The 71255-nt window shown below is 47.6% G+C and overlaps 3 long non-coding RNA genes across 4 annotated transcripts; 2 read left to right on the plus strand and 1 right to left on the minus strand.

Annotated features, from left to right (window-relative positions):
* Nucleotides 1-30168: 30168 nt before the first annotated feature.
* Nucleotides 30169-37393, minus strand: LOC308195775. 2 transcript variants are annotated; one of them, XR_013951845.1, is made up of 5 exons: nt 37169-37308; nt 36127-36255; nt 34112-34231; nt 33734-33835; nt 30169-33113 (listed from the first exon to the last, which is right to left on the minus strand). It is a non-coding gene; the product is annotated as an uncharacterized lncRNA (long non-coding RNA). The 2 variants fall into 2 exon arrangements; XR_013951844.1 differs by having other exon boundaries at nt 30169-33835; nt 37169-37393.
* A 927-nt stretch (nt 37394-38320) lies between these two features.
* On the plus strand, nt 38321-42409 carry LOC308195771. Its single transcript, XR_013951843.1, has 2 exons — nt 38321-38439; nt 39316-42409. It is a non-coding gene; the product is annotated as an uncharacterized lncRNA (long non-coding RNA).
* A 20933-nt stretch (nt 42410-63342) lies between these two features.
* On the plus strand, nt 63343-70579 carry LOC308195786. Its single transcript, XR_013951849.1, has 3 exons — nt 63343-67374; nt 67842-67915; nt 69961-70579. It is a non-coding gene; the product is annotated as an uncharacterized lncRNA (long non-coding RNA).
* The last annotated feature ends 676 nt before the right edge of the window (nt 70580-71255 follow it).

Here is a 71255-nt window from a genome sequence, read left to right on the forward strand (position 1 = left end):
AATCAGGCATTTACAGCGAGGTCGAGGAGGTTCCTCTTTCTGGACTATATTAAGGCGCGCGCAACGGCTTCAGGGTGGGGGTTAGAGGACGGCACGGAGTTGTGAAAGAGCCGCGCGGCAGAGCCGGCGAGCAGCTACGGCTTCTTGGCAGCGTTTCAGAAAATGGGGTGGTCCAGTTAGGGAGTTCAGGAAATTGTCTGAGCTAGATTAAACATTTTCTGAAACCTTCTGGGTGCTTGAGAGCTGACTTGAAAGTTGGCAAAGTTAAATAAAACAAAAGTTAACGCATTCCCCTCAATTTATTTTGTTACAGGGCTAGCATGAAGTCGGCCCGTATTTCATTGCTTCGAATGCCCCCTTCCATCTGAAGGCACGAGTGTCTGCACGGGAAAATCCCGGGTCTATTGCTCAGCCGTGCGGAAGGCCACGTGTAACACACAAGAGCTGTCGCACACTTTTGAAAAACCATAAAATACGTAACTTCTAGGCATAAAACGGGATTTCTCACTGTCTGGAGCCAGGGCGTAGAAGAGTCTCTGTGGATCTGTGGCTCACTGGAGTCTTGCTTCAGCCCCAAACCCACGAAGCATCCCATGGCAGGGAGCCTGCCCTGACCCGGTTTTCCAGTAGCTGCTCGCTGTCCTGGAGGAGAAACGGCTGCAGCAGCGCAGGCGAGAGCAGCAGCATTTTTCCCTGGCAGATCTCAAATCAGACACAACAGTAACAATGAAAAAACACAACGGGGTTTCTCCCTGGGGAGGACGAGGGTGCCAAAAGGCTCCGTGCCTGAGCAAAACAAGGGCTCCTCTGCACTTGTGCCCACCGCGGGCAGTCTCTGACCTCAAGCTGTGTCTCTCCACTTTCCTTCGGGGTGGGGAAGGTGGAGTACAAACTGCCCACAGCAAAGGATTTCCACTGCTCACGTCAGCCGTGCGAGGCGAGGAGCTGCAGAGCAACCTGCACCCTGCGCCTCTCTCCCTCGCGGGAGCGGAGTCCCTGATGGAGAAAATGCCAGCCTGGGAATTTTCCTGCTGCTGTCTCGTGGGGAAAGTTGCTGCTGGTGGAATCGGGGGCGGTATCAGGCACAGAGCAGATGTCGGCAGCTTCCTTGCCCCATGGAAATAAGGAAGTAGGGAACCCATTTAGGCAAACGGTCCCACATAAATCTTCACCCGACGTCTCTTGCCTGGGCCCGATTCCCTGTGATCTCCGCAAAAGGTAAATTGAACTCTGCTTCACTGACGGAGCTCAGTGCTATTAGTTATACCTGTCTTTGTGGCAGAGCTGCTTTGGGTGAGAAAAGAAAAGCAGTATGGCCCCAGGAGAGAGACAGAAATCAGAACATAAATGCAGGTATCAAAGCAGAAAAATGCAGAGAGCGGTAGTAGCCCAGGGTATGTTGGAGAAGAAAACAAACTCTTATCACAGTGAGAGCAGAGGAAGCCATCCCACTGAAGGGAGGAGACGAGGAGGACAGCTGACATCCTGCAGAGAGAGGCTCCGAGGTCTGGGGGAGGGCAGCACAACCCCAAAGGCCTGGCACTGGGGAAGGATGCAGCTCTTAAAGACGTGGGGGTTCGCCCAGCGCTTCTGCTGACAGGCAGCCCGAGCCAGCCAGCCAAGCTAGCAATTACCAGGCAGTTACGGGGGCTGAGAGCAGGTGTGTGTGTGCATGGGTATTTTTAAGCAGTGCGGTTTACAGGCTCCTTGCCATCCGCAAAGTCCCAGGAGAACGCGAGATCCTAAACACCTGCCTGGACCCTGGTCAGATGAAAATGAATTATTAAACGCAGCGGAGATTTATTTCCTTCTAAAAAATTTATTAACAGGGCGAGGAGGACAACTTTCTGCATGAGCAACGTCAGGAGGTGGGGGCAAAGAACCGAAGTTTTGCTGTTGACAGAGGTCTGTTCCCAGGAGGAGCTGGTGGCCTGCCTCCGACCACGTACTGGTCAGAAGCGTGCCAGCTCCCTCTCCATGCCCGGTCCTTTTCAGCAGATGTCCAGCATTTGGAGGACAATGTGGGTGGACCAAACAGAGATGCTGAGGACGCTTCCCCTTTCAGTGTAGACACCATTTGGTGGTCACAAGTTAGGAGAACTTTGGCTAAGACCTTTAGGGAAGCCTGTTTGCTTTGATTTTGGAGGGAACAACCTCAGATCTACCCCCAGGCATTGAATTTCTAGGATGGCCCTTTTTCTTTTTTTTTTTTTTTTTTTTTTTTTTGTGAGGCAGGAACAGAGAGCTGACCTCTAGCAGAGGGGGAGTGACGCTGTGGGGACGAGGGAAGGAGGACGGATCCAAGGGAGGATTCCCAGCAGTGAGTCAGAGGGGGAACTGTTAAAAATAGTTCGGGGAATAGGGACAACGTCCTAAAAGAAAACACTCTTTGTGCAGAGAGGATAAAATACAATCAGAAAAAGCTGGCGCCGCACTACCGAGATAGAGCTAAAACTGAAGACAAGGAAGAAAAGGCAGAAGAGAACACAAAGAGAGGATCCCGCCAATCATTGTGTTGTATGTAACATTTTAACACCAGGGCTTATTGGAGGGATTGCTATTTCTAGTAATCTGTGAGTCTTGCCTGCAGTGGCAGGTGGGGGTGAAGGCACTTTCCCTCCTGACTGTGTTATGATGCCAGAAATAAATACAGTTTTTTCTCTGGAAAAGCTGCCAGTTATGTTCTTCGTGTCAGAGCAGGGATGCTCGAGGAAGAAATGCTAAAGGAAGGCCTGGTCCCTGTGTGCAGATGTACATAAGCACACACAGGCACCCACCCTCTTGTAGTTTACCTATGGCCGGATAGAAGATAGAAAATTACACGTGTAACCTTCAGAAAGCTGATTGCAAGAACGTTTTCCCATTAATGCTGCTAGCGGGATTGTGATTGCAGTTTTTAAGGTAGCCACAATCGGTCGACTAGCAAAGCTGAACTGCACTTGTACTCTGTATAAAACCATTGTGTTTTGCTTGCTGCCCGAAACCTGGGTCTTGTTAAGAGAAGCGTTTAAGACAGCTTGGACATTTAGGATCTTGCTCTTCCAGTGACCAAAATTTCAGCTATCAGGCATGAGGCTGACCAGGCAAGCAAGCACGCAGCGCTGGCTTGCATGTGGGGAGGTGAGCCTGTGTCACGGCCATGGACAGAAGTGCATGGCCAGAAGCAACCTGCTCATTGAGAGCATCTGTGCACATCTCTCCCTATCAAACTCTCAGATTGGTTAATGACAAGGTATGCAGCAGCCCAAAGATGAAATATTTTCTAAAATGTAACCACCTCTGATTTTAATCACACTCTGATATATATTTTCTGGTGAGTCCACCTCACATTGGAGATGGTAAGGAGTGAAAATTCCTGCTTGCGCCCCTACCCTGTGGAATACCACAAAACAGCAATTACTCCCCAAATCTGAATTCCGTCCTTCGGTGCCCAATCCTATGAAAATAGATGTAGCCATTTGTCTTGTTCCTTCCCCCTCCTTCTCCAGTGGAGCTATTGCTCGTGCAGATTACAATTAGAATGAACGGGACTAAACCTAGCACAGCGTTAGACTTCCCACAGATACACCCTTGCTCCTCACCCGCTGTTGACCTCTGATCATCCACTTCTGCACAGGAAGGGAAAGAGAGGACCCTGTTCTGACTACATCTTGCATTTTCTTTTGAACTTTTATTTTCCTGCCTGTGGTTGAACCTCCTTTCAAGCACGCAACATGTCATGCATGTACGTAACAGTGACGCTGGCCACACTGCTCTCGGTTCAACAGAAGCAATTTGCTCGTGTTGATTTACTGTAATAGGCGGTGTCTTTTCTTGACCAAGATGTGATTTTTTGCTTGTTTCTACTGAAACAAAGACACATAATGACGTTTCTAGTGCTCAGAATGTAACTGAGTCCAGAGGAAAGCATCTTGGAGCTCTGACAAAAGCTGCAAGGGAAGCCCCCCTCTGATCCCTGTGGCTGTGGTTTACGAACCAGATGGTAACTTTTGTGTTTGGATGGCCTTTAGCCACACTAAGACACATATTTGCAGTAGACCTGGCCAGCTGATAGAGACTCTGTATTTGCAAACAAACAAGCTTGTCAAGACAAAAAAAGTTCTGTTTTAAAGTGTCTTTCACTGGAAACCGTATCACAACCAAGTCCAGCCATTCTATTCAAAAACCAAGTAAACTCTCTCCCCAGCCCACATATCTTAAAAATCCCATTATCTCTGGAGGAAAGACTAACAGCAACTGAGCTCTTTGTCAGAGCTGCTCTCCGAGCACTAAGCCACACGGTATCTACATAGGGGTGTTCTGCAGGTAGAGGAGCGCTGCCGCTCTGTGCTGGCAAAGTGCTCCCACTGTGAATGCAGATGTAGCAGTAGAGCTGGCTGTTTAAAGCTACAAAAACAACCCTGCCAAAGAGCAAAACAAGCAGCTTCAGCAGCCATCAAGACAACTGCCACTGCCCCAGGGGCACTGTGGACAATTCTGCATAAGGCAGGATCACACCAGGATCTGACACCTGCCGTGGCTGTGCTGGTGGCTGTGCTCGGTGTAGAGCTGTCTACCTTATAAGAACCTTATAAGAACTACCATGTGCTGTATTATCCCTTGCAGTATGTACCATTGCAGTGTGTACAAATACTTACACGTAAAGTAAGGTAAAATAATAAATTATGTGGTGATGACAGGACACCGCCTGAGAACAAAAGATGGGATTTCACCACATTTAAAAAAATAGGATAAACCACTAATTCATCAATATTTTTATTATGAGAGTCTCTCAGACAGACAGACAGACAAGACCAAGCAATTGCAGAGTGTGTTTGAGCTGAGAACAGGAGAATAAAAATAAATAAATAAAAATGTTCTCTAATGGCAAGTTCAGATGCATTTCAAAGCACCACAGCTCTAAAAAACACCAAAGGAGTTTTATCAAACTTCCCAGAAAAAAAAAAAAAAACAAAAAACTTTGCTCTGCGAGGAAATAGGGCAAGTGAGATTTCAAAGGAAGGCATTTTTTTTTTTTTCCTGGGGTGCAGGGCTGATGACTGAAGATGCTCACACCCAAGCCCTCCTGCTCGCGCGTTCGTCCTGAGCTGCGTGCAGCCTGGCGGCTGTCGCGCTGCAATTAAGCCGAGCCGGGTGCCGGGCTCATTGACTAAATTTCTGGATTAATCTTGGATATAGCTGAGATCCCAGATGCGCCCGGAGCAGCTCTGTTACCACAAAGCACTGATTCACCATCCCTTAAAAAGAGTGCAGTGCAGCTCTTTTTTTTTTTTTTTAATTCCTCCGCTAATTAGCAGCAGGTAGTGAATAGGGAAGTGTTTATCCTCTCCCCCCCCCAAGCTCACTACCCTGCTGTGTTATGACAGCTGGAACGTTAATTAACATGACCTGGCAGATAATATTTAATCCAAGGCAGCGTAGCACGGAAACATCCGACTGCCTCAGGGCTGGTCACCTACCAGGTGCGCCCTGAGGAAACCCTCCCGCGTGCCCTCCTTGGGGCACCGAGGGCCTTCAAAACCACGGCGGTGCCTACGCGAGGTTTCACAGCTCCTCGTGCCCTCGCTAAGCTCTCCCAGAGGGCTGCCAGCAGCGCAGGGCCTGCCCGCGGCCCCTCCAGGCCAGGCCCCAGCCGCCAGCCGCTGCCCGCCATGCCGGCCTGCCTGCGGCCTGAGGTGGAGCCGGCGCAGGGGCCGCCTGCTCCGTCAGAAACCGCAGCGAGTGCTTAGAGGGAAACCACACGGAGCACGGCTTGATGAAGCCTCAGAGTAATGCCGAGGCATCCACGTGGTCGCGGAGCAGAACAACAAACAAACAAACAAGCGCACACATACACACGCGCGCGCGGCGGAGGCTTTTGAAAGGGCTGCGCTACCGCAGGCGAGCTTGGAAGGGGACTGACAGCGCTGGCCGTGGGGAAAAGCACCTGACTCCTCAGCTGGCTCCAGCCGGGAGAGGCGCAGGAGGAGCTGAATTACAGGTTGCCGAATTATTTTGGTAGTAATTGGCTTCTGGTTATAAACAGGAGTAAAAGAAGGAACTCGTTCCCCATATGCCAGGGCCACGCGCCCCTGCCTGCGCGGCTGGGGGCCGGGCTCGGGGGAAGCGGTGGGGCTATGGCACCCCGTGTGTCGCACGGTGTTTGTCCCAAAGGCAAAACACAAGCACGTCGGCGTGGGGTGCTGGGTCTGAGCCTCTGAGCCGAGAATTTAAATTGAGAGCATTCCTTTAAAATAGTGCGACTCGCTCGCCAATACAGGAAAACGCGGATGTGGTAAAGGAGCTTTACCAAGCTCCCCCCAGCCCTGTAACTGAAAGATCAGAATTTCTGTTATCTTTGGAAATACTAATTTAGCAGATGAGTAACCAGATGCTATCTCTTAAGAGATTTGGGCCAGCGATTTCTAATAATTTTTACAAATATAAGCACTATCCTGCGTGCATGCACACACAAACACACCTCTTGAAATGCAGGAATCAAAAAGCTGTTCTATCTGCAAAAAAACATATACTTTTATTGCCAGGAGCAGCCTTTCTGACCACAGATATCTAAAAGACAGAGTGGTCTTTGGGTACTATTTAGTTCCAAAGGGGCTATAAAAGGCAGATGGTCTCATTAGAAACAATTTATGCATATATATTTCTAGGAGTTGAACACTGCCAGAATAGGTTTAGCTCTTTCACCATACCGAGGAAAATATCACCACTTGCAAATGTTTCCAGTTTGCAAAATAATGACCTATCCAAAGTAGCTAAGCAACTAATTACTCAAATACTAGAAGGTTATATGCCAATATTATCACATTGTTGGTCTCCTGGGCAAACAACTTCACATTCCTCAAACTGCCATATAGTGTCATTAGACTGTGCAGGAAAGTCCTTTCTTAATAGTACAGCAGCAGCAGCCCCAATGCCCTCGTGCTTATGCCATCATTTCAACTATTATTTCCAATCTCCAAGTCAAATCACTAATTAATTAGAGAGGTAACTCCAGCAAACCCAATTACCCGCAGGCAGTTTCTTCCCAGATGTGAAGCCCTTCTTGGAGATGGACCACGGTCCCAGTTGCTGGGGAATGTTTGTGATTTTTCTCTCCAACACGTCGACCTTTATGCTCAACCCTGGCAATACCTCTCCCATTCCCTGCCCGCGACATGTCTGCTCGATGCATTCCTCCCGCAAGCTCCAAATCCTAGAGAATTCAGCCTGTACTGCCTCAGGATGTGTGGAGACAGCCATGTGCAGGCATGTGTACTTTTCAGGCCTGTACTCAATGTCTTTGAATGTTTCTTGGGGGTAGAGCAGGCAGAGCACAAAGAAAGCAATGATGAATTGTGTAGAGAAGTGGGGTCGGCTCAGGAAATTGCAAAAGACAGCAGCTCCGGGACTTGGTTTCTGGATTCACTTAAAACAAATAAATACTTTTGATGATGGATTTTTCATCAGAAAGGCAGAGGGAAACCTTGTTTTTCAGGGGCAGAGTGCTTTTGCAGAAGATGTGCAAGGGACTACGTGGCACATGAGGTTTGTGTGCCTTCATCTCTACTTTTCAGGATGGTCTGAAGCCAGCACAAGTAGCAAAGAACCGCTCTCCCCTGTACTTAGCCACTAGAGGGGCCATCACACATGTTTAGCAAGCATACTCCATGCGCAAAGTCTCCTTTTGTGGGACCTGTGCTTTTGATTTATACGGGGGTGTTGGAAGATTGGATGTGGTGCCTATAGCCAGCCCATGATGTGTCTCATTGCCAAAGAGGGAGAGAGCTTTTTGGCAAGTATTGGGTCTGTCCTTCAGTACAGTTAAGGAGGAACCGATAAGTATATGGGTCTGTATAAAAGAGGGTACATATGGGATGTGGGGACAGAAAGAGAACGGGCAGGGGAATTAGGAGGATCAGCCTGTTTTCCTCAGATAGCGTTTGCATGATACTGTGTCTTCAGGATGTCGGCATTCCAGTTCTGACACTCCCTTGGGTGATGGTCACTGGCGCTAATTACGCCCATACAGAAGACAAGTGTCCTTAAGATGTAAAACTATAGAAAAATCTGTGTCAGCATGAGCAGCTGCAAATTATGTTCCAGCTTCCCCAAAATAGCCTTGCTTTTGCCAGGCAGTTTTATGGTACCCATCCCCACAGCATCCAAGAGCCTCAGATTGTAATATACGTGTACACCAGCCCAGAACTGTAACAAAATATTTTGCCATCCCTTTCTTTCCCACACACACTCCAGGTACTGTCCTAGTCATCTTCTCTTCACCATGTAGCTGTGGGCCTGCAACCTTCCTGCTTGCAAACAAGCCGGGATTACCCAGCTGAGGCCATGTGCTTTCATTCTTCTCACCTTGCCCTGAGAGACAGGGTTGATGCTATTTTACAGGCTGTGAACTCAAGCACAGAGGCTAGTCGCCATATTCTAGGATATTTACGCGTCAGCGTCACATGGAAAATCTGCAGCAAGCAGGGACTTGAATCTGTATCTCCTAAATCCAAGGTTAGTAGATTAATCATTTCCTTTCAGCCATCTGTCCAACCACAAAGTATTTCTGAATTTGTATTAGATTTCTCCAGGAGGAGTTAACCACTGATATACTTCTACTTTACAGGTGATGTAAAAATAAAATAAAATTAAAAAAAAATAAAAACCAAAGAAGAAAGTACTTGGTTACATCATGGGTATGTAGAGCTTAAAACCGTGACTTCTGTGACTTAATCTGACCCCTTCATGACTGATCCTCAATTCGCTGCAAGTTGTATTTGCTAGAAGAAAACAAAATGCGTGCCACCACTGAAAATGCATAACTTAAGAAAAAGTTACCCTCGGCAAACAACACTGGAAAATATAGGAAAAAAAGGGGTGTAAGTTGAAGCAAGCTCTCCCTATGTGTTTATGAGCCAGCCTACTGGATTTTTGGGAGCAATTTCCAGTTCTACAGCACCATTGAACAGGCTCGGCATAAAGCACCCAGTCTATCTTTATGTACTGGTTCATGCTCTTACCCAAGTAAGGTGATCCCCATAGCAACACACTGCCACAGCGAAACGGAGCCTCTAAAGGTCAGCCTAGAAAACAACAACAGTATTTCGCAAAATCTCTAAAACAAATACAATTTTATTTCAGCGACATGGAAATTAAACACACTCTAAATTCGATCAGACCAAGGACATTCATGCCTCTTTTCAAAGCATGAAAAGGAAAGTTTGCCAGCGTTTCTGAACTATAAAGAAGCCACTTGATAGACACAACCCACCAGTGAAATTTCTGATAACAAGGAATAGGACAGAGTAACTCCACACTTCTTCTTGCATAGGAGTAAAATCTGCAGGTCTAACTTTTACAGCCTATCATACGTGATGAAATAAAACATTTCTGCAGAAGATTATCTACAGTTCTGCAAACAGTTACTACCTATCCACAGGGAGGCCAGCAGTGACAACCACAACGTGCAACCAGAGTGAGTCTTTCTCATACTGAGCACATCAAGGAAGGCAAAAAATCCTTATCTAAACTTGGGAAACCAGCTAAGTAGCATTTATTCCGACAACTATAAAGCAGTGCCATTTACAGAAAGTTCATACCTCTTTTAGCAACTGTGCCAGGGGGGCTTTTTAGCTATTAATGGACCATCAGTCTTTGCAGCTCAGACATCTGAGTGACTGGGAAACCGCAGGTGTGGGCACAAAGAACAAACTACCCTAACATGATGGTTGTGTCTTAGGAGTGGGGAACACAAGCTTTCAGCTTTTCACTCACAGAAGAAACTTTTCCTGGCATCTTGGACCCGTGATCAAGCATTCATATGCCCCCCAGAGCTGCCATCCCCTTTGGGACTGTCCTGTGCTGCCATGGCTGGTTGGGGTAGGGAAAGTCAGGAACAGAAGAGCTATGGGAAGACCAGCTATACCCACAGCATCTCTTGGTGGTAATCCTATCTAGCAAACCAGCTAGCAGCTGAGGAGAGTTACTGAAAGCCCTTGTTCCTCGTTCTTGGAAGGGTAGTGCTCTCAGAGGTTAGTGCTCCTCACTGCCCCTGGAGATGCGAGGATACACATACCTATTTTATACTAGAGGGTTATCTCCGGAAAGGTCTCCTTTCCTTGTTCTTTCCACTCCTATCAGATGTGTCTCTGTTAAATCAACATTACTGACTTGGGACATGAAATACAGCCAGAGGCAGGGGCAGCCAAATCAGGTTAGGACAATGCAAAATTAGGTCTCAGCCGAAAAAGAGGGAAAAAAAAAGAAAAACAGAAAGAAAAGAAGATCCTTGTACTTCAGTGCTCTGAACATGAAGTATTCAAGAGAAAGATTCTTGCCCTTTTCCTTGGCCCATGTATTTTACTTTGGTGTGCAGGGGCTGTGAGAACTGCAGAACCAGACACTGGGGACCCCTCTGTTTAGGACATTACAGCATGACATGGCAGCCCATGTTACTCTTTTTTTCTGCCCCTACCCCACACGGCCCAGGATTACTATGGGACCGATTTGTTTCTGCAGCGCAAACTGCAAGGCGCCCGGGGAATGAAAGCCCCCTTTATATTGGAGCAATTGATTTTTGTCAGAGGGCTGTACAGTTCCTTACTGCAGCCTGGGATCAGAAGGGCACAACCCCCCCTTTGTCCCTTCCTTCGCTTCAACCGTGCGTCCTTTCCTGCCACTACCAAAGTCAGAGAAGAGAATTTTGGCCCAAGCCTTTACAGAAGATAAAGCCTAAATGTCAGGTGTCTCCCTAGGCAAGCAGCAAACACTCCTTTCGCCACAGAGCACTAGAGGATGAAAAATTAAATCCAAAAGAAAGCATGAACCATCCATATATCACTCCCTAGGCTTCACAGTACTAACCTCTTAGCAGCGCAACAAACATCCTGTGCTCAACCCGAGAAACAGTCAAAACACCAGAACGTTTAAAAGGCAGCAAACCAGGTCAAGGAAAACGACCTTGACCACAAAAAGTCACTTGCAGGGAAGTGACCTGACCTCGTGACATGAAAAGGGGAAAAAGTGGGGCAAAATCTCACCAGAGGCACTACCCATGGCCAGAAGCTGGAGACGGATGGATGCCAGGGAAACCCAAAGCATAGCTGATTATGCCACCAAAGTGGCAGAAAGAAAAAAAAAATATATATATATATATTTTTTCTGGTACCCAAAGTGCAGGAAAGCATAAAGCAGCCAACTGCAGTGTTAAGAGTGATATGAGATTTTGAAAGTAAATTCATGCGGTGAGGCAGGAGGAGGGAAGAGAGCAGCTGTGCGTAATGTCATCATCTCCAGTCCTTGCTGGTTGTGCCTTCTCGCTTACTTAGAACATATTCTGCTTGGTGTGAGGGTCAGCTCTTGATCTATTCTCACACAGCATCAGATACAATGGGATCCTGATGTATGTCTTGCTGCAAAAATAGGAATAAATATTACAATGGCTTTTTGCTATTCATTAAATACAAGTGGACAGATGAATGCGCTGAACAAAGCCCTAAGAGTCTCCATTCTGGGCGGATTGCATCTACCTCCAACAAAGATCTAAGTGATCTGCTTCTTGATTTGGCAACCACAGCTTCAATTGCCCGGCCAGTAGCGCGCTATTGACTCGGATAGCATGAAAATCCGTGTGGGATCCGTGGATGTAATGATGGTGCTTGGGTTACACAGAGGGTTTGAGAAGTCACTCCCGTGGAAGTGCAGGGGCTACATTTGAGATGCCCATAGTCTGTAGGGTACGTGGGGTGGGGAGTGCGTGGGATACATGCAGCATAGCCACGGAGCCAGGACTGGTGCCTCTGCACATGCAGAGCAAGCCTGGTGGAGAGACGTGTATGATACAAAGCGCTTGTTTCTGCCATGGGGTTTGCGCTGATTCCCCTTTAGAGCAACGTTTGAGAACAGCCCGGCTGGGTGGGTACGGGTGAAGAGCTCGTGGCACAGGGTAAGACGGAGCTGGCGCGTAATCGAGACAAATGCAGCTGCAAGAACGGTGAGGACATTTCCTAAAAGGTAGCACCCTGGCTCGTGACTGAGGAGCCCAGGGTTTTTAGGCCTCCCTCCAGCGCCGCTTCGATCACACCGCCTTGCTGCCTCTCCTGCCTGCACAGCCAGATTATACGCGCCTCTGCTGTTAGCGCTTCTGCGTCTCCGGGTGCGTGCATTCTTCAGCCGAGTGGGGCTGCGCTGGGGAGCGCGGGGCTACACGCAGGGCGTGGAGCGAGTCTGGTATGTACAGGAGGCCAAACAGAGCGAACCCTTCACGCGGCGCGAGGTGCTGTCTTTGGCAGCGCGTAGCTGAAGGGTATGTCTCGTCTGTATTCTGGCGAGACTTGCAGAGGCTGGCCCTTCAGCGCACGATTGCCTGAGCCGCGTGCGAGGGGATGGGGCAAACGGCAGGCTGCGGGGGCCCCCGGGGGAGGGAAGAGGAGTGCAGCGGTGGGGGCTGCTGCGCTGTGTGGCTTGGGGTTCCCCCCACTGCAGCGGGAGGTGGTGGGGTGCACAGGGAAGGTGTGCGCCTGGGGGGGGGGGGGGGGATATCAGCAGCAGGGGCAGGCATCCAGGGAGATCTGACCTTGGAGGAGCCGTGCAGAACTCGTGGCTATGGGGGCACGGGGGGCTGCAGGCGGGGCGCAGGCTGCGCTGAGCCCCACGCCGTGCTTACAGCAGCAGAGGCGGCGGGCACTGAGCCAGCAGCCTGCCCGGGTGCTGCAGCCGCCCGGAGCGTTGCGGCGCGGCAGAGCTGGGCTGCCCGCGGGGACGCTGCCCTGCCCACGGCCCTTGTGCGGCTCAGCCCTGTTTGGAGAGGCGTCCTGCCAAGGAGGGGTGGCCGTGCCCTGTGCCACGCATCGCTGCAATACTTGGCGGCGCTGTAATTGCCACCTCCGGAGGCTGCGTCCCATCTCTGGCAAGAGTAGAGGAGAGCTGGCAAGCCAGGGAGAGCACTCGCTGTTATGCATCTAGGAATACAGCCCTCCTTGCCTTTACACCACGTGCATTAATCCTCACAGCCATCCCCAGTAAGCGCAGTTCCCCTTTTATAAAGTGGAACTGGAAGCTTGGAAAGTTTAAATGATTTATACAAACTATTGGGCAGAGCTAGGAACGGAATCCTAAATCTTTGAGGATCCCCTAAATCTTCAAGGGCCTCCTGCTGTGTTTTAACCACAAAAGGAATCCGTCCCTTCCCGGTACGCTTGTGCAATCCCATTGTTTTTAAATTATGTCCGTACGAGGTTGCACAGATGTTGCTGGGGGTTGTATGAGACCTCTAGAGAAAGATGTGGAGGAAGAACAGAATGTAGCTTGGGTCTCCACGACTCAATGCGTTTGCAGGAGGATGAAGTGGAATCACCACGTAAGCACCTCTGGTGCTAGACATTTTTCCCCGAGGACTAAACTCAGGCATAGAGAAGCCCAGCATGATTTTAGGAGAATGGAGGGATAAAGAAAAGGAACAGCAGAAGAGATAGCTACTGGGGGATGCTGAGCAGGTGACCTGTGTCAGCACTGTAATTCCCTAGGAGTGTCAGGGGGCCTGTAGGGTGCACAGTGGTGCAAGCACTGTGAGCTGCTGGATGTATGATTGTCAAGAGAATAGATGGAGCCTTTAGCTGAGATTTCTTCTGCTGGTGTTGCAGATGGCCATCTTGAGCAGTGCTTTGTGGGAGGATGGGGATTAGATTCTGCAACTGTTTACACTCAGGGTGGGAATATTCCTCCTCTCTCCTCATCAGTGTTCCTTGCTTTTAGGTTTGTGGCTTTTGCTTTTCCTCAGCAGTAGCACAGGAGAACATTTCCCTGAGGAGTGCTGAATTTTGCCAGCAGTTTGCTCAACTGTGGTGGAAAGGGATGATCCTGAACTTCTCCTTCTTGTGAGCAGCGTTCCCAGCCATCTGGACAACCTCAGCTCAGTTCCAGCAGGACACGCAGGACCTTGGCTTGCTCAGAGTAGTTTCTCTTGCAGTGCGGCGACCTTGTGGCCATGCTGAACTGCAGCCCAGCACGCGAAGAACAAAACTTAGCCTCAGGTCTTGCCTCTACGCTTGACCTTTTTGGACCCATAGTTTTCAAAGCAGCAAAAGCAACTGCAGCCTTTCTGTTGTTTTTACCACCCATTCTGTTACTGTTATTTCTAGTGTCATGGTACTGGAGCGCTGTGGAGCTCCTCTTCTTCAGATGGCATTTGTGACTTGTCTTCGTTCAGGCAACACCTGGGCAGGAGAATGGAAAGACAAAAGATCAAAACATTACTTGGTACATAAAATTTCGTGAAACAGTAGGAAGAACAGCTCCAAAACCTACCTGTTTTTGGTATTGACTTCAAGGCATGTTTGAAATCCTCCCACAGAAAAAAAAAAGTGTTTTCCAAGGAGCTTGAGGATCTTGATCAAGGGGAAAAAAACTTGATATTCCCCATTCCCTACTGCGCCCTCCATCAGTAAAATCTGTGGGTACGGAGCAGTACTCAGAGAGGTTTTTCTTTGGGGTAGAAGGTACACAAAGCATACAAGAGCAGAAAGCTTTCTTAATGTAGAATTTGGAGTTTGGCTCTGTGGTAAACTAAAAGAGAACTGCCACCCAAAGAAAAGCGGATAAAGAGACCAGCATTTGTCTAGTGTGTTGGTCTTTACAACTCGTGAGTTCAACACTAATGAGTTATGGGTTGGCCCATGAAAACATAATGTGTAAATTAGGAATTTAATGATGTGTAAGATTAAAAGCTGTGCGGGGTTGCATTTATTTAAGGCTGCCATCTTGTGTTCAAAGAGGAATTACTTTATCAGACAATGTCCCTTTCACTAGGTTTAAATTGATTCCGTTATGCATGTTATGGAGGGTACTCAAGTGCCCGAGACTGCCAGCTGACAATATTTCCCACTAAATGCCCTTTCTGTAGCTCTGTTTGCAGCTTCATAATAGCAAACATACTGTGCGAGCCATAATGATTTCGTCTTCACTTCCAGAAATAAATAAGTGCAGATTTCCCTCCCCACATCCCTCCCCATAAATTTAGTTGCAGGAAAGCTGGGATTCAAGACAAGAGACGTGAAAACAAAAGTCCTTTCCGCTTCTCTATTTGACTTGCTTTCCTAATATTTCATTGCTAGGTCTTCTACCTCCAACTCAAACGTCTTCCCTTTCAAAAAACAAAAGCAAAACCAAAACCCCCAAACAGATTAACCATTGAGGGGGACCTTTACATGTCCATTTCACTGCAATGTGTGGAGTTAACTTCTAGCTATGTGTCGGATGGCATCATGGCAGTATTTTGCAAACCAGGAATCCTAGTTCTCAAGTCATGGTCTGCTGACATTGGTAACCGACGGGTGCTCTTTTAGGGTATTGACACTGAGCCAAGGACGTGTGCTGGAGCTTCCCGAGATGGCCAAGGGACATGCAGTGGGAAGAGCTCCGTCTGTTTCGTATGCCCTGATCAGCGCAGTTTAAAGCCGTGTAAATCCTTCTTGATGCAGCAAAGAAAAAGGATGATGGTTGAATGTCCTGTTTGTCTTCAGAGCCTCAACAGAGATCAGCTCCACTCTGATTCTGCTCATGTATGGAGTAAAGTTTTAAAATAAAGCCCAAAGTACAGATCAGCTAAGGCACTCGGGCTCCCAGTTGGGTATGCTGAGAGGCTCACGTTCCTCACATAGCGACTTCCTAAGCTTGTGGGCAAGTTCCGCCCATCATCCCTAGGTTAGAGCAATCTCTTAACTGATGGAAAACCTGTTTTCAGGGCTCCACCCTGCCTAATTTGGGCAGATTTAAGCCCTTCTCTTAGCAAAACAGCCTGACCATCAAGCTGTCGGCTATCCCGATCAGATCCCATCATGACTGTACAGGCTGATGAAACATTAGAGCTAACATGGGTGCCACCTCTTTGATCTTGTGGCTCAGGCATCTCCTTGAACTGTAGCAGGATCTAGGATCTAGGAGCATTTGAGCTTCTGTGGATGCTATTTGCAAGCCGTGTATGTTTTCAAAGTTGGGTGCAGGCGGGAGAAGTTTGGATCTCTCTGTGTTCGCAACTGATCAGATATGGACTGCTCCAGCCTGACGCTGTCCCTGTTTGTGTGTCATGCTTGTGTGGAATTTACTCCTCACTGCGTATTTACAAGAGCCATTATTTTTAATAGCTGACTAGTGTAGCTTTTCATACTTTAATTGTCTTCTGCAATTAGAGTAGAGGCCATACCTTACTATCTGTTTATACGCTGCTTAGCACAGAGTTACTCAGAATCTCAGGGCAAGTTCAACAGAAATATTAGCAAGAAAGACGGCTGTAAACATGCTAGCAGGACATAGCTCGTATTCCTGTTTTCAGCCTCGTTTCCTAACGACATAGAAGTTATGCAAACACACTGTTTATGTGTTGGTCCCCAGCTACGAGCTTTTGAGCTCCACTGGTCAGCGCGGAATCAAGTTCGGCAGAAGGCAGCGGTGGTGGCAGCGCTTAGAGGAGAAAGACATCAATTAGTACTCCCACCAAAGCAGAGCTGGGGAGAAGACGTTACCCGTGCTGTTTGGCAGCTGACAGCTCCCCAGACCAAATCTATGCAATTCTGGTTGAGTCACAGCCTGGGCTGTCTCTCGCCAAGAAAAGAGGCTACACAAGTGGTGTGAGGGTGTATATGGGCATGGTAGGAGTTGCACAGGGCAGGAGGAAGACAGCGTGGAGATGAAAAGATGACCTACTTTGGGTGTTTAAGGAACATGAAAGAGACCTGACTGTATAACAGGCTGGAGACTATGGGTTTGGGAAGGATTTTGGGTGCTGCAGTGGAAGTGTCATAGGGGAATGAAGTATAGCTGAGGAAGTTTTGGGGTGTAAGACCCAAATTTGCAAGGTTTCATTAGTTTTCCTGCACAGAACAACTCACATGTGAGTGATGTACTTAGTTTGTAGTTTTAAGAGTTGAGAGAATCTTTCACAGGTCTTGCTGTTCTGTCTGTAATCTAGCGACTGTTGTATTACAGAAGTTCTTGTGAGGGAGCGAATTGCTCCAGAAAGTGCACAATAGCATTTATTTAGTGCCTGCATGACAAGAGACTGAGTCTCCAATGCAGCAGGCGCCATGCAAATGCGCTACTGTTACAGTAAGTGCAGAAACACTGTGGAGGAGGCAGGGACGCAACTTTTTCCCCTGAGTACTTTATACAAAATAAGGATTTGGTGGTAAAGCAAGCAAATTTAAATGATGTCCACAGGGAAAAGTTTGGTTTTGGCCAGGAGAAGCTAGCTTCAGTACCTGCTATATATAAAAAACAGAGTCAAACCAAAACATTCCTCTGGGCTTGCTCCTGCCAGCTCCTAAGGTATCCAGAGGAAATTAAATATGGACTAAGCCCCAGGTTACTACAGAGGTTGTTCACTTGCAAGAATAGGCTGAAATCCTCCTCTGAAGCTAAACGCCAAAATACCTTGGCAGTTCTGTCACTAACTGGCATTCCTGCTCGGCCAGTGTATGTGACTGCTGCTCTGCTGCCTATTTTTAACAGGATGCATCTATTTATCATGTTTCTGGACGAGATTTTTATAGTTGAGGCTCCTGCCATCCATCAGCTCCAGACGATTTATGCGGAATAAGGGCTTCTCTCAGGATCGCTTTGAGCTCTCCAGCCTAACAAACTGGAGTGCGGCTTTGCCATCAGGTCTGGGGAGAGCTCGAGCGCTGCAGCGGAGTCCAAGGCCTCCATCTGGCCCCGGCACCGGTGCGCGTCACGTAGCTCTGCTCCTGCTCGCAGCGGCAGCGGCTCCGGCAGGCAGCGTCGCCTCCGACCTGCTGTCTCCGCTCACGCAGCGTCGCGGGCCGGGAGCGGGCCGAGGTTTCCTTTGTGCCTCGAACTCTTTAATGTTACATCTACAAGGTTTTATTCTGAATTTTAAAAAAGAGTCGGGTCAGGGGTGAGAGAAGCAGAAACGTCCTGGCTGCTGTTTCTACTGTGAGATGGTGCCGGGGACGTGGTGAAATTTAGCCCCCGCGCTTCCCATCCCTCACCAAGAGCTTCCCACTGCCTTCAGCGGGGCAAGGGTTTTCCATCCCCTCTGTTTTTAAAGCGTCGCTGACATGCATATAACAAGCTTTGAGGTCTGTGCGATGCGCAGGGGATGGAGTATTCTGCTGCCTATTCCGTGCTGTAATTTCTTTTCAAGGGATATAATACTGCTGCTGTTAGGAGTGTAGGGAAGAAACAAAAACAAATAATTTTGTCTTGGCCATGACAAACTCAATTAAAGCTTTTAGCAAGCATGAAATCTAGAATCTTATCTCTTTTGCATGATAAGGCCAGACTCTGATAACCTTTACATCTGTTCCTTATTCCACAAAATAATCTGCCCTGTTCACGGTGTAAAGTATATGGATCGTATGTGAAAATACGAAAATCTGGTTTGTATCTACCAGAAAGAATCAAAAGGTATGTTTATTTTTAGTAGTACTTTTTTTCTCCCACAAAACGGCACGATGATGGAAAAGACCATAAATTTCTCAGCTGCTTTAAAAAGTCAAGTATAAAACGTTTTTATTTTGCTTCATTACACTTGCAGACTCTCACCACAACACTCCAAATACAACAGAAACTGCTGCTGACAAGCCCTCCGCTGCTGTTACACACTACAGAAAACTCATCCCTGCCCCAGTCCCCCTCTCTCCACATCGTTTTCATGTATGGATATTAATTTATGTGTTCACTAGAATACAAACGCTCCCCTGTCTCTATAAGTTATAGAAGCAATCATCCAAGGAAGCATCAGAAACTCCTAAAGTCAATTCTGGTGTCATAATTTCATACTCTAACCTGAGATGCCAAATCATGGCCCTTTATAGATGAGAAGCGGGTGTGTGAAAGCACTCCCTTCTCAGAATTGCAGACTTTATTCCTCTATAAAACATATTTATGCTGGGAAATAATAAGTGGCTAGCCTGGCGGTGCAAAGGGGGGGATCTGTGTCCCCGGGGACAGCTTCGGGAGCTCGCTCTGGTTCTGGGGAAAGGGAGCACCTGGAGCGCTCCCGGGCAGGGGCTGCTCGCCCTCGCTCTGCACCCCGTACACGTAGCACAGCGAGACTCCCAGCCACGGGCTCTGATGCAGATGCATTAATAAATAAACAACAGCAACAGCAGTAATAACGTTGAGTAACCCTCTTAGCCTGCCCCATAATGTTATGAGCCAGCTCAGGAGGCCTCCTCCATCACATAAATCAGCCGGCCTGGCAGAAGGTTCCTGACGTATGCACAGCCCTCATTCATTAGCTGCTTTGGGTTCCCGGTTCTGCAGCACTTGTCCCTTGGCTAAACTTGACCGTTTCTTGGGCCGCTTCATCCTCTCTTCTCAGCTAATTTTACACCGCGCATTTTGGCACCTTGACTTATGATACCTTTCAGCATTTTCTTCCCCAAGGTAACACAAAAATCCTCTAGAAAGGAAGTCATAGAGCAGTAAATACTACCTGGGATAACATTTCAGTAAGAAGAGCTCTTTTATAGACCACCTAAAACTATGTCTAATGCAACTGTGGGCAACTCTTCCCTGTAGTTGATTTGTGTAGCTGGGAATGTTTTTTTTTTTTTTTTAGTGGGGAACGGGAAATGCCTTCTGGGATTTTTTGTGTTTTATTCCTTCCCTTTTCCCTCCGTGCTGAGCTCCTGAAGAGGATCAGCTCGCTGTGCTTTGTCTTTAGGTATTTCCAGGGTCCTTCCAGCCACTGTCCTCAGCTGGTGGCTCCTGAGAGTCACCAATGTCTCACCTCGCTCCTGGCATAGATTGCGCTTCACCCAAGGCACCTCTGCATCCCGCCAGCCGAGGGTGCTTGCAGGTGACTTGGATTACCAAGCTTAGACCATGATCCCTTTAAAACTACGTCCTGGCTGGAAACCATGCTGCACCTTCAGTCCCAGCACCCACAGCGTTGCATTTGCTGTTCCAGGACTCACCACAATGCTCACGAGAACCAAATAATTTGGGATGATAAAATATCACCCCACTTAACAGAACCTGGCTTAATTACACAGCGCACATGTGGAGTAAACAGGGGATGGGACGCAGGAGCGAGATCTTTCATGTAGAGCAAATTCCCAAGCAACCAGTTAATAGGAGAACATCGTGGATGTTAAGTAGATTAGACACATCAATAGAATCTACATAAGCGATGCCAAATTTAGTAACAGCAACAGGGAAAGCAGTTTTATTTTAAGACAGACTCTGCTGAGCCGTGGCACCAGTTTTATTTAGGGCTCTGCGCCGTTTGTGGCGTACAAAACACTAAACGCACGGGAAGAGTTAAGTAAAGTAAATGCGGTTGAAATTTCTGCAAAAAAGAATGATGTACCGTACCTATGCATTTTATAGCACTAGGTAAGTAGTTTAATGTCTCAGCCGATATCAAACACTTCATTTGCAAATCTTAGTGTGCTGGGCTCCCTAGTGGTTTGTGTAATAAAATGGGATGGTTAAAGGGCATGTCCTTGCATTAACTATTCCTTCTAAATTTGAAGGGCCCGGCCGCTATGTAAATATTTACTATAATTAACTGCTGGAGCTCTCTTGTTGTCCCAGTTTGCGGGAGCTGCCTGAAGTTACTGTTATCCACAGACAGGCCGGTGCTATCTGTGAATAGCCACGCTGACCACGGCTGAGCGTGGTGGAAGAGGAGGTTTGCTCCGTCCTGCTTCTCGCATGTGACCACCGCGGTCACGCTCACCCCGTCCTAGCAGCAGCCTGCAGTCAGTTCCTCACCATCCAGAGGCACTTTAATTGGGTTGCTCATCCAAAACACGGGTCCTGGGGATGGAGGGCTGAGGCACCCGAGGGCACTGCGTAACGCCAGCTCAAGCCCGGCTCGGTTTAATAGCTCCACCTCCCTACGGGCACTGCTGCATCCATTTTTTTTTCCCCCGAAGAGCCTCTCAGGCATCTCTGCACCGTGCTGCACAGCGCTTCACCATGCCGAGGGGCTGTGCTGTAGCAGAGGCACTGGCGAGGCAGCCTGGAGCCCGGAGCGCAGTTCAGAGGCACCTGGGACCTTGCGCTACCCCGGGTCTGGCAGCAGTAGCCCCAAGCCAGAGCTAATGAGCTCTGCTGGATCTGACCGACGCTTTGTGGACCGTCTCAGCTGTCTTCATGTCACGCTGACTAACGTGCTCGGAGGATTCTCATTACTTATGTTTCTTCATTGCCTGGGGTGCTCCTGCCCCTCCGACTACACCGTTGTGTAAGAGAAGGAAAGAAATCAATGCCGAGCTTACAGGTGGGGGCAGGAGAGGCAGGGAAGGCCAAGAAGGAGCAGACGTAGCACGGGGCACCACGTGTATCTGCTGTGTGCCAAGACACTCTGGCTGCGCTTTTCATTCTCCCTTTCTCCCTTAAAATCGCATTTGACGCGTTTGGCTGCCGCGCCGCGCTGGTATGCATGCACGTGCGGGCTCCTGGAGCTGCCTCTGAATCTATACCCGGGAGGAGCAAGGAGTCTTTAAAAATTAATACTGCGAGGCAGCTGTAGTGGCAGCGCCGGCAGAGCAGGCGGAACCGCTGCGGGGGGAGCCCGGGATCGGCGGGGGGACGTGGGACCGCGGCTCCGTGCCAGGAGAGGTGATGCACTCCTGCTCCTGCCGAGGGGAAGACTGCCCGCTAGCACTGCTCGGGTCTGGCTCTTCTGTGATGCTGCAAGGGTGAAGGCTCTGAAAACAGCCACTGAAGTGTCCCCTGCCTGCCTGCTGTGATAGAAGCCCTCTCCCTGTCTCCCTTTGCCTGCTAAAGGAAGAGCTCAGGCATGCAGTTGTGTTTCCTTGCACACTTTGCCTTCCGCTCCTCAGCACGTGCCACAGTGCCTGGGAACACAAGCCCTTCCCTTCCCTTCCCTTCCCTTCCCTTCCCTTCCCTTCCCTTCCCTTCCCTTCCCTTCCCTTCCCTTCCCTTCCCTTCCCTTCCCTTCCCTTCCCTTCCCTTCCCTTCCCTTCCCTTCCCTTCCCTTCCCTTCCCTTCCCTTCCCTTCCCTTCCCTTCCCTTCCCTTCCCTTCCCTTCCCTTCCCTTCCCTTCCCTTCCCTTCCCTTCCCTTCCCTTCCCTTCCCTTCCCTTCCCTTCCCTTCCCTTCCCTTCCCTTCCCTTCCCTTCCCTTCCCTTCCCTTCCCTTCCCTTCCCTTCCCTTCCCTTCCCTTCCCTTCCCTTCCCTTCCCTTCCCTTCCCTTCCCTTCCCTTCATTAAAGCTTCTAGCATTTAATCTCAAATACATCTAGAACACCTTTAGCAGTCCTGGCATGAAGCTAAAGCACGGGGACATTGAATCGTCTGTCTAAAGGATTCTGGCTGGTGTGACCCCTGCATGTCTGATGACTAGGCTGCGGAGGGAGCCGCGGTTTTATGACATTAAATATTAACAGCTGGATATTAATAATGAAGGCTGACAGCTCCTTTCCCAGTTCCTGAGGTTGTTTCTCCCCCAGCTGCAAGTCCAGCAGGATTTCTGTGTGTTTTTTTTTTTTTTCCACCACCTGAGCATTGTGGTCAGGGCTCCCTGATCCCAAAGGGTCACGGGAGGTAAGACAAACACCACGGAGGTGTCCCTGCCGTGAACAGGAGCCGTTGCCTTCTGCCGGGGCCCTGCACGGCGCGGGCTCCGGCTGCCTCTGGTTAGCCTTGTCACAGGCTGCTGATTGGAAAGCAATTTACCGTTAAAGGCAGGGAAAATGTAGGAGGCTAATAATAAAAAGGGAAAAAAAAAGAAGAAAAAAAAAAGAAAAAGTGGCATCAGGAGACCTAATAGCGGATCTTCCTGCATTGCTTGAAGCCAGAGGAGAATAAGCTATTCCAACACATTTGTGTTTTATTGCTGTTTGGCCTGTGCAAATAATGCAGTTAAAAATTTTCATACTGCGCCCTCCAAAATTACATTTCTCTCTCTCTCTCTCTTTTTTTTTTTTTTTTTTTTTGCCATCGGCTGTAGTTTCCCTCCAGGCTAGGACAGCTGAAATGCTGCTTCAGTCTGTAGCTATATCAGTCTTGTTCCTAAGATAATTTACAGGAGATGCTAATGCACGAGGCAGACTATTCCCTCCCACCAGCAGCATCACCGCAGCTGAATAAGTCATGCCTGTAGCTCAGATCGGGTGGCTGGAGGACAGAGGAACACAAGCCCTTTCTTGAACTCGTGACCCTCGAGCCCTGCCTTGCAAAGCGCTAAATGCTGCTGAAAAGTCATCTCGGAGGAATTCAAACAGGGCTTTATTTGAATAAAGAAATACAGCACAGAACACACAATGGTCTCTAATAAATCACAGGTTGGTTTTATTTTGCTAGTGCAACTTGGCCTTATTTTTTTCCGTATTGGACTTTTCTCCAAATTACATTTTCCCAGTTGTGCACTTTTGTTCTTTTCCCCATGTGACAAATGGAGGTGCTGTTTATTATTTATTCTTTGGCTTTAATGTTGTGCAAGCTAGATCAATTCAGCTTTTGATAAATAAGTCTGCTTTTTGCAGAAATTACCCACATGGATCAGTACTCTTTTCTTCTTCTTTCTCTGCAAAGGCTGACCTCTAACCCTGTCTACTCTACAGTGAAGCCCCATTTATCCAGGCCACTTTTAAACTTTGTCTTGGTCAAATCTAGACCACGTCCTCTATTCTGACCCCTGTATCAAATAACACCCCAGTACCCTTCTAGGGAAATAGTTTCTAATGTTCCTCATGCCTGTAGTTAAGCAGAGATGCTTTGGATTGACAGCAAGTAACTTGGAGTAAAACTCAGTTTTATTCGGAATAAAAGTAACTCACAGCAGATGGCTAACAAGATGTGTAGGGAGAGCAGGACAGAAGGTTTGGGCTGTGCGAGGTAGATCAGGGCCATGACAGGCATGCTGGGTGTGAAGAGAGACCTCAGAGAAAGGTAAGGATGCTTTCAACTTCTTTACTTTTATTTTCAATCCTCTTCTGGGAGCTATGTCCTCAGTTCAGTATTTTCTCAAATCTGAACACAATTGTTTGCTGTGTTGTTCAACACAACATTTAACGTGGCTTTTGGCTCGGTGTTGGTGAGGATAAGACATTTTGGAAGCGTACCTGTTGTCCGTATTTGAGTCGCTATGCATTCAGTATGGCTGAATCCAATTAGTGTGAAAGCGGAAGATGGGCCGCTGATATTGGGTATCACAGGGTCTTGGTAAAATGATGACACTTGGCAACACGGGTTAAAAGGGATCCTGATTTCTTCTTGCCAGCACTTAAAGCTCAAATGTGTTCAGCTGAAGTGAATTTTTGGTGATGACCGTGTTCAATCACAGTTACATGCTTTAGTGCGCCCGGTCCTATGGGCTTTTTTCGTCAGCGTTTCCCGTCCACGTACCCGTGCCCTGTGCAGAAGAGGTTCAGGCTGTAATGAAATAAGCACCGGCCTCACCAGCTCTCATTGCAGCTTCAGCAGCAGTAGCAACAGAGGCGGCTGGAAGGAGAAAACGTCATTGGGACCGCATGGGATTTTCTGTCAGAGCAGGCAGGGCTCCTGACACAAAAGGTAGCCCAGGGAGTAGGAGGGACGGCTGACCTGTGGCCCTCGTCTGCAGCTCTGCTGGGAGGTGGAAGCATGCCCAGATGTGCAAGGGACAGAGCAGGTGGTGGGTAATGCCAACGAGCACCTTTCCTTTTTGTCTGCGTTAATGGGCTGGGCCTGGGAGTCTCGGCTGGGGAAGGGTCCAACACGGCAGGGTAAAACTCACTCTGGGGAGAAGGCCTGGAAGGGATGAGCGTGCTGGGGAGGAGGAACAGCTTTTGCCTTTCTGACTGCAAATTCGGCTTCTCCATGTATCTTGAGGGACTCTCTCCCCACCCACCTCTTTCTTTAAGCAGCGAGAGGCTGCCTGGAGCCTGTTCCCTGGAGGCGGCAGGAGGTGAGGGTGAGCCTGCTGAGCTCTGCCACGGAACCAGAGGCCGCAGGAGGAACGGGGAGATGGGGTCCTAGGAGGTGGCATGGCAGTCCCCGGGGGAGGACAGGAGGAAGGGGATGAGCGGCCTGATCCTTCCCAACCTGGGATGGCAGCGAGCCTGGGGGAGAACCCCTGATGCCGCGCTGCTCGTGGGCAGGAGAAGCGCCAGGGAGGACAGGTGCTGGAGCGAAAGCAGCTTTTAAATTAGATCGAGACAGAGTGTTGCTGTAAGGAAAGCGCCCTGGGTCAGATCAGGGTTCAGCCAGGGAAGCCCAAGGGCCTGCAAACCAGAGGGTCACAGAAGTTTCTTGCAACCCTGCATCTCCAAAAGCCACCTCCGCTCTGGTTCGAGGCGAGCAGCAGCTCCAGGGAGCACAGGAGAGGGTTTTGCCCTGTGGCTGAGAAGCAGGACAGGCTGGCAGGGACGGGTGGCCTCCTTCCTTACGGCCCTGTGCTCATCCTGTGTAAACGGCTTCCTTCCCGGGGGGCTGAGAGTTCAGGCACCACGCTGTAAAGGCGAGGGGATGTAGGGTTCATGCATGGGGAGACAGCTGTGCTCCATTTCTGCTCGCCGAGCTGTTCCACTGGCTGGAGGTTAGGGATGAGAGGCAAGGGGAAGCTAGACGTGTTTAATTGCCTGTAACTAATCAGGCATGTACACTCATCCTTCCCCTCCTCGTTCGGAAAACGTACCCTCTCAGGCTCTCTCCCGATTCCTGTGGAGCAGCGGTGAGGCGGCTGATACAGGCAGGGACACCGCGAAGTGCAGCACACTGCCAGCCTCGTGCGCCATCCCTGTCACCAGACTGGAGTGTAAGGAGTGCTTCTGTGCCCTTCTCAGCGAGAAAGGACCACTGAAAAATGAATACAAACAGTGACAGACCACGGGGATTGTTAAAAGAAGAGCTTAGATCTATTTGTCATGAAATCACCTGGTGTTGCTGGGGCAGAGCTCTTTGCTGAGACCCTGAGATGGGAAAAGGACGCAGGATGAAGGAACGTTTGTTCGTAGCAGGAGCTTAAAAAAATGTGCAGTGAGTTCCTTCATACTTGATATTGGTTTTGAGCATCTGGGTACATGGATTTTCAATGGAAGTAATTGACTATGCCAAATTATGAATTTCAAGTAATGTGGCACAGAGGTGATTCTGGATGAAATGAGAGCTCATTTTCACAGAGGAAATGTTGAATGCACAACTCCCAGTCCTTGTAGTGACAGTGAGCAAAAGGCGGTTAAGAAAGGTGCTGGGAATGGCTTGTGGCACCCATTCCCATACTCAGCCACTCCTTTTTAAAAAGCACGGTTTCTCAGTGTAAGGTGTGACTCCCAGGAACCCGCCACAGCAGCCACTGCTCAGGAGCTTACAGCGGGAGAGGGAAATCGCCTGGAATGCCTCTGTGCATCCTTTCTAGCCCGTGAGCTGGCTGCCCTCCTGAGTCGCTGCTGGGGAGGGCTTAAAGCTGTGATCGTGATCCCCTGGTTTAGGGTGAGACCCTGGCTTAGCGTCAGGCACGAAAACCCAATATACAGCGCTGCCCTAGGGAGCGCGGTTGGTTGGCAGCATTAGCAGTTAGGTGGCTATATTAGCATTTTAATCAAATAACTAGATATCCCAGAATTATATGTTTGAATCTCTGTAGGCTAAACATAGCTTCAGAGGCAAATAATTTCCATGTAATTTTAGGGTGGAGAATGTCCTTTGGGTAACAGCTGCCTGCTCGGCATGGGCATTAAAGATCCTGTGGCACTTTATTGAAAGCAGAGGTTTGTCTCAGAGGCCTGGCTTAAAACATCCCTCAGCGTGCTGGCTGCCTGCCCCGCTGCAGTGCTGACACCCAGGAGGGCATGCAATGCAGGGGGAGGTACTGCAGCTCCTGCTCACACTGCTGCTTGTCACGGGAGCCCTGGCAGAAACGTGGGCAGCTTGCCTGGGTCACAGCTAGGATGACTTTGCTGGCATGGGTCTGGGCATGTTTGCTCATGGGGTACCGTGGGTGCACAAGCCCTGGGAAGAGGAAGATCTCTGAGGAGAAGGAAAAGAGGTTGTCCAGTCACAGGCCGGCCCAAATCCTGCCCCATCAGCCGTGCCCGCTGGCTGGCTGTGCTGACCTGGGGCAGTCCATTGCTTCCTGCAGCGGAGGCGTACCTACGGGCACGGATCCAGCACGGAAAGCTCTCAGGAGTGCATTCAGGCCACGCTAGACCTGATCTTACGTATTTTCTCCCCGGTTTTTCATAACGTCAGAGATTTAAAAAGTTCTAATGATAAACCATCTGGAATAGGTTTCTTTTCAAAAGAAAAGAATGAAATAGATGTGAGTTGGCAGGAGCTTTCAGAGCGATTTCCCCCACCCCCCTCTGTTTATATATTATGCAGAGAACTCTGCAGGAAAATGGGATACACGAAGTTGAGCATTTCATGACAAGTTGTCACATTCTGTGCATAAATTTCTGTAAAGTGTTAGGCACCAGTGGTGGGAGGAGTTATTAGGTCATTCACTGCTAATCCTGGAAAGTTTAGGGGACTTTGCGTGTCCTTTGAGAGCGTCCCTTTGATGGAATAAACATCACCTGCCCAGAATGATTCCTTCGTGGTGCGTATAATCCATGCATTTATTCGATGAAGGTACCTGTAAAACAACAGCAATGACCCAACAACACTCCCAGTACTAATATCATTCTTATCCCCCTTTTCATCTTTATGTCTTCCAGCTTTCTAGTGCATAAAATAACAAGAGCTAAAAGTAATACTCAGTCCCTTTTCTTCTTAAAAGCACATTACAAGTACTAAACTTAATTCCTTTTCTGTCTGTTTTCAGAAGGTTAACTCTCTGTTTTTTTGCAGATTTAAGCATTAGAAGGTCTTTGAGTGACAGATGTTAAGAACCTCTGAACATCCGAGCCCTATTAAACACTCCCCAGGTGCACGTGAGGGACATATCAGAACCAGCAACAGAATTTGGATGGTCCCAGCTCCAAACTTTGTGGTCTAATCACACCTCTCTCAGATGCTGTTTGCAGATGATGGCGGAAGGGCACTGCATTTCTGATGGTTCGGCGTTTGCTGGGGAGGCTTGCTTTAGGACACAGTTTTCCTGCAATGATGAGCTCCTGTATTACTCCAGCATTATTCCTGAGCAGTGCTTGGCACCATTGTCTTTGCTCCCTAGGAGGAGGATAATCTAGCACTGAATCTAGCACTGCTGTAGGGGGTGAGTGGGGATTTTTTTTTTTCTCTTAGCATTATTAGGACATAGAGGCAAAATTTCTCTTTGCTGAAATTAATTCCTCGTTCCCCTTCCCCCACCCTATTTCATGTAAACTCGTGAAAGCAATATGCTTTCTGAAGGTGTGTTTGGAGAGTTATTGCTTAAACCCACAGGGAGAGCACGTCTCTCACATAAACTGTAGTTGATGGTAATCTGGGCAGTGCTTGTACCGTTGTACAGGCACAGGCCTGATGCTGGCATGACTTGCTAAAGTCCTCAAATCTGCAGTTTGCCTGGACATTTTCAGTGGTAGCCTCAGAAAGCAGTTAGTACTGATAAAACTAGGAGCACTGCTCTGTAGAGCCCAGGAAATATTTCCCATTGACCTGATAAAACCTCTGTCAGGTGGAACACCCCTGAGTAAACCTCAGCGGTGCAAGTGCCCTCTCCACAGCCTGCCCAGCCCATGGAAAAGTCCCTGGTGCAGGGGACTTCCAGGAACACGTACAGCATTATGTATTCAGGCTATTCATATTGCAAACAAGGCAGAACTGCTCAAATCACCCCAGAAACGAAGTCCAGTCCCCTTGGTCTGTTGGTTTGTTCCCACCACAAAGATTAAAATACAAACCTTGATCGTAATATCAAATCTCACTGCCTCCCTGCCATGCTGTATTGCCTGGATGAGGAGGAAAGGGGAAACTTTGTTTTAATTCCCTTCAAATTAATGAGAGACTGAGGTAGCTCATCCAGACAGTAACAGGGGTTATTACGTTTCATAACCACATCCAACCAAGGATGTGTTGTGCAGAATTCAGAGTCAACAAGAGTCTCTGGTATCAGGGTCAAGTCAGTACATCCTCTGTAGCCAAAGTAATTCGGCTCAGCATGCTACCTATGTAGGAGAGGTGGCTGTGTGGCCATCAAATCTCAGGTCTAGGAGAAGGCTGATAAGATGCTGCTCAGTGGCATACATGGTAGTCCTTTCCAAATTCAGATTCTCTGCGCTGTATTTTCTCTTTGCATATCTCTTATCATGAATGTAAGTGGTTTAGCTTTCCACCTCCTATATATATATAAATTTATATATATATATATATATAAAAATTACCTTAATTTTTTTCTTGCTCTAATGATATAGATGAAATATTTAAGCTCACCCCTGCAACTCCCCTTGGGGCATCTGCCAGAAGGTTTGAAATCTGGGTGAGGGATGATGGAGGGGCATACACTGTTAATTAGTGGGGGATGGCAGCCCCCTAACACTTTGACTCATGCTCTTGTTGGCGGCTCCACAGTCTGACTTTGCAGGAGCCGATTCATGCAGGCGACTGCAAATAACTGGACTCCAGCAGCAGCTCCCGTTCTGACAGAAGAGAGCCAGCAACCAGCTTAATATCTTGCTGCAGCCAGCGAAGTCCTCCGGTGAGGAGCAGCAAAGTGAAGAAAAACAAAACCCATTCCAACCGCTGCCACAGCAGACAACAATTGAGAGCAAAGAATCATTTTATTGCATGTGGAGGGGGGGAATGAGGGAAAGAAAAGAGAACGAGATGGTATTTTTTACAGCTAACGGTTTAATGGTTTCTTTCCTTTCTCTCCTTCCCATTAAAGGGGACAAAAATACACAGAAGGAGAATTCCACAGATTTCCATTCTTCTTGTAGGAAAGGGCTGTGCAGCCGTAGTTTCTTCCTCACATTAAGTTTCAGAAGGAAAGTCAGTTCCCCTTTCTCTGGCTCCTCATAGCGGCATTTTTCTGGCTCTAGCAACCTAATAGGTTGATTGCTGAGCCTCTTCTGTTTCAATTACTTTTGATTGATTCTCAGGTCTGTGTCAGCCACTCAGTGCAGCCACCGTCCCAGGAACAAATCTGCAGCGGCTGAAGATGAAAATAGCTTCCATGACCACTTAGGAGGGGAGTTCAAGCATCTTTTCTAAGCATGAGGTTGCTGTAGCCTTCCCTCCAAATTTTCTCTCTGGCCAGGGCTGCTTATGATGAGGTTTCTGTTCCTTACAACTCGCTGAACAGCGCTTAGCCTCAGCCACAGCTAGGGAGGAGGGTGAAAGGAACTTTAATGTTGTTTGGCTGCTCAACCTGTGGTTTCTGGAGGGCACTGCTGTTACCCCACAGAGAGAGGCTGTGGCCTGGCAGAAGTCCCTCTAGGTTTAGGCAGTAGAGGGGGACAGAGGGAGAGGTGGGCACAGAGGCTATAAGATGAGCCCTGGGGCCTTGGTTTCTTGTTCCTGATTTTACTGAAGGAGCAATGGGAGAGGGAAAGAAGAAGGGAGTCAGGAAAAGGAGCGGAGGTGACGGTGACTGGTTCCTTACAGAAACAGCCACCCTCTGTAGTCACTTTTTATGCATCTGAGTCTTAGCAGCAGCAGCAGCCTCAAGCCTTCAGGCTGGCATAGGCAAAGGAGTAGTGAGGACACATCTGTATTGCTGCCCTGGCTGAGAGCTAATCTGGCTTCTTGCATAAGTCAGAGCAGACTGAGTACTAAAGCAGTCTGGAGAATTGGGGATACTTGTGTCAACAGTAGGATTATATTTCTGTATTTTTAATTTCCTACTGTTGTTGTCCAATTCAACTCAGCATGGGATCACGGAATAATTCAGATCGGACAGGACGCGGGAGGCTCAGAGCAGAGTCAGCCTCAGGTCAGACCAGGCTGCTCAGGGCTGTGTCTGGTCAGGGATTGAAACCTCACAGGACACAGCCTGTACAGCCTCTCTGGGCAGGCTGCTCCGCTGCTAGACTGGCCTCACGGGGGATTTCTTTTCCTCGTATCTACTCTAAATGGCTCTTGTTTCAATTTATGCCTGTTGTCTCTTGTTCTCCTGCCCTGCACACAGGTGAAGTTCCCAGTTCACTTTTCTTGATGACCATCCTGTAGATGTGAGCAGGCCTCATATTTGCCTTTCTCCACTTGTCAGGGGAATCCCCAGCCCTCCACAGGCTTTAAGAGATGTTAGAGTGGCCTTCAAGGACACAGGCCAGCTCTCTTGGTACTCCTGGACGTACGTGTTGGGTCTTGCGGACTTGAAGGGATCTCAGGCAATCCCCGACTTAATGCCTATCCACTTGCTGGTAATTTTCCTCCTTGAATCTTGCTTCTAAGCTTAGAAGCTTGGTAGACCTTGACAACGAGGACCACAGAAGTGAAAGCATTGAGTACCTTAGCCTTATCTGCGTTCCCTGCCACCAAATCACTTTCCCTATTCAGTGGGCCCACATTTTCTCTGTTCAAACTTTTCTGCTATTGCAATAAATGGCGTGGAAGGCTTTGTTTTGGGAGCTGTGGGTTCTCTTGTGGGTTGTGTGTGGTCTAGAAACAGCCCTCACCTCTACTGTGAAAAGATGGCGTGGGGTAGTAGAGTGGTGGCAGGGGGTGAGTGTGCTGACAGATTTCATGGGGGCCTCTTCCTCCCACCCTGAAAGAAAGGAGGGGTGGTGCCAAAGGTGATCCAGGACCCTGCTCCTGCCCATGCTGAGAGGGCAGAGAGCCCAGGAAGGTGCCCAGGGGATTCAGGGGTCCCACCACAAGTGACAGCCACAGCCCAGGAGCTTCCATACCATTATCCCTCCTGTACCTTGGGGGTAGGGGACAGAAACAGACCGTGAGGGTGAGTTAATATGAATGGACATGCTGTGAAAAATGGATACTAAATTATCCCCCGATCCAATAAACCTCTCAGCCCACGCGCTCAGAAAAGCCTTGGTGAATAGACAGGCCTCACGAGTTGCGCAGCGGCTCAATAAAACTTGTCTCTGCCCTGTCAGATCGGGAAGGGAAACAAATGGCTGAATCTGGGGCCCTGCGCCGAGGAGGCCTCGCTCCTGCAGTGACAGCAGTGCCTTGCCTGCAGCCAGAGGAGAAACACCACGGGAGCTGCCTGAGGGTTTCCTTTGCTTCCCAATAACCTCATGGAGTGGCATTTTATGGTCCCGTACACGACTACTTTGGATGATAGGTGCCATAACAGCGTTTGAGTGGGCCCCAGCAGAGGGGCTGTGGTGGGGGCAGGAGAATGGAGGGACATGCCAGCCCCGCCACACCATCCAGCTTGCTGAGAAGGCCAGCAGCAGCTTTCTGGGTGGCAGCACCCTTATGGGGCTGCGTATGCCTTCACTGTTCGGCTTGGCCCAGTCTTTTCACTCAGTGTTGGTGTCCTGCCTTGATGAGACCTGGAGGAAAGGCACGATCCCACCACGTCAACACCAGTTTCTTCTGCTGCCTTTGATAGTGGCTCTTGCACCTCTACACATAGGTGTAAAATGATTCATGAGCATGTCTATGTGTTGTGTCTGCACTCAGGTTGTGTGTGAGCTGTTGCTCATACTTAAACACTGACATGGGTAGGGATACTGAAAATAAGAGATGATGATGTGCTCTCAACCACCAGCAGTTCACCTCCTGCCAATCACTACTGCTGTATTTCCTCCCCTTGTCAAAACCCAGGGAGAAGGGTTAGATGTGTGGTTCACCTGGAGGACCATCAGCTCTGAACTCTTCTGGGCAGGCTGCTCCATCCAAGCCCACAAAGCTCAGAGGACGACTGGGGAATGGGTGAAACCACCCCTTGTGCAAATCCTCTGTGAAGGCTAAGCAAGCCCATCGCAGGATGTAGAGCAGGTGATTTGTGCTGGCAAAGCTTTTCGGCCCTGCCCCTGTGAGTGACCTACTCATGCTCACCCAGCCGGTCGCAAAGCCAGAAATAGCCAGGGCTGCTGGGGCCCTGCAGCCGGTCCGTGGCTGCTCTCCAGCTCTGACTGCTCACACCAGCTTGGTCGTGGGCTTCTTGCTGGTGGAAGGAGAGGTCTGCTCCCTGAAACGGCAGCTGAAGACACAGATGCTACACATTTTATATCATTGTTTTTGATACTGAGCAAATATGGCACAACTGGTTTGCCCCCCCCCCTTTTTTTTTTGTTGTTATCAGAGCCTGAAAATAAGGCTTCTATTGACACTGCAGTGATGGAAAGGAAGGGCTTGTCCTGCAGTTCTGGTTTAAAAATAAAAATAAAAACAACTTCAGAGAAACAGCTTGTGTCCCTTGTGAGTGGATGTAGGCTGTAATTTCAGCTCAAGTTTCTGCCATCATAACACTTGACAGCAAATGCTGTAGTCACGAGGATCCAGGCTTGTAAGAGCATTAGCAGTCTAATTTTCATTGGGTTTAGTGAGTGGCAGGTGCCTAAAAACCTTTACTGTCTGATCTGGGGTCTCTGTGACTATACCCTCAGAAATTGTTTGTTTGGATTAGATAGGTGGTTTCCTCTACTGTTTTTAAATAAGACTGTAGAAACAGGGCTCTCGGAAACTTAGCAAGTAATGGTAACAGGCCTTAATGTCTAAGTAATTATTAGCTACCCACAGAATAAACGGAAGATTAAAAGGAAGTAATCTTTTTTCTTCTTTGTTACTTACTATTAATGGCTTCCTATTCTACATACTAAAGTATTATTAAGACAGTGTTCCCTTGCAGAAAATCTGGAGCATTACAATTTGGTTTTACTGAGAGCAGAGAATAGGTTAACTTAAATGGGAAAGGCAAAATGGTAATAAGTTTTCATTTACAGGGACTTTGTCCAGGTCTAAATCCAAACAGTGCTTTTCACATACCAGTAGTCATTGGTGGCACTTGAAACTGAAGAGAAGAAAGCCTTTGTGTAAGAGGCAAGGGCATGCTTTGCATTCAGTTCTCTGTGGACTTCAACAGATTGCCTGTAAGAGTCCATGAAAAGCAGCATGGAAAACTAGTTTCAGTATTGTCATAAGCTCTGCCCCATGACTACTGAGGGGGGCCACATCTGCCTTAGAAAATATGCAGGGTCTACCAATTTAAAAAGGTTGAAAACCAGGGCACTATGAACATCAGGAAGAAAGTACTTGGCATCCCCTCTGACATGGGAAATACCAGATACGGAGTGAGGAGCCATGGCTAGGATAGTCATTGCCATGTAATGAGGAGGGAAAAAATCAGTCTTTCCAGCTCCATACCTCATAAAATCCAACTGAAATCAATCCAGGATTTTGCCAGTCATGAGCTATTCAGCAATCCCAAGGTCAGGCCAATGAAGTCTCCATCTCACATCATCATCTGCTTTCTTTATCCCTGTACTGCAGACAGGAAATCAAGAGACAGAGCTTGATCACTGCAATATAGGCAAACATTTGGGCCCAGACTGCAAAGTAATTAAGTGTGCATTAAGGCCCACTCCTGTTTAGCAAAGCCCTTATGTACATGCTTTAAGTGCCACTGGAGCTAGAAACACACAAAGAAACACTTACATTCCTTCCAGGATCAGTGCTAACTACAGTATAAATATTTAGGAATATATTTAAAGGCTTTCTGGGCTGAACCCAGCTCTTACTGCTCAGACAAGTGCTGGAAGAACTGGGATCTTGCAAGTTGTTGTTGCAAGTTGGGGTGCGTGGACAGTGCTGGAGGCAGAGAGCTAGCATGGAAAGGGGGGCTTTCTGTGGCAGCAGGAGAGCAGAAATCAGTGAAGAGAGGGTAGCCAAAGTCTGAAGAATTGCAGGTATACTTTATGCGCATTTAAGGTTGAATTTTCATTCCGAGACTGTCGCATCTATGTACGGGATGGTTCTGGGAAACTGAAAAAGCAGAAGCCAAAACAATTCGTTCTTTTCTACCATGATATATAATTTCCTTCTCTGATAGAGCCTCCTGATTTCCATAGAGGAGAGGAGAGATGGGAAGGACTTTATGTAGTGTTTTGAACTCTTAGGATGGCATTCAATTAAGTAAATCAAAGGCAGGGTGGTTTCAGGGTTATATCCCCCCTATATTTAAAAGCACACATGTATGCTCATCCAATTAATATTCTCAGTACAAATGGCAAACAACTGCTTGAACTGCTTGACGGGGAGGAGGGACAGGTCCCCGCCCTGAAGATGAAATGCAAAGAAGGGGATGGTGCTGCAGGGGGGAAGGAACAAGGCATGAGCCAAGGCACTGTTGTTATTCCTGGCACACTCTGGAGCCTCCATCCCAGCCTGTGGCCTGCCTTTGATGTGGATCATTCCTTCTTTATCTAACAGCTTTCTTCCTGAGGTGCTCCAGAGCCTTTCACGCTCCTGGTTTTCATCCTTCCTCTCGAGGTGTTCCTGCACTGTCTTCTTTGAGGGCTTCTCTCCTCCCTGCTACAAGCCTTCCTCAGGACATCGCCTCAGTCCCTCTCCCCACTTCTCACTTGGTCCTTAAGTGGCTATATCCTCCCGCACACTTCAGCGATCATTTCTGTGCTGACAACTCACAGATCTGTTTCCCCAACACTACTCGGTCCACTCTCTGGCCGTTCCTGAAGCACCTCTTCCTTCGTGTTCCCTCCTGCCTCCCCCCAGGAATATTTAAAGCCTCTTCCCAGCTCGCCCCTCAGTCCTTTCCCCTCCTGCGTGCTGCCATGGGACTTGCAACAAGCACCCCTACGTGCCCCAGAGGCTGAGCAGAGGGGGAGGCAGGCAGAGCAGGGAGGTCAGTGGGCTCTCTGAGCCTGTGCCACCTGGGGAAATCCTCCCTCTCAGAGAGCCTGTCTTCCTTCCTGCCAGTTTGTCCTGGCTAACTTGCCTGGAGGAAAACTCACAAACCCTGCTTTTCAGCTAAATTTCATGCCCTTCTGAAAGAAAGGCCTCTATTTAATCATTCCAACACAGTCTAAAAACCCTAATTCCTTCAACATAGTTACAAACAGTTCTGATTATTTGTAGAAAAGCCTGAAAAGCGTTGAGTGTATTTTATTACCCATGAAAGGTGCCAAACTGGCAGCCACAGAGCCTTGTCCTCTATTTATCTCCAGAGCTGGATGGTACAAGCAGTACGCTTTCCCCAGAATGTCTCTCTGCTCACATTTTGAAAGGCACATGGTGACCTACCACCGCAGGACGGCTTTGGTACCCTCAGTTCAACCTGCTCCTTGTTCAGTGCCAGGGACACTACTGAAGTATGTCAGGCTGTTAGTGGGAGCAGCTGGGGAAGCCCCAGAGGGACTTACCACAAAAACCGCTAGGGGTGACTTGGTGTGTGGAGCTGTGCCTGCTCCTGTCTCTTCTGGCAGGCCAGGTCTCATGCAAAGTTGGTTATGATCCATGGAAGTGCTGCTCGAGGAGCTATGGATAGCCAGCTGGGGATGTATGGAAGAAACAGATCACACACTTCCTTGTTAAAGCAATAAATGCAGTAGATTTGCAGGGAAAAAAATGGAGCTTCATTTTTGCTACCAAAAGAAGGATTAGAAGATTGTTTTTGGGTACTTTTCATTGCAGACCTTAGCCATTGCTGTTCTAAGCCCACAGAAAAGCAAGAGCTCACAGGTACCACCTGCACTTAAAGCATCAGAGGTTATGGGCAGCCCAAACGTGCTCCTGGCAGCACATCCCCTCTCAGAGGCCAGGTTTAACCTCTTGCAGAGGCACCCTCCTGGACGTGCAGAAGTACAGCACTCCACCTCTGCTTTGCAGCAAGTGCCACTGAAGTCACGCCACAGAGAGGTAAGTAGCTTGCAGGATCTCTGCTATTTTTCTTCTTTGTGCCCTTCATCCTGCACCCGTTTGCAGCAATACACGCCAAACACGCAGCTGTGCAATGACATTTTCAAATCACACACTGATTTGCTAGGGTATGCAACAGAAATATTAAGCACTCATTGCTTAGGCCAGGCCAGGCCTTGTATTTTCTTTATGTGCACCGATGCTAAGAGTACAAAGAGGCAGAACTTTAAAGCTCTGCCAGTTTGGATGGAGTTGCTTTTTCATCCCAAAATGAAGTGTAGTCTGGGTGGAGGACTTGCTTCTTTGTCAATAATTAAACAGCTTTGCACTTGTTGGGGCAGCCCTGAACGTAGGTATGAGGATCAGCCAGCCTTGACCACAAGAGGCTAAAACATTCTGCCCGTCTGCACTATAGATTATTTTTTTCTAATATTTTCCAAAGAAAATAAGTCCTTTTACTATTAACCCTGTCAACTCCACTGGTGACAACAGACCTTTACAACAGATGGGGCACTTACCCTACTTTAGAGAGTAGAGTCTCCCTACCTGGAGATCTTTAAAGCCTCCTGGGCATGGTCCTGGGCAACCTGCTCTGGGTGGACCCTCTTGAGCAGGGGGTTGGACCAGACAATCTCCAGCCCTTCCTTCCATCCTCAGCCATCCTGTGATGCTGCAACACCAGGTAGCCATGTGCACTGAAGGAGTTGTCAGGGTTTGGCCTGCTTTGAGCAGAGCTTCATGTGAGGGTGCTTTCTAAAAACAAACCAGGCACAGGTGGTTTCTGCTTGGCTGTTGAGCGTTGAGGTGGGATTCAGCTGCTGCTAGTGATGCTGGGACAGGATTACAAAACAACTTCAGCACAAATGAAGGGGAGGGATTTCTGTCAAGGGTTCAGGTTTATATTTCCCTCAGAGTGCATTTTTGAAGGACAGTAATGAAAGATCAATCAGTATTGCCCGTTTTGGAAGTTCATCACATCTTTGAGGACATTGTTGGGAAGTCCCATTGAGGATGAGCACAGGAGAGTGTTGCTAAAGAAATGAGAGAATATTTGGCCTCTGACAAAGGCCCCTACTTAAAAAGAAAAAAAAAAAGTAAGAAAGAAATGTGAGGTCTTTATCTCTGGTCCACAGCACTCAGGGCAGAGTTTCAACTGAAGAATCCTCTGCTGTCCTCTGCAAAGGACATGATTTATTTACTTCTGAAAGCTGATGGGCTACAAGTCACCACGAGGTACCAGGCAGGGTAGCTGGATGTTTACACAAATGTGGGGGGACAGTCCTGCAGGATGGAGGAGCAGAGGAAGGGGATCTTTCTGCCTTGTCTTCAAAGTTTACCTTCTCTCTGCACCTGACAGGTAAAGGAAAGGCTGGAGTCACAGCACTGGAAAGCTGCCTCAGCTGAGCTGCTGCGCCTGTGGTGGATGCCTGTGTTCAGAGGAAAGCTCTGCTGGCCAGGGGGATGCCTCCCCTTGAGTAAATGCTCTGAAAAATGCATGGAGAGAGTTTCCCGTGGTCGTGCTTTCCTCTTCTCAAGGCCCTCTTCTGCAAATGGCCATCTGCAGATGGCTGGAAAAAAAAAAAAAAGAAAAAGAAGAAAAAAACCTCTTCTTCCTCTCTGCCCCTCAACACATTTTGTCTCTTTTTCATGCTGGTTCCTGGTTATCTGACCACAGTCCTATGTGTGCTAAGCCCGAAGCAGGACCAGCCGAGCTGAGGCTGATTCCAGCTCCCCGGGGCAGAGGGAAATGCTGCAAGGTCCAAGCACAGCTCCTCCCCAGAACGACAAAGAGCAAGGGCTGCTGCTAACCAAGACAGGTGAAAACCAGACCTTTCCTCTCCCCCTGATTCCCCCCTTTCCTGCTTTCTATTTCTCCTCTTTATTTATGTTAATGTGTTCTGCATTGGAGCCATAATTAAATACATATTCATATAGAAAATGTACAAAGCTTCTGCCTGTACTGTGAAGCTCTCTGGAGCTTAACTGCTTGAGACTTGTCACAGGAAAATATTTCTCCCCATGAAAAGAGGCTTCCTACAGCTGGGCTATATTATTGCCTTTTAATATTGCTGGCTCTCTCTACCCTGGGAAGGGTTCTCTGACAAACTCCTACTGGAGATACAGCTTTTGCCAGTGTAAGTTACACCAGTTTCCTGAAGAAACTGGGGCTTTCATTGCCAGAGGTATCTCACTGACGGTTGTAATTTGTTCCCACACTCTTTGCTATGCTGGCAAAACTTGAAAGTGCGGTTCGCTGTTTTTCTCTCGGTGCCTTTTCTCCTAAGTTAGCTTTTCTATCCTTGTGCTTACCCCAGCTGTTTCCCTGGGCACATCTGATCATCTATTGTCTTCACAATAGCTCTAAGTAATGAGAGGGGTGGGAAGATAATGCCGCTCGGAGGGTCTAATCAGATGCTGGTTCCCTGTAACCGAGCGATATCAAAATCTGGAGCCTGGTTCACTTCAGAAGGGAATGCAGCGGTGGAGGGGGCCAGGACAGCAGGAACAGCGTTTGGGAGCTGATTTGGGGTCAGTATGGCACAGAAGGGAGCAGAGGACAGCGTGGGTGGGGGAAGCGCCCAGCAGAAGGCAAAGGCTGGTGACAGTGAAGGCAGCTAGCGGTGACAGCAGCTTTATCACGACAAGACAGACCATGCTAACCATGACACGTCAAAAGCCATTTCGCTTCCCAGGATCTCAGTCCCATGTTGGAAGCAGTTCTGTTTGGATCTGGCAAGATGACTGGCATCGTTCACAAGTTGGCTCTATCTCGGGCATTTTGCATCCTTAGACGTACACTGCACTTTATGAGTTGGGAAATGGAGTCCTCGATACGTCAGTGACATGCCAAAGCTCTAGCCAGTGTCGCCAGTACAAGCCCAGTATCACAGATTTTTAGTTTAGTTTGTGCATTTATGCTCTAACTGATAAACCATTCCACTTTTTGTGCTGATGGGATTGAGGAGCAAGGCCTGGAAGTATGGAGTGAGTTCCTGGAGACTTGTACAGATTAATTGCTTAAAAAATCCTGAGTGAAGTGTGTATTTTCATTGTACTGCCTGAAGAACGGAAGGAACCCTGGGATTACGGATCAAATGTGTGCTGGGTCCAGGACAACTGGATATTGCATCCTAACCCTTCCTTTCCAGCAACCAACCTATCTGAGAAGGTCGACACCCTCCTCTTTCCCTCTGTATGCCTCTCCTCACTTCCCGTAGTCTGGCTCATCCTCTGGCACATGATGCAAGCCTTGGCAGAAGATTAAAATCTTTGTGTGACGAGGTGACGCGCCAGTCCTCCCACCCCATCAGAAATGTTCCACGTGGCGGTCCTCCATCCTGAGGGAGAGCTCCCGTGCTGTGTGGTGGATCAGGTCAGAAGCAGCAGCTTATTACGGAAGCTCCCTGCGTCACCCATCCCCTGGTCCCTGCAAAACCACGTACAGTTCCTGGATGCTCCCTGCGCTGGAACGTACCAGGCTCCAGGCTTGGTGCTGCAGGAATCAGAAGACGTTGGGAGAAGCAGCTGAATTTTAGGGCTTCATGAGCTGGTTGATGAAAAGGAAGCGATGTGCTTTTGGGTAACTCTTGGTGTGAGGCGCTTATTTTCAGAAACTGCACAAAGCCCAGTTCCCTGAGCAAGACAGCGGTAGATCAAGCCCGAGCTTCACAGTCATTTCAAGCAGGCATATATAGGTACTGCTACTGAAAGCAGGGGTCCCACACACAAAAGAACAACCAGGCTGAGTCAGAACAAAGCCACGTATCCTATTACTCTTTGCTTTGCCGGTCACTAGCAACAGCAGCTACATAAAATGTTTCAGCACCTGATGCACTGCTGCAGGCTGCCCTACAGCACGGCTGCAAGAAATCCAGGCTGTCCTGGACTTGAGACAACGGGGTAGATTTTCTTTACAGCCAGAAAGTTGGCAAGGCACCAGAACCAGCACAGGGTGTGTGCCCAGCAAGTCTGAGGAGTTCGTACCATATGCCCTTCGTGCCCTACAACTTTTATGAGGTTGCCTGTAACGCAGAAGCGCGTTAGCAGAGCCTGCAGTTGTTCCACATCTGAGACAAACTCATGTGTGAGTTTTTCTGACGCTGGAGAACAAGATCCCTGTGAATGTGTTGGAGTCTTAAGCCAGTCACAGCACCAGAGCTTGAATGTTCTGCCCTCTGTTGAGAGTTCCCCTTTGAAAAACCCAAACAAAACCCCAAAACCACAGTGGCAGTACACAGTCGCTGTAGTAAGCAGAATAAAGCTCTCCTGCTGGCTGCCCTCTCCTGCTCCCCAGAGCTCACTCCCTTGCTGGATGCAAGAGCATGTGAGGCCACACGGTGACCTGAATGAGGGAATTAGTCTGGATTAAAATTAACCAAGAAAAAAAAAAAAAGTGCGTGTGTGGGATCAGTTCTCGTGAGGCCAAAGAGGAAGATGACCTCAGGGTGAGAACTGGTGGCAGGAGGCAGGGGATGCCGGGACAGCTTCGTCTGGCTCAGTCTGTGATCACCAAACCGTAGTGTCAGCTGCTGTCCCCTGCCAGGGCTGCGCTGTGAATCTGCTGCTCCCCAGCCTCGCACCAGCCTACAGACCGAATGGCCTTCTGCAGCTCAGCGAACGCGGAGAAGTGTCTCTGCACGACCCAGTTGCTGCTGGTCACTCAACGCTCAGAAGCACGAACAGCTCACCTTCTGCTTCTGCCCCAGCCACAGTACATGTGGTCTGGAAACGGTCCATCTGGGCCGTGCCTTTCCCTCTGGGTAGCTGCTGGCAATGCAGAACCTGCGGTTTCCCTGTCTGACTGGAAGAGTGGGTTACGCTCAGCCTTTTTAAGACGTCTCTAACTGAAGCGGTTGCGCCAAGGACCAAATGGGAGTTGGGTGGCAGGCTGAAGCCACCATGGCATCTTCCCTGAGCTTGTGCTACGGCAAAGCAGAGCTCAGTTGGTTGAGAGAATCTGCCCCCCAAAAGCTTGGTGCTGCTGCAGGGAAATAATACAGGGTGGGGCAAAAATACTGCCTGGTATTTCATTTTTTTCACCTCATTTTTTAAGGCATTTCAGACATGCAGACGACACAAGCAAGCTCGAGTGTCTATCAGTGCCCACATGGGTGCCTTGTAATCAGCCTTCACCGTCCTGGTGGTGCTTCCACTCCCAACGTGCAGTCCCAGGCACAACCCCTTCATCTAGGCTGAGCCTGAGGATGTGAAAGGCTTGTACCGTATTTCATACGAGATGGTTAAGGATCAGTTTCTGAGAACAAAAGCAATTGGGCTGCTCGGACTCTTGTCTTCTTGCTGCCCAGGTGAAGATAATCAATAATTCAAACTTAAAGCAAGCCCAGTAAGACAGGGAACTTCACTTGCTCCTCCTCTGGACTTGTTAGAGCACCCTGGTCTGAGCCTTCGCCCTTTGGTTTGCTGTGCCACGCTGTGCTACCCCCCAGCTGCTGGCGTCGTGTCCTTGCCAGGTATTCCTCACAGTGCCGCAGTGCACAGGGGCATCACACAGTCATCCGGGTGCTCTTGTTTAGGGGTGCTTTAAAAACACAGTTTAGTGCTTGGGATTTCTCTCCACGTTTGTGTCTCTGGTGCCACTGCTGGGAGCACAAATCTTCCCTCGTGGCAGGCATTTCCAGGGCGAAAGCATCTGAGGCCAAGACTGCCTCCATTTTTGGTCTCTTGCTATGCTGAGCACATTGCCGCCCCTTAAATAATACTAAAAATAAGTAATGATTATTATTAATTCCTAGGTTCACTGCTTCACTGGCCAAGGTAGATAACAGTGGTTATTGGTGAGTCCTGCTTGGTCCTGCTGAGAGAATTCAGTGCGGAATGAATTTCCTGTGCGGGAAAAGAAGGATAATCAATGACGCACATCAATGGCTAGGGATGGGAGCATCTCACGAAAAAATGATCGTGCCCTTCAAGAAGCTTCAAGCACTGTTAAAACTGGAGGTGAGGGGAGCTAAGCCTTCCCTCTGCCCCCTCCACTTCAGAGGAGAGTCAGAGGAGGAATCAAACAGTGCAGCTCCCATTGTCAAAGTTACCTCTGGAGGAAAAAAAAAACACCTCAGGATGCACGATGGGTATAAGGATAACCTAGCAAATGCAGAGCACAACGGTGGTAAATCTTTAAAAAAAGTAAGTAAACAAGTGAATAGTCTTGTGAGTGTGTCTTCCTGGAACACGCATTTAAAGAAGTTTCCAAACCCCAGAAAGTCCACGTTTCTCCCACCTCACACTTGTCTTGCTCTCCTCTTCATCGCTCTCAGACAGCAACAGAAACCCCCCACCTTTGATTTACAATTAAATTAAGAATTACTTTGGTAAAAAGCGGCGCTTTTCCCCGCCTGCTTTGTTTTGTGCCTCCAGGCTGTGCAGACCCCTATTGCTTGCTGCGCGAGAGGCAGCGTCACACGGCTTGCGAGGAGCTGCAGGAACTGAAACCAGTTCTATGATTTATAGCACTAATAAGGCTCAACTGCCATTTCTTGTGGTTTCCTCCCAAGTTGTCTTTGATAATTTCTACTTGCGCTGTGTTTATTGTTGCTGCTGCTGCTAGGGTTCGGTTGGCAGGTAACTGTTGCGCCGTTTTTGCAGGGTCTGCTCTTTTTGGCTCTCTCTGTTGCGTGGTTATTATTAATAAACATTTATGTTTGGGGAGTGCCAGGAGGGGCCGGCGAGGCACCGGCCCCCTGCCTCACCCCTTCGTGCTCGGTGCTGCCGGAGGCACGAAGGAGGCGCCCTGCCATGGGGTGTTTGCAGCCGCACCTCGACAAGCCCTCCGCTGCACGGAGCAGCCAGCCTGCGGTGCGGCCGTTCGGCCCCGCTCCAAGGGATGAGGCTGGCAGGGACCCCTGGAGGCCACCCGCTCCAAGCCCTGCCCAAGCAGGGCCACCCAGAGCAGGCTGCCCAGGGCCGTGCCCAGGCGGCTTTTGGAGACCCCCAAGGAGGAGACCCTGCAGCTCTCGGGGCAGCCTGTGCCAGGGCTCCGTCAAGGCGCGGTCACCTCTTCTGCCATCAGTGCAACAAAGTCGGTGATCACCAGAGGAGAGGTCCTGAGGACAGTGTGCTGCTTTAATATAACCTTTTCGATAGTCCCAGCATGAACTTCCAGGGCTGGCACTTGGACCCCTCAGCCTGGCCAGAGCAGGTCCCAGCGGTGGGGCTGGTTCCCAGCCGTTTGGAGGCAGGACATAGTTGGTACCAAGAAATCACAGTGGTAGAGAAACAGGGTCCTGCTGCTGCTGGGGAGAAAAACCCGTGTCAGGGGATATTGGACGAGGAAGGACAGACTTCTCAGGGAACGGCGAGAGTAAACGTAAGCTGCCTCCTGTGTAGTCTGCTGGCTGGGTGAGAGAGAGTCTGTCTGTTCCCTCTAGTTTGTGTTTTTCTCCTGAGCTCACTTTTGGACTACTCTCTGCCTCTTTTTGTAAACTTGGCTCGAGGAAAGGCTGTGAAAACAACCAAACATTATCACCCAAGGATACTGGAGAGTCTTTGCTGCCTCTCACAGCTCTGCTTATATAATTAGCCTGGCAGCACAAGTGTGGAGGGCTACAGGTAACACCACGAAGGTGCTGATGAAGAGAGGCTGTGCCGTTTTTCCTTGCTCCTGAGCAGTAGCAGCAGCCTATGGTTGGATGCAGCTCTGTGCATCACAGCACAGCTGTGTCTGGGTTTTCCCTGCTTCATCCCAGGCTGCACGCTGTGAGAGGGCACTGGTGGAGGTGGAATTACGGCAGGCCTGTCAGGCCACACTGGCTGAAAATTTCCGTGCTGAGGAAGGGAAATAAGGAGATGGGCACAGAGACGAGTACAAAACTCCCTGCTATTTCTTACCTGCCACGATCTTCAGAGCCAGCAAGGCCAGCATATTGCACATGACAGTTGGCCTGTCATCTGTACCAGGGCCACAAATCCTTTCTTTGTCAGCCTCTCCCATCACCAGGACCGTTTCGTTTGCCAGCTATGCAGCAGAAGGCTATTGCATGTTTGCCTGAAGGGCATTGGAGGGCCCTCAGCATCAGGTTTATCAGGGTGATGGTGTTACCTTCAAAGCTAGGCCACCCTAATGGCAGAGAACCCGAGACTTGGCATTGCCTTGTGCCCAGGAGAAGATAAAACCTCAGAGGAAAAGAAAATTAAAGGCATTGAAATATGAAAGCAGCAACAGAAGTTTCATAATGCAGCTTTTCTTATCTGAGCAAACTGCATACATCGGCTTTCTGGAGCCTGTAGTGTTTCAGGACATGCTTGGGTTTGAAAGGCTGGTGGGAACTCCTTTCATTTTCTGTGGTCTGATTTCTCAAGACAGGATGGTAACTTCTCTTGGAGCTTTCCTTGGAAAAGGCAAGGCCCTTGGCCAGCGGTGAGCCCCAGATCCTCTGCCACAGAACCTCCCTGCTCTCCAGAGCTACATCCAGGCACAAGTCTGGCTGTGGCCACAGCTTCTCACTGAGCCAGGGCTGGAGAGACAGCTCAGTTAAATCAACAACACTAGGACCACGCACTTCCAATATCAAGGCGGTTAGATCCATCTGTTGCTTTTTGGAAAATAGTAAATTATTGCTTCATCCCCTGCTTCATACACACACACACAAACACCCACAGACTTCACAGTCTGAGGATCTGCTGCCTTTCCTGCTAGAAGGGCAATTTCTATTCTCATTTTCTATGCTCATTTGCCAGTAAAACCAGCTCCTCTCTTAGGTGAGGTTTTGAAATAATTCTTACAGGCAGATAAGAGGACCCGCACTTCTAATACTTTAAAATAATCTTCATGACACTTTGCTGGGGTTCATTACTCTTTTCTGCTATCCCGGTGAAGATGAAGTGGAACAACCAAGGCCATTCAGGAGGTCAGCAACAACATCACTGTTCATGGCCCTCTAACTTGTCTTCCAGACCACGCAGACGGCTCTAACCTGACCTGCTGTTGTGAGAAGCTTCACTGCGCCATTTGCACCATCTGATCGCTCACGGCACAATGAGGCGTTTGAGTCAATCTGTAGGTTGTTTATACTTGAGAAAAGAGCATTCACAGATGAGGTGGAGGGTTTTCCAGGCATTAGTACATAGAGCAGATCAGAAAAAAGGGTAAAACACACAACTGCAATTCACTTTAAAACAAAGAAAATACTTTGTTGGGTTTTTACATTTCTGATCCCTTTTAAAATTAAGTAATGCTCCTTTTTTCTTTTTTCTCTTTTTTTTTCCTTCTTTCTTTTTCTCTCTTCCTTATAGACTTTTCCATCTTTGTTACTGAAGAAGAAAGAATAAGAAAGGGGAGGGGAAAAAGGGTCAGAAGACATTAGGAAATTCAAGTGGAACATGAAAATAAAAAATGGGTGAGATTCAGCTGCCTAACCTTAGGCAACAAGAGATATATGAGATACTTCAGGATTCCCTTCAGCAGCAGCTTTACAAAGGCATGGTATCTGTTAGGTCCTCTGTCATGTCTGCAGCTGTGTGCAGACGTCTTGGATGCTCCAGCATGTCTAAAGGGCAGCAGACGCCCTGGCTTGGGCAGCAAAATTGTCTTGACTCCTTCCGTCTTTGTTGAATAAAGCAGGAATTTTCTGAAAGATGCAAGGAATTTTAAGGAGGCAGAAAAACACCTACATATTTTGAGGGACTAAAAAGTAACATTCTCCCTTGTGCAAGTTTACGAAAATCTTAGAGTCAGTGTCAAGGCAATAGCACATGGCATGCCAGCCCAATTGTATTTGCTGCCATCTTCTATATGCACACCATTAGCTGGCAGGCATACATAGAATTGAGGTTTCCGTAAGCTCTTCTTTTCAATGTAAAATTACCCCTCAGTGTGTTGAACTCATTTGTACCTTTAAGTTGTAAGGTGTTAAATAAAAGAATCTGGGTTTCTCTGTCAAGCTCTGTCTCACGCATATTCACACCATGAGGTATTGTGTATACGATGTTCGTAACTATCATTTTAAAGTTGTGTTAAAAATGTGCTTGGCGGTGCTCATGACAGGATATTCACTATTTGCCTGAAAACCTCATAACTTATATAAGCATTTACCATCAGCCCAGTCTAATCTAATCATAATCAATACCGATACTGTGGGATCTTGTAAAACATGACCCATGTGGCAAGTTCTGCCACTTGCTAATTATGCCCTTGGAGGCAGCAGTCAATAACTCCCAGGGGTTAGATGGTTCCTACTTAGTCAGGTGTTTTCACGGAGTAACACTGACATTCAATAAGGACTTCCACAACTGCAGAAAACTTTACATCTTGGCATACAAATTAGAAGGTGTGTGAAAGATCGCAAGCATTTGGAGAATTGCTTTGTTATAATAAAGAAGCCGACCATAGAGCCCTGCAATGCAGGCCTTTAGGGAACCGATGAGACAATTTTTCTTTTTTGAAAAAAAAAAAGTAATTAAAAGAAGTTTGTGTTTCATCTAAAACCAACACAGCAGCCTGAACTAGCACATAAGTCACTTTAAGTACTTCCTTCAAAAAAAATGGTCAAAACCTTTGGCTTGGGTACTTCAGTGTTACTCCAGCTCTTCCAGCATCTGACAGGTGAGAATTTGTCCAAATCAGTAGGTTTGCTACTATTCAGAGCAGATAATCTTGTTCTTTCCTCCACGTTTACTATGAAAACATTTGTGGCATGAGCAATTCATGAAATACAAAAACTTTAAAGGAAAAAGGATGGCAGAAAATATAAACTCACCGCCTTTTCCTCTCCTGGAGACCCAGATACATAGAAACTCGTTTATCATTTTGTTTCAAGCTGTTGACGTAAGTGAATGAGTCTTGTGTGGAAAAAAAAAACAAAACCAAAAAAAACACCCAACAACAACACATGCTGTTGGGTTTTTGTGCCACAGTTTGACCTTGTATGTCAATTGGTTTAGAGGAGCAAGAGGGTAGGATGGATGGATTGTCTATACCATATACACATCCCAATATTGTGTTATCAATGTTATTGTTCTTTCCTAATTTCATTGATTTACCCACTTTCAGAAAGTGGATAATTATTAGTAATAACAATTAGTAATCTAATTGTTCATCTACATGGGATGAAGGAAAGGGCCCTGTAAACAAGGACCAGGACTGTTCTGATGGTGAGAAAGCAATGGAAGGTTCACAGGAGAGGCAAGGAGAGGAGGAACATTGGTGCCCTGCGTTGTGATCCTTTAAGACCTGCTCTGAATAGCAGCATGGAGTTCCCGGAAAGCCCTAGCAGGAGTCACCCGCCCACATCCTGCTGGAGGGGCAGGTCCTGGCTCCATGCTTCACGTGAGACAAGATGTAAACTCATGCCAGGTTCTGAACACAAGCCAACTGGCGCAACACGTCAGCCATGTGGGTACTCCTATGCTAATTGCTTCGCTTGCATCTCAGCTTACGTTCAGAGGATGCTTTGTGTCATGCTTCAGGAACTTATGAAATGTGTGCCACTGTGGTTGGAGATTGTTGCCTCTCAGCAAAGAGACAAAGCAAAACTGTATGGGCATGTACTCCCGGTCTATTGCAAATGCAAAGTATAATGGGTTAGTCTCCTCCACGCCTGAAACTCATCTTACTTTGCAGTACAAGAGACTGGGAGCTTGCACGTGTCCAGTGACCCTGTCTCAGCTAACAGATATTTCTTTGCTGAGGCGTGGTAACATTTTTAGCCATTCTAACATGGTTATAGGGATAAGTCTGGTCATGCCCTCGTATGTCTTTCCTTGCCTTATCTGGTTAAGGCAGTGCCCCTTTCAGAACAGAGACGAGCAATGTGACATTTCAGGTACTACAGCAATCTTAATTGCAAGTCATTCTAGTAGCTGAGGTGACTAATGTAATAAATACGCACACGTGCATTGATACAGACAGCACTCATTGCAAAAATGACTTTGCCAGTCATTTCTCTAAACTAACTAGCACATACTATGATGTGTACTCTGCTGTTGGAGTCTTAGCGGTGCCCCTGAATGTCATACAGCCGGGCCCCGCTCTTAAAAATAGCAGCAAGGTATGAATAAGTGCAGTTTGGTTCAGCAGGAAAGAAGAAAACATCACCACTGTAGGAACGGATGAGTTTGGTTAGGTTTTTTTTCTCTTGCTGTCAAACTGCAAAGAAATAGCCATGTTTCATAATGAAAATTGCATTTAATTCAAAATGAAACATTCAAGCACCCAAAAGAGAAGTGAGAGGAAGGGGTCAGATTCACAGGGGGAGGGTGGAGGTGAGAGGGCCGTCCCTCTGCAGCCTGGTGGCCAGGTCGTTAGGGAACAGACATGCTCATTTCAGGGGAAAAAGTAGGCTCAGTGAGTCAAAGATGCTAGCATGACCCCGACACTCTGCAACGTTAAACACTTAAAAAGGTTTGGGGTTTTGAATTCAGAGACCTCAGCCTACTTGGTTACCATGGCAAACAATCACCAGTAGAAGTCTTTTAACCTTTAATTAAAGATACACAAAAAGGAGGAAAAACAGTTTAAGCACTTGAAAAATAAAGTATTAAGTAAGACTTTCCTTTCTAAAAGCATCCATTATTCCTCTCCCCTTAGTTGTCAACAGTTTTTATAGCAATGCATCCCTCCCTTTATTTAAGTCCATAGCAGCAGTAGCTGTTCTTGGGGAAAGAGGGACACTCATCGAGACGGACTGGATCTGTTGTTGCTACTCATTTTTGGACTCCCCTCTGCCGACTTGTAGACACGTGTATGCACAAAGGGAGGGAAAAGGACAGCAAAGACAAAAAATATGACTTCCTTTTCTGGTGTTGACTTTTATTTGCAGCCTCACTGCTAGAAAGAGACAAGCACGACACATGGCCTTATCAGCCCCTCTGAGATCTAGGAAATATGTACCAGTGTCTGTCTCATTTAGACATCGCTTTCCCTGACTGCAGTTCGCAGCTCTGTTGCGCAACCTCCTGTCCGGGATGGTTTGATTAAATGGAAGGTGAAAGAGAGAAAAAAGAGAGAAGCATTTGAGGAAACTACAAAGCAACTAAGAGAGGGGTGACATTACAACCCCAAACCTCATCTTCCAAGTGGGTTTCCAGGACTGAGATGATGTTGGTGGAGCTAGCAATGCGTTTCCTGGCCAGAAACTCGCCAGAAGGTCTGACCAGATTGAGTAACTAAGTGCTAACAGTGTCACAGTGGAAACTTAGGTCTCAAAGTTGGCCATGACAACTGTAAAGATTTCTCCTTTCTGTCCATCTGTCCATCCGTCCAAGCATCAATACCAAAATGGATGCCCCCAGAGGACGATGAACGTGCCAGCAGTCACCATTAGGTCTAGCTCCTGGCACACAAATTTTGGTCCATTGATTTTGGCATCAGATCATGTACATCAGGCCTGATTTCAGCACAGTCCTTGGCTGATATCAGGAAGACTTTCTGTTTGAACTAATTTGGTCTTCCCATCTTTAACTTGTGCTGACTTCTACAAGTAATTTTCTTTAACAAATTGAGCTGTATTTTCTTACCATGGTGAGCTTTAGCATACGGGTCTGCCTGATGTAGTGCTTGTGTAGGATGTGTAATGCCCTCTTCTGCTGCTGTGCCTGCCCTTCTTTCCCAGGAGAGTAACACAGCCATGACAGTAGGGGTATCCTAGGAGAGGCACTCTGTCAACAGTGCTCTCATATTCCTTAATAGTGCAATACTCATTAGCACAGACTGGGGAAGCCAGATGAACCATGTCCACATGAAGGTCTCAGATAGGGGTCTGGAAAGACTTTCTGCACAGACCGGGACACATCAATGGTGGGGAGTAAGAACAATCCACCTTAGTATGCAGCACAGCACAACCTTGTGGTATTCTCCTGGGAGATAAGTGATGCTGGTTCAAGTTCCCCCAGGCAGAGGAGGAAATTAAACCCAGGACTCCCACATCCTTTATGAGTGAATAAAAAGTGGCTGTCTTCCACTCAGCTTTGTGAATATAATCCTGACATTTTTTCCAGGAAAGCAATTTGGTAAGTCCACGCTGAATCCGACAATCGTTTCAGGACAATGGAAAAAACATTTTTCAATGAGAAGAATACTGGCAAAAAAAAAAGTCTCCCGAAGGTAGTGACAATAAAACAACTAGACAGACCCCACTGCTCTGCCACTTTATATCCAATAGCTGTGGGACAGGGGGACTCTAATGCTCGCAGACAACGGAGGGACTTATCTGGCAATGCGAAATCTTGCTAGGAAAAAAAGATTCTGCAGGAGTAATGAAATCCTCTGGGAATGGCAGATGAAACCTGAACACCAGTGGGACTGCCTTGAGTTCTGACACGACTACTGTGGTGTATAAGAAAAGTGTAAAGGTGTAAAGAACAGACCCACTCTACAGGCTGAGATGTGACCAATGTCCCAGTTATTATTAGGTACTAAAGGCCTGAAAAGGTTCAGACTCCATCTTCGTAAGAGTTTGAAGAGGGAGTTGTATGAGGGCTTGCTGACAGCTGTAAGATCGAAAAAGAAAGCAGAGGGAAAGGGGGCATTTCTTCCCTGACCTTCCTTAGTGGTTGCGCAGAACTGTGTCTCTGACGGCCATGTCCAACACGGACAATAAGAGCTGGCAGAAGTCAAAATCTGAGCAGCGAGGTGTTCTGCTGCCACAGAAAAGCCACCTGGAGAAACAAAAACAAACGTCAAGCAACGGTGGGTGGGAGAGCTGCTATTGTTTCCCCGGTAGCCTGTCTTTCTGGTCTTCTCCTGAGAGAAGAGTGGGTGAGCATGTGCATGTGTGTGTGTGTGCTGGGCTGAGAATGGGCCCAGGAACAAGTAAACAAGGAAACTTTCAAGGAGCAGACAGTGTCCTCCTGAGCCTCGCCATGAGCAAGCGTGTCAGTGATGGCAAACAGTGTCAGCTGGTGGTTACTGCTCCACCCTGCACTTCCCCTGTGCTGAAGGAATGCAGCCGCAGACGCTCCTCCTTGCTGCTCAGGGCTCAGGGCTGCGGATGACTAACCGGTGACCTTGGCAAGAGGCAAAACTGAAGTTGCAACCGTGTGTTCATTGCCTGCTTTACAGAGGCAGGATGCAGCAGTAGACACGTTGCGTGAATCTTAAGGGTATCGCATCATGCAACTGGACAGATTTCTGTGTGTTTAGACAGGGACAGAGGGACTACATGCCCTCTTCAGGCACTTTGAAAGGCCTTGGAGTACAGCTAGGAATGAATCCATCCTCGGTAAAGGTAATATTTTATTTGTATTGGTCTTATATTGATGTAAGCCTGTTTGATTCCCCCCTGTCTAGACAGGGCCTGAGTATTTTTTCCAGTGTAACACCATGGAATTGGTATAAGGGCTGCCTGGAGACATACAGAGCCACGTCTGGTTGTCGAATGCATCAGCAGTGCCGTTGAGGTGCGTGAGATCCACAGGAGGCAAGGGCACAGGTACCAGCCTGTGGAGACTGGGCAGCATGGAGACCAGTCCCTTTATTTTCATATTCCTCCTGAAATGGGGACTTCATCAGGTGAGACGTAGAGTGAATTATACTGCAGGTGGCCAGGCCACTGTGCAAGAGTATCTGCCTACAGAAAAGCAAGGTGGCCCTTAGCAAAGGGTAATGGATCTAGAGGTTGTATGGAGGCTGCATGTTTGTTCTGACACACACCATCCTCCAGCCAACACGAGCTCATGTATACACTTCTGTGCACATGCGTGCTTATGCACAGTCAGGTGTAATACAGAGCAAACAGGGACAGGAAAAAGAGACTTGTCTGGCCCCAGTGGCCGTAAAATAGAATTGCTACCTTACTGGCTAACACAGGCAGTGGCAGCAAGGCTTTCTTTATAGTGTCTGCTCCTAGTGCTGCGCACTGGGTGCACTAAACGTTCCAGGTAGAGAAGGAGCAGAGAGTTTCTGAAATTGCCTGCTTGATCAACTTGACATCAAATCTGTGCAGGTACAGCAGCAATAATACCTGGTGTGCTCAGAGCCCCTTACCTTCTCTGTGGACGGTGTTGTCACTATGCTTTCCCTGCTGCCAGGCTGGGATACGGGATGGAAAATAAAGATTTGTGCTATCAGACTGTACATCAACACCTTAAACCCCTTTGAGCCCACATGAAGGGCAGTAAGGACAGCAAGAGTGCTGATGTCCTCAGACAGCAAACTACAGCTCTATGAGCGGCAATACACAGAGACTACAAACTCAGCCCTGGAGCCTGTAGCATAATCCCTTTGATCAGTAAGACCGGGGTTACTGTAGGGTCAGGGTTGACACAAAACCAACCAATCAAGCAAGACCACCTACGTATTTAAATTAACCTTTTTCTTTGGGACAATGCAATTTTCTTTAAGGACTGATTTCTTTTCTAAGGACTGCATGGAGCTCTGTGCCCCTCTGTTTGCCTCTCCACATCATTGCTGTGATAGATACAGCCATTGTTTTTCAGGTACTTAGACCCATAATACTGTAGGTGAGCAATGAGTGAGGTTGCCAGAGATTTGTTTTAAAATAATCTTTTCAGTCAAGGAACTTTCTGATAATTACTATGTGCTTTCATTAAATAAAAAAAAAAGAAAAAAAAGAAAAAAAAGAATCAAAGAAACCAAACCCCAAGTGTGTTTAAATCTTACATGTCATTTTAAAAATGCACAAATATTCTTTCATTTCTTTTTTGCAGAGGGGTAGCAGAATCAATTTGCCATGGTTATGCCTCCTGCCAATTGTTTAGAATTTCCAGGATTTAATCTTTCATCCATGTGTGTATCCACTATTTACCTTTGAATGAGATAATGCATAATGCATTGGGCTTTATGGAAACGAACCATGAAAACCTACTTTTTTTGAAGAAGAGAAAGTTGCGCTTTCCCTTTATGGCCTAGAAAAATTAGCGCCACTGTTACAACAACAGTGAAGACACAGGAACATACAGGTTAACTTAGTGTGAGCTTAGAAGATGTCACACGTCAGGGGAAGCACATACAATGCAGTGTTCCTGGATTCTCCCTCTACACAAGGATCAATAATGGTGAAGTAGCATCAGTGCTGTAGCTTGAGCACACGTGGGATGTTCACCGTCTTCTGCCCCTGGATGGGACTCGATCTTTGCTAGTGCTTAAGAATCTCAGGGAAGCTTAGGAATTGTACAGTAACACAGTCAAAATGTAGAAGGAAGGTGCAGAAGGCTGTAAATACCTAACACCTGCTATCAGTAATAGGACAGAGGGCCTTGTGGGTAACAGGAGAACATAAAATGGAGGATCATTCTGAACGATAAGTAGCTCCCAATCACTCTGTGGGTATTCTCCCAACATCATTATCTGTGGTTTGAATGCTGCTTTCTGCTCTACCTACAGCTGAGAATTAAGTAACTGAAATGTATGCTAGCTTTTTTTTTCTTTTTCTTTGTGAAGAAGAGGTAGCAGTAGCTTTGATGTAAATCGGGTGCGATGCTATCTCATGCTCTAAGTGTCGGGTCTGTCTGCAACCGTTAGCAGAGAGAAAGCAACACTTTGACATGCCTCTCCTCTCTATCTGCTTCACACGCATATACGTACATCTACGGAGCCTCAAAGAGTGAGAACCAGCAGAGGTCTTTTAAGAGGTTTTCCTGTCTAAGGAGCAGTGGGTGAGAGCAGTAGATGGCCTTTTATGGGGAATTTTGTCTCGGCTTTCTTCTCATGCTCAGATTTGGCATTGTTTTTTTTCCTGGTGTCAGGTGTTTCTTCCCAAAAGCTTTCACTGGCTAGAGCTGGGATTAGACTCTTCCTGAAGCACACGCACAGGGGAATTGCTCACTTCTGGCCTATCTGATGATATCTGGCTAACTGTGACAGAAGCATAAATGAAAAGCAAAGAGGTCAAGGGCATGGAATTCACTGCATAGATTGGATCAAACTCCAACACACTGCACTGCACCAGGAGATGGAAAAATTGTCCATAGCTCTCATCCTCTTAGTCAGTGGTCAGTCCCCTGTCCTTTCTCTACAGAGAGGCCAGAAAGGCAAAGGTAGCAGCACCAGGAAGCTTCAAAATTTGCCTTTAACAATATTCCCCTCATTGTCCTAGGTGAAGAAGAAAGCTGTAGTGTGATGAACATCACAGACACAGATTCATAGAATCATAGAATCACAGAATATCCTGAGTTGGAAGGGACCCACTAGGATCATCGAGTCCAACTCCGGGCTCCAAACATGACCACCCAAAAATCAGACCCTATGTCTGAGAGCGTTGTCCAAATGCTTCTTGAACTCCATCAGACTCAGTGTCGTGACCACTGCCCTGGGCAGCCTGTCCCAGTGCCCGACCACCCTCTGGGTGCAGACCCTTTCCCTAACCCCCAGCCTGACCCTCCCCTGTCCCAGCTCCATGCCGTTCCCTCGGGTCCTGTCGCTGTCCCCAGAGAGCAGAGCTCAGCGCCTGCCCCTCCGCTCCCCTCGTGAGGGAGCTGCAGGCCGCCATGAGGCCTCCCCTTGGCCTGCTCTGCTCTGGGCTGAACAAACCAAGGGACCCCAGCTCCTGCTCATACACATTCTCCTCTAGACCTTTCACCATCTTTGCAGCCCTCCTTTGGACACTCTCTAATAGTTTTACGTCCTTCTTATACTGTGGTGCCCCAAATTGCATGCAGTACTCAAGGTGAGGCCGCACCAGCGCAGAGCAGAGCAGGACGATCCCTTCCCTCGACCAGCTGGCAGTGCTGTGCCTCATGCACCCCAGGGTACGGCTGGCCCTCCTGGCTGCCAGGGCACACTGCTGACAGAAGGAGGGCTGCCTTACAGTTGTCCCTGTGGTATCAAAACCATGTTGTGCTACATTTTGTTGGAAATGCTATTCCTTTATTTTTGAAAACTGTAAGTCTGTGTGTCTTTCTCTTCCTGGTACAAACCAGGGAGAACTGCTACAGTCACTGATGGAACACAACTGGAGAACCAGTGTAACAGTGAAGAGACTCAGGACAACGGAGTGAATTAATCACCTTGTACCATGGGACAGATGGTCCTGATGAAGGTGTATCTTCCACTGAGAAATCATTCAGCAGTACATGAATGTACTGTTTGATATCACCTCATCATTCCAAATCAAGAATTTCTTTCAAAACAGCTTTTTATGTAAGCAAAGGCCACATGTGAATTTTATCCAAGACAGGAAAGTTACCCTGACTGTCCCCTCACTGCAGAATTGTAGCAGGTGACTCACAGATGGTCCTTTTTTCATCCGTCAGACTGTGGAAAAGATGGGAACACAGCCAGATCTGTATTGCACACAGAGGAATTCTTACATCTGCATATAGCCCTTCTGATTCCACAGGGGATCTGCTCAGGCCCCACAAGCTTGGGTGACTTGGGCTTGAGAAAGCTGAGTGTGGTAACCTCACGTAAAGGAGTGTAACTTCTACAGGGAGAGCAATTGGTGAGGGACTGCTAAAGGAAAATATGGATCTCTGGTTCTGGCAGGAGATGAGAGTAACTTCCTAGAAAGGTCTCCCTCCAGAAGGCAATTTAAAAAATGATTTTGGAGAGAGATACAGCAATTTAATTTGTCCCTGATGAGGGGTTTTGCAGAGTCTCTTGCAATTGTACACATGTTGGCTGGACAGCCTTGCCTTGGCAAGTGCCCTTCCCTGTGCCAGAGATGCAGATAGCTGCTGAGTCTTCCATTGGACTTGAGAGGGATTTTAAAAAGGTTGTGCCTCTTGAAAGGCAGAATAAATTGTGATGGCCCACAGAGAGGGGATCTGGCAAGGCATCCCTATTATGCTTGAAAACTGACAGTTGCAGGCAGTGATAGGACAGGGACTGGTGAATGGCCAGATTAAGGGATGTGTCTTCACTGGGAGGAAGTTTGTGATGAGTGGGAGAAAATTTTGTGGAGAAACCTTCAGAATGCTGGGAAAGGCATTAGCTGCTGCACTGCTTTTGTGCCAGGTCTAGAGAAAGGGGCTGGAGTGAGTCTCCAAAGGACAAAGTTCAGCCAGTTACAAATATTCATTAGTATCACTCAGTTGTCTTGTCAAGGTGACCAAATAGCTTTGTCCAGTCCTTCTTCTGACAGGCTTCCTCCCAAACATCACATTTGAGAACACTCTGTTTAATACCAGGTGTTTTCCCTTCTATGCATGAAAATAAGTTAATCATGCTCTCTAAAAGAGGGCTTGCAAGTATCTGCTCCTTGATGCTACAAGCAACTTTATGAAACAGAGAAAAGGTGGGATACAATGGTGTTCAGAGCTCACAGATCCACACGAACCAAAGAGACCAGCTCAGATGCAGTCTTAGCTAGAAGAGTACCTAGTACTCCCCTCTTTTTGCTTTCCTATATGCCTTGGCTACTTTTCTAGTAGCCAACACCTGCCCTACAAATGGACAACAGTATCTCAGTGCAGCTTCTCTATGTACTAACCACTTGCTCTTTCTTACCTTGCTGGCAGGGAGTGGGTAGTGGGCAGGAACACATTTCCCAGGGGTGTGAACCTGGAGTAAGTAGGAAATAAGACTGTTCCTGGAGTCCTGAAAAGAGAAGTTGTTAGGCTTGAACCCCTCCATCCCATTGTTGCCTTGCACTAGTCAATGACTACAATGCCTGGTGTCAATCGAGAATGATTAATGAACTATGCATGTTTACCCTTGGTGATGCTTGTAGTAAGTGTGTTGGCTAATGCTTGGATTGAAACAAAATGCAGCATTTAACGGACACAGACACTTGCATTGAAGATGAGTCACAGTGCATCGTTATTTTTTTTTTTTGAAGGGGGAGGACAATTTAGCCCTCAATGAGTGAAGGAGTTGCTGATTTAGTCAAGTCAAGAACAGGATGCGACAACTTGGTCTAGTGCATTGACATTTGCATCTCAGAGTGAGAGTGCTTGTTTTCGTTGGAAGAGCAGCAAGACTGCCCTTTGAAACATTTAAAGGTAATTAAGCTTTTAGAGGAGATGAAGTGAATATATTTTGATAGAAAGTTTTGAGTCTCTCTGGACTTACCAGAATGGCTACAGAAAGACTTTAGCATTTCTGTGTGTACATCTTTTTTAACTGTGTGGTCTGTTTGGGGAGTTGCATATAAATATTTATATTTGTATTTTACTTTCACCTGACATAAGAGTGATTTCAAGGCAACTGGGTAACAGCAAAACATTGCTATCTAAAATTAAAAGAATGTGTCCTTCTAAAGCAGGTCAGCTCATGTTAAGAACAAGTTATCAGAAGGGTCAGGAGAGGAAGGTGTCTGACTAGCATTGACTAGGAGGCCACTAGCATACAGCAGATAAAGAAAAGGCACTCTTGAACGTTGAATTCCCAAATGAATTTTACAGAAGACAAAAAAAGTAAATTTTGTCCCATAAGTGCACCCTTTCCTTCCTTCCTTTGAAGTCCCTTGGGACTCCAGTACTAATTGCTGGCGGCTAGTACCTTGCAAAGGGGCTGAACTGTGTCAGCCAAGGGAGGGAGAAACATGTCAGGGCTGTGTGGAAGAATCCCTGGGCATGTCCAGTCTCCAGAAACAAGCCCGACCTGTATCTATTCCTGGATTTAAAAGCACTACAGAAAAGCGTTACACAGGCAGAGTCTAAATGCGCTAAAAGCTAATTGTCAATGGGACACAACGAAGGACTTAATTCTTTAGTAATGCCAAGGCAAATATGTATTCTTCCTCTAAAGACAATAAAACAAATGCTTTCCTTTTCAATAAGGGATGCCACAACCCCAAGCAATCAAAAAATTACCCATGCAGCACGTGACCCAAACTAAAGTCCATATTCTTCCACCTATCTGTCTCTGAACTTCCATATGATACAGAAGCCTACAGATATACATTATGCATTTACAATTGGGTAGGATCTGTGCCCCTACCTGGAGATCTTTCTTGCTGTACCCCTGTTCTGGTGAGCTACTCCTGGAAACCAGTGCCACAGCATTTAAAAGCAGTGATACTGAGGCATTTGTGAGGAGATATGCAAAAATGGCTCACACGAGTGGCCAATTGTCACTTCATTGCTAATGCAGGTAGGTCAAAGCTTAATTGGTCCATGGTTACTCTGTAGAACTTTACAAAACTTGCTTTAATTCTAATTCCAGATTATCAGGTTGCGTTAATCTTAGTGAAAGCAGGAATCCTAAGGAGGAGAAGCTGCAGGTACAGGGCTGTTCTAAGTGCTGGGGCATCTTATCCTGCCCATCTCCCTATCTGGTTGACAAAGGATTTAAAACAGTGCCAGATGTTCACATCAGTGGGTGAACAAAGTCACCCAAACCTATCTGGCCTGGGACAACAAATGGCCCTGACTGCAACCAGTCCCCATCAGGAGAGCAACTCTGCAGCAGTGCTCACAGGGTCATGCCAGCCAGGGTCAGGAATATTGTTTGCAAAGTGTCCTGAGTTCAGAGAGAACCTTTGGAGAAAATGCAACTGGGACTGCATTTTACCAGCTGCCCTGAACACAGATAGATATATTTTTATCTGGAAGCCTCTGTCAGCCAAACTGGCTTCCTGCACCCCTTGCAACGGCCAGCCTGCTCTTACGGGCAGGCTCCTGGTACAGCTGAGGAAGCTGCTTTTAGGACTGCAGTATCCCAGTACTGGCCTTTTGCCCAAAATCCGTGGTGCAAATCTCAGGTCTGGCTTAAGCTGGCAAGAGGAAAAATGTCTTATCATTTCCCTAATGATCTGGAGCTAAACATAATCTCCTTGACAAAGGTGCTAATGCAAACGGGGCCTAGCATCTCTTTAACGTGGTTTGTAAAACTGCCTTATACAAACCAGTTTTAAAGAACTTGGACTCTGGTAGCCAAGTGAAACTGCTGTTGCCTCTCAGGCAAGAAAAGTGTTTATAGGCAAAGTTTTTTGTTTTGAAAAGTATTAACATGATTTCCCAGGCCAATGTAGACAGTCCCCCCAGGGCTGAAATCAGCCCTGTGTTTCTCAAAAGAGAGCAAGGATAAGATGGATGTTCCAGCTGACTAAAGTTTTCAGAAGATTTTAATTAACTGGAAATGAACCATAGAGACACAAGGCGAAGCACCGTGCTGGGCCAGCTTGGTTTGGGGAAGCAAGGCAGCTGTGTCTGTGCAGTGCCACGTATCTGCTAGCAACTCCTGCCTTTAAAGACCCCAGAGCAAAATTTGGTAACCCGGGTACTGGGCCACCCACTACTGTGGGCAGCTCATGGTCCTGAGCGAGGAGGGCTGAAGCCGGGCTGAGGTCCTTTACCCCTCAATCCGTGGTCCCAGGCCTTGGAGCAGCAGAGGGCAAGGCCTGTGGCAGGCAGTAGCTGGTAGATGTCAATGCTGTGTTGTGAATCCTCATGTGTGCCATAAAATGGCGTATGAGAGGAGTCATACCTTGGTGCTACCTGCCTTGATAGCATCTTTTCGTTAAGTGACATTTGCCCTGCCCTAGCACTCCCCCACCCCATTTTAAGGAACAAAAGAAGAAAAGAAAGGCAGCATGCATTCTGATGCTGGGTCAGTGGATATAGGATGATTCAAATTCAGCACCTTCCTCCGAGCTATGTGGTACCCAAGGGACAGTATCTTACTCTGCTCCTTCCTATCACTCTATGCACTTGTAGGGGCTTATGGTATTACTGCAAAACACTCTGGACATGCACAGCATGAAGAAACAAGTTGAAAGGTACATTTGGATGCACCAGACTCAAATCAGATAAACTCGCAGGATTCACGTGGCCTCTGACACCAGGTGATTGCAAATGGTAATAAACACAATCCAAATTTAGGTTGGCACATGCTTTCCTAGCAAGGGGGGAAAATAACTGCGTTTTAACAGACTAAGTGGTTAGAGAACTTTGTTAATTCAGACATAAACCTGTTAGTATAAAATATTGCCGTAGGTCTGAAATGGCCTCAGACAGTTTACATTTTTCATCAGGATCGCTGTTAGAGACAACTAACCCTTTCTCTCCCTAAGAATAATGTTGCTTTTCCACAAGGCAACCCAAAAGCCAATCTCTTTGTACACAAGAGAAATGCCTCTAATCTAGACTTTATTAGACTGATCATTATATAATGGCTTTAGAAACTCTGGACAAAATAGAGCAGTGGGTTTAGCTGATGGTAATGTCAGATTGCTGTCAATAATCCGCAGCAGATGCAAACGTGTGACCCTTTTTTCCCTTAATTGTTGAATATTTATTTTTATCTTATAATGTTAATAAGGTTTATTGTGCTGCAGAGAGAGCTGATATCACATGACCTTCATCTTCCTGACTCACAACAAAACCAGAAACATTACACTGCCTGTCACGTCCTGTTGTTTAATGATAATGTGTAGGTTAGTTGCTTTTCTTCTCCGCACAATATTATTTATTCCTTTCGGACTGCCTTCCCTTATTTGGAGTTGCCATCATGCTAAGCAAAAAAGCGTGACTGAAATAGGAGGTTCTGGAGCACCTTTTCAATATGAGCAGTGGGAACAACAACAACAACAAAATAGATATGTAACTAGTTTTTAGACAGCACTTGATCAGTTTATAAATGGTATAAAAAGACGTGACTGCCAACAAGAGCAGGGGACTGGATGTGAAGAAGTAGGAGGGACTGAGCATTTCAGTCTTCCTAAATAAGACCTGATAAAAGGCTGAGTAACCCCAGTCTCAGTAAACAAAAACAGACTATGTGAAGGACGTGGGAGGTAAAAAACAGACAATCTTCATTTTCTTTGGAACAAAATTAGCTCTACTCATGTAGATTTGAGATGGCGGGAACCCAAAGTAAAGGTTTGCATCTGGTCCTCTATTTGTACTGTGCTGAGCCAGGATCCCCAACCCAGATAACTCATTTTGGATCGGCTATGTTGGTATTGCCTAGGACATAAGAGACAAATTGATACAGACAGAAGAATGCAATAGCTTGGAGAGCTAGACCATAGCTTAGGCTGCACATTTTCACAATGCTGCAAGGAAAGGTGAGGCTGGTGCGTGGGTGGATTAACTGGATCTTGATTTCACACACCCAGGAACGAATGGCTGTAGTTCCCAAAGCAATGTGCATCATCGCTGCATCCAGGAACTGCTTCCCACTCCCTCCACGGCAAGGGGAAAAACAAAGCGTGCTTCAGGCCCAGCATCAGCTGCCAGTCCCCGGAGCAGAGCAACCAGTACATCGCGCCACTCAATTCTTGGCCCTGTGTCTGAACTAAGCAGGGGTGTGGAAACCCTGCTTCAGAAAAGCAAGCCCAGGGTGGGGGACACTCAATTAAGAAGCACGGAATAGCTGGGAAGTTCAGCCCCATGGGCAGCTGACACCAGGCTCCGCATGCAGCCTGGCTGTGAGTGGTCCCGCTGTAAGGAACAGGGATAGTGGCAGAGGAGACCTCCGTCTTCTACGGGCAGGCAGGACCTGGCTCCGGCTTTGCATCGAGAGCTTGGCAAGGGGCGCAGCTGGAAACTCAGAAGATTTAGTGTGCTGTCTGTGCCAGAAATCTCCAGCCACGCAGTTCTGAACACAAACTTTGTATATCCCCGAAACACTGCAGGTAGGTATTTTTTGGTTTTGTTACACGTTTTAAATGGAGTGAGAGCCCTCAGCAATTCCAGCACATTCCCTTTGCAGGTTCATTAATGAGACCTATGGGAATTAGATCAGGTTCTTCTTCACTGTTATTTGGACTGTGAGAAAAAAAAAATTGCAGAAAGGAGAAGCTATTTTAAAGCCAGGACTTATTTTTTTCTTTTTTCGAAGTTGAAATGTTTACCAGACTTCTGTTATTTAGTCCAGATATTTGGGATATTTATTAGAGTTGTGCAGAGCCTCTAGATTTTTATTTTATTTTATTTTATTTTATTTTATTTTATTTTATTTTATTTTATTTTATTTTATTTTATTTTATTTTATTTTTGTGTGTGGCTAATTTTACTTAGATTTCTGTGAGCAGTTATTTACACAGCTTTTTTAAACATTATTTTATGCATGAAAATAATGTTTCATACTGTAAAAACATTTTCTTTTTAGTCCACGTGGTAGTGAAACAATGTAGTACTTTTATTTTATTCATAGTGTTTTGTGTTAGTGAAATGCATGTTAAGGTGCACTTGTGAACTTGGCAGTACATCCTGATCACAGTGACATGAAAACCAAGTCTCCCTCCCCAGTGGTTTTGCACCAATATAATTTTTGATGAGAGGGATCATTTTTACTAGGACAATAAAAGCTTCACTACCCCCAAGCCTGGTTGCAGTTATACCAATAATGAAAGTGCTGTATCTGGCTCTGGCTGTCCCCCAAATACTGGTATCAGCACTCCTCCACTGACTCTAAACTGGCATAGGCCAGGCCTTGGTTTTCAGCCTGCTACATCGATACCGATGTAGCTAATGCACGACAGATGTCATGGTGAAATCATAGATCCATTGAAGTCACTGGCAAAGCTCCCATTCGTTTAAGTAGTTGCAAGGCTTTGCTCACCACAATTTCGGCTCCATGTGCAATATCCAAAACACAGGTCACCCTTGATTACAGCATAGCGGATTCCTCAACCCAGGAACGAGACAATCAGAAAGCAGCAGCGTGCACAGTGTTTGGACGTGCTCCTGTTACCAGCACTTCACGGGCATCCTTGAAGGTTTTCATACGGTGTGCAAATCCAACAGGGGCAATCGCCACAGAAACCCTTCTGCCCACATACATGTGGCCTCAATACACCGCTTTTCTTCTGCCGTCCTGCAGCATCCGTGTGACACCCACAGAAGTCACTGCAGTGGGCAAGCAAAGCTTTAGCTAGTTATGAAGCAATTCAGTATTGAAAGGGGAAGGAAAAAGAGGTGGTAGGGCATTAACTTTCACCTTTCTACTGTCTGCCTAACAGATACTTGGTGATTGAAGACCGAGAAACCTTGATGCTGCTGTGTGGGGTTTCACCGGCAGTGCAGGCTCAGGATTCAGCACTCAGCTCTGGGAATCACAGGGAAATCCCACTGCATTTACACTTCCTGAGACAGGAGATGGGCCCATGGGCTGCCTGCACCACCTCTGTTTCTGTGCTTCAGAGCTGCATCTGCTCCCATGCCGTGTGTGTGGTTATACGAACAAAAGCTGCTTGTGCTGCGGAGCTGCAGTCCCAGCTCTGTGCTGTCTGCAGGCACAGGGAAAGCCGCTCCATGTCTCCCTTAGGGAAAAAAAAACAACATAAACACTGGTCTGGATTTTTTTGGCGGCCCATCATGAAGCAGTTTGCTTACCATTAGTGGCACGCTTGAGCTCTCTGGGAATACATGGGAGGTGGCGATTCCTCAGTGAGGATTAAGAAGAAATGGCATCCACTTCTGTATGAACCTACTATCTATCCACTATCCACCACTAAGGATAACTTATTTTTTCACCCAAATAAACCCAGCAGCATTAGGGACTGCAACAAAGGAAAAGATTAGGTCTTCAGCAGAACTCAGAGGCAACAGCTTAGTGCTGTTGGAAGTTGTTCCAATTGTGCAATTGGAAGTTCAGTGGAGGGATGTGATGACTGCTTTCCCAGCCCCACTATTTCCCAGGAAACTCTGTAACAGTGAGAACTCTGGCTAAAGAGTAAAACAGGTATCATCACGGCATCACGGTCTCAGTTGCTTAATGAGATGGGTACAAACCTAAAAAATGTATCCTTCTCTGTAATCAAGCACTAGGACTTACATCCAGCAACAGAATATAGACCACAGTCCTGTTTGGAGACTCCAGAGCTAGAAGGGGAAGACCCTAAAAAAGATGAGTATGTCTTAACAGTTCAGGAAGATTGTGGCTGAGGTGAGGATGAATCCACGACAGGCCATGGAGCAAAATGACTAAGTACTGGAGAACATGGTGTGTAGTGACAGACTGGCGGAGACGCTCCATCTGTTTAACTTAACGAAGATGAAGTTGAGAGGATGACTTGATCACAGTCCCCGAGTACTGACATGGAGAACAGAAATGTGATAATAGAAGGCTTTTCAATCTAGCTGACGCAACGGTAATATGATCCAACTGGAAGCTGGAAGCCAGACAAATTTTGACTACAAATAAGGTGCAGATGTTTAACAGTGAGGGTAATTAACCAGTGGAACTAATTACCAAGGACTGTGGGGGCAAACACCAACAACTTCAAATCGGGATTAGGGTTTCTTTTTGCCCCTAAAGGATGTGCTCTAGCTCCTTCAGGAATGAATTTTGAGACATCCTTCACTGCCTCTGTTACTTGGGAGCTTGGGCCAGGCACTCAAACTGCCCAAGTCTGCCATTCGGTCACAACTGACGGTCCCTTGGTGTGCCTGGACACGGCAGAGAAAACCCACAGCTCCTGCCCAGACAGGCTCACCCTCTTTGTCATGTCCCCTGGGCTCCTAAGTAAGGGGACGAACGGGTAGGAGTGGGAGGAGAAGGCTGTGGGCAGTGGAATCGTAGATCCCCTTTGTGAAAGCCTGTGCATTATCTCCGTGATTCAGTTACTCTTAAAAGACACAAAAAGAATGAAAGAATTAAGACTGCAAATGCAATTGTCTGCCCTGCTAAAAGCATTGCAGGCAAAACGAGCTTTCAGGAAAGGTAGTGACAAAGTGTGCTTTGCGCTCCCCTGGCTGTGGTTGTGTGAGAGCGTTGTCCAAATGCTTCCTGAACTGCGGCAGGCTCGGTGCTGCGACCACTGCCCCGGGGAGCCTGTCCCAGTGCCCGACCACTTCTCAGTTAAAAAGCAGCCTTCACCTGGAGTGAAGTTGGCCTGGGGATCATCATTTGTAGCAGCCCACAGCTCCTGGCCCAGGGAGGCCTTCTAGAACCTTCTGAGGCCTTCCAGAACCATCTGACACCAGTGGAGACGGTGCCATCGGGCCCTGCCATGCTCAGGCACAAAGCAGCCGAGCAGGCCCTGCAAACCCCCCGCTCGCCCCTCGGCGTCTCCCCCGGCCTCCGTTTCCCCGTGCTGCCTCCCCAGGGAGGCCGGGGCTCCGCGGGGGGTAGGGGCGGGGGAGGGCGCCTCAGCTGCCTGCTCGCACCTGCCGCCGCTCGCAGCCGCAATTAGTTGCACCCGGTCGAAGCCAAATTGAGGCCCCTTTCAAACCGTAACTCTGCGCATTTTGTTTCCAAAGGGAAGTTCATCTTTTATGTGCATGCAAAATGGATAACACCCAAGGAACTTTTTTCTTTTTTTCTTTCTCTCTTTTTTTTTTTTTTTTCTGTCTTCTGTCAGTCAGGCGAGGATTTGCTTAAAAAAAATACTACCGTGGCGGTGAGATGCAGTGGCTGGAGGTTTTAGTGATCCTTCTTGTACAGCTTGGGAAAGATCGATTTTTCAAAGAGCCTTGAGGGCTCAAGTGTGTGTGTCCTTCTCCTGGGGAGGGGTGCTTTCTAGCGAAAGTTAAAACCCAAATATATGCTAGCTTGCAGCAGCGAGAGGGGCATGGATGGACATGGGGGGGGTCCTGCCCCTTTGGGAAGCCAGGCCCTGCCTGTCCCCTCTCCTCAGGCAGGTGGGCAGGGAGAGGCAGAGGATGGGTGGGGAGACAGGTCCCTGAGCTGCTGGTTGTTCATGTCACGTCACGTCACGTCACGTCCTATCTCACTGCATCACACCACGTCACGTTACTCATGTTGGCGGTGGTCAGTTGCCGTCCTCCGTGCCAGCCGCACGGATCAGCACAGCTCGCCTCGTCGCTCTGCAGAAAGCCTCTCTGCCGCGGTGTGGGTAGGGGCTGCCTGACGAGGGGCAGCTCCCCACCAGTGCTACGGAAAACAGAGGAAGAAGGTGGCTGCTGGACGCCTTTGTCTGGAGTTTTCAGCGCCCACTCGTCTGCCTGCTCCCCCTTCTTCCCTTCTCCCTCCAGACTCCTCTTTCCTTCCATTACCTCTGTTCTCCCCCTCTCTCCTCCTCCCCTCATACAACCAACTCTCTTAGGCAGTCTGTTCCCTGAACTATTCCCCCCTCCTGTAGCCTTTCCCTCACCCTCTGGCTCTTTCCCTCCTCCCTTACTCCCCCTCGTTGTTTTTCCTGCCTCCGCATCCACACTCGCTGATGTGCGTTTCCCCCTTTCTTGGGATGCTGGTGCTGCTGGTGCTGGCAGCGTGGTGGTCCCCGGCCCTGCTGAATCAGTTCCTGTGAAGGCAGAGCTCCCCTCCAAGTGACTGACAGAAGGTGCTGATTCAGTAGTGCGTGGGGGATCCGGCAGCAACCGCATTAAGAGGATTTACAAAATAGATAAGAGGCAGCGCTGAGCTTCCCTTGGTAATCGTGCAGCACACAATTCAGGACTGTACTGGGAATTTCGGCGCAGCTGACAGGTACACAGCGCTGATCCAATTGTCCTTACAGCCGTTATTAGCCAAAATAAGGGGCAACTGGAATTACAAATGATTTCTGGGTAAATGCTTAGCTCTGATTCTGAATGATCTCTCAGCAATAATCCACACATAATCCTCAATGCAGAGAGTCTGCTTTAAAGGCGGCTCCATGTTGAGCAGGCCTCAATAATGCATGGATGTCCTGATTCACAAAATAAAGGAGGAGAGAGAGAAATAAGAAAGCCACATTTGTTTTGCAGCCTTTTTTTCTGGGTTGAATAAAATTTAGGGAAGTGCATGACCACATACTGTTTATTAAGAGAAGATTACCTGCTTGGTAATTATTTCTTTGGGAGAATAATTTTACACTACAATGACCATGTATGACTGTCTCAGGCGGGTCTGATGTATCTAGAAAGTAAACAAATGAATAAAAATCTCCTGTAATGAATTGGTTTGTGATGTTTATTCCTCAAAACATTTTTTTTTTCTTTCAAGGTAGAAATTCAGAAAATGGGTAGCTGCAGGGACTTGACGCAAGGGAGCAAGTATGCTGAAGGTTAGTGTCTGCCCTCTTCTCCTCTGTACGTGCTGCTGTGAAATATTGCCTGACCCGGTGGCACTCACCCAGCCCCATTACCAGGACACCAGATTGCCCTGCAGTCCTTGGTGCACTGGTCAGCCACACCGCAGCCCCATGAAGCGAAGCAGGAAAGCATGCTGCTCCTCGAGGCACAAATCCCCAGAGGGGAACAGGTGCCTCTTGCCTATTTCTGGGTCCGTATCCTCTGGGAGGTTTGCTGTGTGCAGGGCGTGGGGAGGCTGCAGACAGGACTCGGGTCACGTCCATGTGTATGAAACCAGTACCACAGACTCCCAGTTTGTACTGGAGTGAGACCAGAGTAACCCTCTACTCATTTTGTGTCTCTTGTGTGGGCACGAGACCCAGGGCCAGGTCTTCAGAAGGTCTAATTCCTCTTAGCACCCAGTCTAGCACTCATGCCTTGGTATTTGTCTCTTTTTAAGAGTGCTCTTCCTACAACAACCTGATTGCTGGAGAGTGAGCACAGAAGAGTTTTGAGTCTGCAACAATTACTTGTGTGAGTAATCCCTGGGTAATCCCGAGAGGTTTTACCTGGCTGACTAAGGACTCTGAGAGTATCACCAATCTCTTTGATATATCCTCTAAAAATATTTTTGGCCCATTGCTTCCTCTAGGACTTCCAAGGCTGCTGGAATAAGTTTTGTAATCTCTGGTATACCTTAATTAGCATCCCTGCAATGTTTAAAACAATAGGCTCAACTCTTGGCTATACAACAGAGAAATGTTGGAAATGATATCTGTTCATCATGAATCATATTCTTCCAGATACCTGCTACAGAGGGGAAAGCAGGCACTGCCAAATACCACTGAAGAAATTTAATCTTTTCCTGCTAGCAAATTCTGAAAAAGCAAATAACATTTTCTTAGTTTGTTTACTCATTTGTTCCTTAAAAGAGGCAAAGGAATCTGTGAATCAGACGAATTTCCATCTCAAAAATTGCTTTGGCAGCCAGTGGCTTGTAATTTAAGATTAAGTGATTGAATTTCATGCAGCCTTGCTTAAAATTCATTACCCCACACACTGTCGCCATATGCTTAAAAAACCAACAAACAACAAACCCCAAACGTCTATAACATTACTATAAGTCAGTCAAAAAATGTCCAATCAGCTGGGAGGTCACAAAATGTACTTAATGAAGACGTTGTCTGCATGACTGCTGGATTTTTTCCCTTCATAGCGTTCACAGCCTATCAGAGAGTTCCCATTCCTATGCAATGCCAGTGCTGGGCTCACTTCAATCAGGCTGCACAAATCAGTGGAGCAGAAATGCCTCCTTCCCTCCATCACCTGAAACCAATGCTGATTCATCTGTTCAGACCCATTCCTCCTGCCCCTCCTCTGAATTTACTGATTGCTGATTCATTTTTTTTAGCCCTTCCCCCCCCCCCCCCCCCATACTAAGCATCCCATGCTGAATGCAACACGCTTCATTTCCACATCTCACTGAAAGGGAATATGGAAATTAATTGGCTCAGGCTGCTAGCAGCCTTTTACACGTGCCTGTACCCTCTGAGAGGTGCAGTGCAATTGCTTTTCCATTGTAACTCCCCACCAGCCACCTATTTCCTTGCGTGAGCACGCTGCCGTGGCTGCTCTCAGCCCAGGTATCAGACATGGATGCCCCCTTCCTCTCCCTACTGTGCAAGAGGGGGGGCAGCTGGCAGGGCTGTCCTTGTGAGGGCTGGAACTGCCCCTGTTTGACTTAAAATAGGCCAGATTTAGTGAATTCTCCAGCTTGCGGTAAATAGTGTGTGACTGGTGCTTTGGCGAGGGCTGCAGAGCGATGCTGTACAGCGCAGTGGCACTTCAGTTGAAACGGTTATTTGTTGTCTCTGCTGGGAGCAGGGCCCAGCTGAAAGAGAGCAGCCAAGAAATGTCCTTCAGCCATGGGAGGAGGGTACTGGGACCCTTGAAAATTGGAATATAATCTGGCTCTGCAACTGTGCTCTATCTCAAACATTTTAATGCTTAGGTTTCTATCTTCCACTGGTTTCATACCAGGTTTTCTCAAGGGTCTTTCTCCTATTTGTGGAGAATTTGAGTTTCCCGGGTGAAGTTGCCCTGGGTCTTGAGTGCTGGAGTGCTATTACTACCATTGCAGAAGTAAGTTGGCCCTGCCGTCCCATGCTGAGAACAGCACAGACACTGTTCTAAGGAACTGCCCCATGTTCTCGTGGAACTTTTCCATCTCTGTGAAAATAAGAAAGTTGGGGAAAGGAGGTTTTGTGACCTCTCCGTGTCATACATGGGTGAGGCCCAAAAGGAACAAGATCTCTCAGCCAGGCAGGCAGGGGGGTAAAGTCAGAGGGGCCAGGGGCACCTCTGTAGCAGGGGAAAGGAATGGAGACCCACAGCATGGAGATACAACTGCCAGAGGGCTCTGGGAGTGCTCCCGCACTTGCCAGAGGGAAATGGGCTCCTTTGAAAGGTGGGTGTTGCAAAACCATCCCTGACTCAGTCCCCTGCTGGAAGGGTGAAGCTGAGCTCTAATATGCAGGAGAACAGTGGTCATTTTGTGCTGATTGTTTTTTCTTTGGCAGCACTACAAATAGTGGCTTTTAGAGATCTGAAGAGGGACATCTGTGTCCAGAAGCTTGCCTGATTTTCCCATCTATAATCAGTTGGTCTAACAAAAGATATTGTCTCTACACACAGATTTTGCCTTACTGATGTCCTTTGACCATTACAGTGATTACAAAACTGCTGTGAGGCTGTTGGGGCATTTCTCAGGAGATCAGTGGCATGAACACCACAGGAATAAGAATATTTAGGCAGAGAAACTCTCACCTTGCCCTTAGCATCATCCCTTGCATACTCATCTCAACAGGCTGATGGTGTAAGCCCCGCTAGGCCTTGGGATTGTACTCGTTTGTATTTGTAGGAGCACAGGGAATGACTCAGACTGTTACAGCACTGTAGGTCTGAGGCTGCCTGTGATGTCTCTGGCACGACGCCCATCTTTCTCTTCCACGTTTGAACAGTCTCTTGCTCAAGGAGCCCTGGCCTACAAGAAGGACTACTTCCTATTATTAACACAATAGCCAGAAATGAAAGAGCAGGCACATTTGTAATGTGGTATCATTTACGGAGAAGACATGATCTCAGGCACGCTGGATGTCAAAACCGGATGAGAAACTTTTCTTCTAGTTTTATCACAGTTTCTCCCAGAGCCACTGCTGCTTACATTCTGGAAATTTACAGGATGAAGGATTTTGTCATGATATCTAATTCTAATCTGAAGTGATTTACAGTTAAGTTGGAAATCAAGCTTGTACATATCCCCCTCCAAGTGGTTTCTATGACAGTTTCTATTAACCATAAAAATGTCACTTGCTAGGAAGTATCAGCCTTCTTACAAGCTTTGCAATCATCACTACCAGATGCACACTTACTGAATGGAATAAATATTCTTGTACAATTAGCCTGAGATGCAGGACATATCTGGCTATCTCTCTTGCCTCCAAAGTGAAGTTTTCAAAAGCAAACCCATACATCAAGAGTCTGTCTGGATTCTCTGAAGTTCGTCAGATCTTGCAACGTTATAATGCTTTATGGACAAAGCACACTAGTAGGTAAACTTAGGCTAATGGTTTTGGTCCATGTCTTCTTCTTTTCAGTCTGTATAAGCTACTCAAATACCCGCTTTCTGTTGTTCTGATCCAGCACAGAAATTATTTAGTGTCTGTTCTGTGGTTCATAATGTATTTTGAAACACACTAATGGCTCAGTGGCATTTCCTGCTGTTGCACAATCACAGTAAACCTGGTACTGTGTGGATGCACTGCATACACTTTGTCCTCATCTACCCTTCAAGGAAATGACACACAGCCTTTCT

Source organism: Anser brachyrhynchus, assembly GCF_964034855.1.
Source record: "Anser brachyrhynchus genome assembly, chromosome: 1".
Classification (NCBI taxonomy): domain Eukaryota; kingdom Metazoa; phylum Chordata; class Aves; order Anseriformes; family Anatidae; genus Anser; species Anser brachyrhynchus.